The following is a 69,735-nucleotide window of genomic DNA, read 5'->3' on the forward strand; positions in this document are numbered from 1 at the left end:
CATTTATGTACTACTATCATTAAAAGAAAAAAAAATCAATTTAGCTTGTCAAAAACCAAGGACTCAAATGAAGTAATGAACACATATGGCTTGGAAGCATAAAGCATGAAGCGAGTATAATCCTAACAAAGTGAAATAACAGACAGTGAGACAAAATAACACCACGTTCAAACCCATAAGTGTGACATTACAAATTTCCAAGTTTCTTTAGCGGTTAATCATAAACCATGTACTTGAAGATAAAAAGACCTACTTAATGTACTAGAACAAGTTACCATCACGAAGAGTCCAACAAAGCTGAACATCAGCCTGATTTCACAAAATGGTTAGACAGCAATCTGGCAATTTCTGTGAACCCTACTTTATCTTTCCCATCAAAAATGGTCTTCAACTTTTCATCACAAAAGATCTCCTTCTTATTTGTAGGATTCTGCAAAAGAATAGCTCTGTCATGCCATTGTAGACACAGCCAACACTGAAAAGAGACAAAAATGGCAGACAACAAGAGAAGCAGTTTCCATAACCCAGGACAAACTACCCCGCTTCTATAAGTGAATATCATGAAAGCTTCCACTAGTTTATTGACAGAAAAATCACAAATTACAAAAGAAAATTTATGACGAGATTAGAGAAAAAGACAGAAAACATACATGGGTGAAAAAAGGCAGCATAAACAGAAGAAAAGCCAACAATGATTAAGATTGCCATTAGCAGCTCAGAATTGAGCTAAACAAGCAAACATCACAAACCTGCTTAAATAAAGTTCATAAACTATCTGCATTCTAAAATCAAATTATCATTACATAATACACTATAACTATCTTAAAAAAATACATCATGGTTACGAGTATTATTATAACTTACGTAGGATACTAGATGAAACGCACTAAAAAGGCAAAACCCTAAAAGCCACAAAACAACGAAACAGAGATAACTGACATTAACTTTATACTGAGTACCTTGCATTTGTTACATAAAAAAATTACATATAACAGATCATTATCATCACAGACAGAGAAGCATGAAACTAAACGATGAGCCTCACTGATGCAACATACTAGTATCCTCACCTTAACAAGCACAAACATCCAATATAAAGTTAAACCTAGCATCAAACCTCATGGTTTCACACGATAATCAGCAACACACATTATTGTGACTACAAAAAAAAGATGATCCAATTAAATAATAAGCACATTAATATAAACAGTATTTTCTGCAGAGAAATCGAAATAAGAAAAAAAAAACAGCTAGAAAGACGAAGATCGCAAAGAGAAATAGCAGCATTGAGTGAAAATGAAAAGGAAGACCTGAAGATTTTGATGCTTGATGTATTCCCAGACTCTTTTGACGGCGTCGGTTCTCGAGACTTCGGGTGAGCCGAGGAACTTGCCGAGCTCAGAAGAGACCGGAACCACCTTCTGAATGCCCGCGTTGGGGCTGGAACGGCTCCTGTTCGATACCGTCTTCTTCGCCGTCTTGATGGTGGCTTCACCGCCGGAAGCAGCTACCTTCTTGGCCGCGGCGGCTCCGCCTTTCGCCGCCGCCGCCATGAGCGCTCTGCCGGCGCATGCTCCGAAAACCCTAGCTGCTGCCATGATCGCTACTCTAAAACCCTATTCGTTTTCAAATTCTGAAACCCTAAAGAGTTGTAGCAAACCAAACCCGAGAGAGGCTTTTGGGTTCCCTCCTCGTCGAACTCGTTGTTCCCTCAGGAACTTTTCGATGCTTATTAGTTCCTGCAATTATTTACCACGTGGCAGATTGTGATTGGGTGAAGACCGTTCCTAGAGGTTTATGTGTTCGAGTTTATGTGGAACCGGACGTCTGCAATTATACAATTGGAATTTACAATTACTTGTTTGAGCTTTTCCCCTCCTCGGTTTCCCGCTTGTTCCTCTCTAAATATAATATATTGCTCTCAACTATTCTTTCAAAAATTTTATTTTATAAGAAAAATGCGGTTTTAGTACGAAATTTTGAAATTAATAATTACGAGAAAAATATTGTTTTTGCTCCTTGCCATTTTTATATACAAACCAACCTAACTGCTGATCATTTTATTCTTATAAAACCCTCATGATATTTCTGCCTTTTTTTTTTTTTTTTTTTTTTTTTTGGGATTATCTCACACTTTGTCTAAAGAACGCATGCGAATACTTTAGAAACAACTGTTCTTAAATATTTGGATTGAAACACTCGAATGAAATGCTTTGAGCCTTTGACCCTTTTTTCCTTAATTAAATCTTGACAATTCAGCTAAAAAAAAAAATTCGTTTAAGATTTGAAACAGAAACACCAAACTACCCCAACAGTTTTTCGTCCAATTTAATAAAGATTCAACTGGTTTGCTATTTTTTTCGCTAGTTTTTCTGTTAGATCTTTAGTAGGTTTTCTGCAGAGGACAATTTTTTTCTTTATTTTTGGTTTGTAATGAAAAAATGTTTAGGAAAAAGAAATTGTCATATTCAAAGGACAAAGCATGTCACAAATCTGAACAAAGGTTTACTTCAGTACTAAGGGGTAACATATTAATAAAAAGGACCATTCACTTGAATCAAACCCAATACTTTTGAAATGATAACATTCAATTTTGCCAACTGAATCAACCCTTGTTGCCTGCACAAGATAATATATTTAAAAACTGGGTTCTAGCTCTTCAATCCCCCCTCCTCATCCAACCAACAAATAATGCTGGAGGTAGCCGGGAGCTATAAGCTGAATAGTGAAATTTCAACAAAGTTACGAAGGGCTAGCCATGGTACAGGGTGTGAAAGTAATAGTTATATGAGCTTACCATTGTCGAAGAGAAAGGCCAAGGGGCCTAAAGGAAAGGACTTGGAACGAATGCCAAAAAAAAGCTCATATGCATAAGATAACATATAGTTAATAATTGCTAAACTACAATCATAACATCATAATTCAATATTTGCCATACCAATACCATAGATTCAAAAAAATATGGAAGCAATAAACCATCTCTCTGTTGGATTAAGCCTAACGAGCATGCTAAAAGAAGAGTAGAGAGAGGAATGCTATTTATTTTGAAGGACAACAACACAATAGCCAAACTAGTTGTCAAACTCTAGTTTTGTCATTGGAATTCTCTCATAATATTATCGTGCAGATTAAGCAAACACAGAAAGTTTGAAATAAACTTGGGTCCTAGAAGAGAGGAAAACCATATACAAGCCCTACTTCTTTTTTGACTTCCCTTTCTTTTGTACGGCTTTCCCCTTTGGTTTTGTGTTATCCGTGAAAGAATCCATCTTATTATCTCTGATATTAATCGCACCCTGGCTGAATTCTGGAGACAGGATTCTTGCAACCTCAGGAAAACCAATGCTGCTTTTGCCACGTAACAGTGTTTGCAAATTCTGCTCCCAAAGCTTATCCTTTTTAATACCAGGACTCTGCAAGCGAGTACCAATAACAATGCTCAAGTGTAAATGACTAGAGCACATATAAATCATAAGAGAGTAAATTCCAACATTTGCATGATTACAACAAAGTTGAAATAAAATGAATAAAGAGGCCTTGTTTCTTAAACATATTTCTCATCAACCCAATAGTCCAGTCATGCTTGAGTGACTGACTTCATCCAAAAGTTCCAACAGGATATGGTAACTGTTCTTAGATTGTTTCTTAATAATAAATAACATCTTTCTACTAGGTTATTTTCATTTTTTAATCATGTTCGAGAAGGGAACATCCACATCATAGTAGGCTAGCTCTTCCAAAGAGGATTTTTTGCATTCACAATAATTTGAACTCAAAATCTTCCTTAAGTAGAATCAAGCATGTACGACTTGTCCTTTGGTTATTTTCTGAATTGCCACGGAAAATACACAAATTCAACATAGTATTCAGTTTTCACCCTAAAAGCCAGTTTAAGAGAAGCATCAATAGTTCAAAAACGCCCCAACCATCAGGCAGAAAGTAATCATAATGTAGCATCGAATAATCTAATACTAATGCTCGAATAGATTGGCATGTGTGTGAGTGAGAACAATGATCAAACAGTTAGCGTGCGAAGAGAGAGGAAGGAAAAAAAACCTTTAAATTGTAGAGTTTGATAAACTTGGAGATGATCAAAGCAGTTTCGGAACGAGATTGATGAGGGATACCGAGGAAGTTGCAGAGCTCACTAGAAGATTTCCGGGTCTTGGTCTTGCCCACGCCCATAATTTCCGCGACGGCATTCGACACCGTCGACATGCTCCTCCGCCATGCGCAACCACTCCCACCCAACCCTATCTTAATCTGATTCATTCTCTCTTAGATTTGCAATGTGTTGTTCCGGCGGCTAGTCTCTACAACTACTCTCGCCCCCAAATTCGTTCACTCTCCTCCAACACCAAATTTATTTTAAAAATGAATTAAATATTGAAAAAAAAAATGTTTAAACAGTTACTTAAGGGAATAACATTTGTCATTTTAAAGGATATAAATTTGGGATAGGATATTGTAACACCCAAGTTATGTGACACCCAGTCAATCTCACCGTTAGATCGCTTATGTTGATCCAACGGTTATATTTATTTCCATCTTTATATAGTCATGATTTCCTAAATTTAAAGTGAAAGCATTAAATATGGGAAATTATAACCATACAAAGGTAGAAATAAATATTAAATATTAAATTTGGGAAATCATGACCATACAAAGATGGAAATAAATATAACCGTTGGATCAACATAAGCGATCTAACGGTGAGATTAACTGGGTGTCACATGGGTGTAACATAACTTGGGTGTCACAATATCCTATCCCTATAAATTTATATTATTTTAAATTCTAATCGTTGATTTTCGTCCATCAACGGTTATAATTTATTGAATCAAAATTATTAATTAATTAATAATAAATTTGGCTCATTAAGTTTAACCCAATAGATTATAACCGTTGATGGACAGAAATCAACGGTCAGGATCTAAAAGGATATAAGCTTATATCCTTAAAAGGATAGATATTTTTCCCATAAGTTATCTGCATTTATTCTTAAAACGTCATTTTGGAATTGAAATCTTAAAAAAATTAAATATAAAAACTATTATAACCCTGAAATGAATTAAAATTACAAAAGCACCATGATTTCTGTCCCAAATACTTATCTACACTAACAAACCCTTAAATATTACATGTCTTAATGGAATGATGATTTTTGTATTCTTTTTGGGGAAAGATATTGTATTGTAACAATCAAGTTGTGTTACTACTAAGTTACTACCAATTAATCTCACTGTTAGATCGATTATGTTGATCAAACGGTTATATTTATTTTCATCTTTGAATGGACATGATTTTCCAAATTTAATACTTTATATTTATTTTCACCTTTGTATGATTATGATTCTCCATATTTAATGCTTTCACTTTAAATATGGGGAATCATAACCATACAAAGATGGAAAGAAATATAACCGCTGAATCAACATAATCTATCTAACGGTGAGATTGATTGGTAGTAACACAACTTGATGGTTACAATATCATTTCCCTTCTTTTTTTTTTTATTCTTTAAAGAAAAAATATGATAGATGAATTTTTTGAAAAAGTTAAAACCAAAAAAAAAAATAAGTTTTTTTCATGAGTTTTTTATTACTGTTTTTTTGTTTCTCGAATCACCTCACTCACTTTTTACAATAACTGCTGAAATGCTTTTCCTTCCAATGACATTCGGACTTGGACTTCTCACAAACTGACTTTACCAAAAAAAAATCAATAAATTGGAAAGTGATTTCTCTCAAACTAATTTTGTTAGTGTACATTTTTAACATATGAACTGAAGAAGTCAAATTTTCACATGCCAACTTATTAATATGTTTATTTTTAATACTGATCAGAATCGATTTTGCAACTGGGCTCACCATGTGATCTTCTTCTACACAAATGGCCTGGAACCGCCTTGGGTCAGAGCATCTTGCAGTTGGAGTAGCTTTAACCCATGGGTCTTCAATGGAACAAGATGAGGGGGGTGTACCTGCAAGACACTCTGACGCTCAAGTCAGAAATGGTTCAAACAGGTTTCATTATGCATAAAAAGATGTGTACATTGTGGTTAACATGTATATATTTATAGTGGAGAGATGAGCAGCTTGGGAGATGACCAGCTTTCAAGTGGTGAGGCGGCAAGTCTTCTAATTGGTTACTATAGGTGGCTGAGATAGGATGAAGTTTGCTTGTCTTGGTGCCAAAGTAGTTTGGCTCTCATATTCAATGTTGCGAAGCTTGCTGAGATGAGTTTTATTATTGTGGAGCTTGATGAGATGAAGTTGCGGCCTTCATTGACTGTCATCTCTCTTAATAGTGAAGGCTTTTATTTTGGGCCTTGTCTTTTATTATTATTCCAGATCAGAAGCCCCTCAGCTTGCTGCTTATGCTGAGAGCATGAGTAGTGAGATGTATAAATTTGCGAGATGACATATCTGTTTATCAACCTGGAAAACTCATTGCGCTTGTTTCTTTATCTGGAACTATGGTCTGTACTTTGTATGGATGTTTGAGAACTTCATAGTTGTATCCTGCATTTTAATACAGTTCATAATTCACAATTCATATATTTTGCGTACCTTTCTATTTTGCATGCTCTATGGTTTGATTTCGTATGTTATGCTTTTCGGTGACACAGTTTATGGAACTTTTGATGCCGCATGCCGCATATGTCGCTGAGCTTGTACTTGATGTTGTTGGAAGTTTTAACCAATTAAGGTTTTACCTTCCTTTATCTTGGAGGAAGTTTTAACCAGTTAAGGATTTACCTTCCTTTCATTGTTGGAGGAAGTTTGATTACCTTCCTTTTATTGTTGGAGGAAGTTTTATTACCTTCCTTTCATTGTTGGAGGAAGTTTCATTATCTTCCTTTCATAGTTGGAGGAAGTTTCATTATCTTCCTTTCATTGTTGGAGGAAGTTTCATTATCTTCCTTCCATAGTTGGAGGAAGTTTTATTATCTTCCTTTCATAGTTGGAGGAAGTTTCATTATCTTTCTTTCATAATTGGAGGAAGTTTCATTAGCTTCCTTGTTGGAGGAAGTTTTATTAGCTTCCTTTCGCTTCATACTTAAGTTTTAACCCTTAGGCTTTATCCTCAGGTTAAGACTTGAGTTTTTAACATTTGTCGGGCTTTACCCTCAAGCGTCTTCAAACCTAAGCTTAAGAGCTTTAGGCGCTTTTTAGCAGGTTGTAGGCGAGGATCATATCTCTATTGTCTGATGAAACCTGCAATTTCTACGGATCTCACAGAATAATAATATCATATCATTAAGATGATAAATTCAATGAAAGTAGTGCAAATCAGTTAAAAATAATTCATAAGAACTGTGCATATATCAACTGTAAAATTTTCCAAGTTTATCTGCGTTTCTCGCGAGATTCTTGTTTGCGCTTTGTGCCTCTTATCAGTCTTGAGTTCCTGCAATCTCTATAATTCTTCAAAGAATAGAGTGATTTTACTTGAAAATGGTAAGTTCAAAGAGATTGATTTCACATATTTCACAATTGTGCAAATATTTCACAGTAAGATCCATATCTTTACTGTTCATGGATCCTTGTAGGCGAGATTCATATCTTCCCATTTCATTATTCATGGGTCCCTGCAACTTTCGTGAGTTTCACAACAGAGACATAAAATTGTCAAAATAAGTCATATATGTCACGATTTTTATCGCGTGAACATCTTACAAGTTATGTAATCTCGTAAGAAGTATGATCACAATAGTGATTTAAGCATTCATGATACCTTCTGTCAATATGCTATCTTGTTGCTTGAAAAAATCACAGAAAAATTCAATATATGATAGCCTGTCAGGCCTTATTTTATGTTTGTCATAATTCACCCCTTGTAACAGGACTAAGATGATACATAAAGATGATTCGTAAGCCTAGGATGTGCTCAGACTCGATTTTGTCAATATCATGTACATCCATATGCATCTGCCTAATGCCTTTATGGTAAGCCTCCTTTCCGCGTGATATTCACTGATATTCTTGTGTTTTCAGTCCATGAAAATCAACCATACAGAGACTTTAAAATCAATGTCAATCTCTTTAAAATATGTCTAAGGAAGTTCACAATATTAACTTTGTCAATCCATCGTTGAAGTTGATCTTTAATGGGATAGTTAATTTCTATAGTTTTTCTAACACCCATTTGAAATTATATCATATCACACTTGGCTCAACTTTTCAATCCATCATAAGCAACTTGATAGGTACCTCTGAGCTATAATCATTTCATCGACATGATTTTGATCACAGAGGAATAATAATTCAGTCATCTAAAAGCTTCCTCAATAATCATTTGCCTCAATAAGTATGCATTCCTTAAGCATTCAATAATCTTTCACTCAAAGCATTATTCACTTAGCAAAAGTAACCAATATCTTACGAGGTTTAACTAAAATCAACTAATGCCTTATAAATGATAACATTCAACTAGTTGGTCACGTTGCCTTAGAGCACTATAAATCCTTAATGCAACTTTTGTGCAATATCATCATTATAAGCCTAAAAAGATTCATCTCGCATACTCTTTCAATAAACCTTTAGTGGTTCTTCATAACAGTAAACCTTTCACCGTTAGGTTACTAAGAGCCAAGGTATGTTGCCTTCAAAGATTGTTTTGTAGCCTCAAAGTTGATATTTTGAAAACAACTTAAATGTATAGGCAACAATAATATATGCATGATCATGTTGATAACAACACTTTTTTGAATGCGCAATCATGATTTTAACTCATGATGACAACACTTTTTGATAATATATGCATCACATAGTTTCACAGGTTCTTTTCAGTTGATCATTTCAATGTTTGGACCGTAGCCCATTCTTCTTCTCCCAGCAAATTTTTTGCTATTGGCTCTGCTCACAACTTCTTTAGTTGTCTCCCATATTGATTGAGAGACGTTGGACAACGACTTTGATCCTGCTAGGTGATGTCCCGAAGCCGAATAGGAAACAAAGACTATAAAGCGCGCTCTTCATACAAGTGGGTATTTCCTATCTGCTGAGTGCATTTTTCGCTTCCTAATGCGTCTGTTTTTTTTTTTTTTTTTGCTGCACTTCGTAAGTTTCTCAAAAGCTTTATAAAAATATTTAGGATATGCATAAAGTTTTTTGCGAGTTAAAACCTATCTTTCTTGCAGATCCATCTTTCTTGCGCGAAGGACCATCTTTCTTGCGCGATGGACCATCTTTCTGGCACGATGGACCATCTTTCTTGAGCGATGGTCCATCTTTCTCGCGCGATGATCCATCTTTCTAACATGATTGCCCATCTTTCTGGCGCGATGGACCAATCTTTCTCGCGTGATGACCTATCTTTCTGGCGCGAAGGACCATCTTTCTCGCGCAATGAACCATCTTTCTCGTGCGATGGACCATCTTTCTTGCGTGATGACCCATCTTTCTGGCGCGATGGTCCATCTTTCTCGCGCGATGGACCATCTTTCTGGAGCGATGGACCATCTTTCTTGCGCGATGGTTCATCTTTCTCGCGCGATGGACCATCTTTCTTGCGCGATGACCCATTTTTATGGCACGATGAACCATCTTTCTGGCGTGATGGACCATCTTTCTCGCGCGATGGACCATTTTTATCGCGTGATGACCCATCTTTCTGGAATGATGAACCATCTTTCTGGCGCGATGGACCATCTTTCTGGCACGATGGACCATCTTTCTTGCGCGATGGATCATTTTTCTCGCGCGATGGACCATCTTTCTGGATTTGTGACATGTAAAAGCTCTGAACATGGTGGTGGGAGTAGAAATTTATCTCTCCCCCAAGACGACGCCAATGATCAGAACCGATTTTGCAACTGGGCTGACCATGTGATCTTCCTTTACACAAATGGCCTGGAACCGCCTTAGGTCAAAGCATATTGCAGTTGGAGAAGCTTTATGTAATACCCCGTTACCGGACCGGTGTGTTATCATCAAATATGATATTAAGCGCAGTTACAATCACATTAGTTATTGGTAATTACGAGAAAACTTTTTGCTTTTTAATATCGATAGCACCTTTAAAATAACTGTGAGCATAACTCAAAACTTATTGCGAAATTATGAATGTCATAGCTTAATACCATACAACTTTCATTTAAAGGTGCTAAGTGGTTCCCATAAACCAGCAAAGCTTATAACTTATTTTAATCATGTTCGGTACTAGTGTATTCACTCCTTTCCTTATTACTCGATTAATTCCACACTTTCCTTTTGTCTCCCATATCTTATTATGTTATAGCTCTCTTCATTAGCTACGCATGGATTCAAACCGCGCTCAAATCGGAGCTCTGTAGCTGGAGTTATGGCAATTTTGTCAAACTGCGCTTGTGTTGTTTTCAGGGAGCACCCTGGAGCGCCATACTGGGCGCTTGAGCGCCCAGTGGCAGAAAAATTGGCTCTTTCTAGGTATTTATCGCACTTGAGCGCCCAAGGGCAGGGGATTTTCCTATATTTCTCGTACGTGGCGCGCTTGAGCGCCAATATCACGCTTGAGCGTCCAATACCTAATGCAGACTTGGTTTTCCCTGTTTTCATCTATTGTCCTTTGGGGAATTACTTCCCACTGCACATGAGAACTAAAAGATAATCTTACATCATGTGATATCTATATATCTATCTTCATATAATACATTATCTAATAAGTTCTTGACCCTTCCATCATATGAATGCTTCAAAGTGTATTCTGTTTACAACATCAAGTGCTTGAATTGCCTTTAAGCACAAAGTATGTGGCCATGGACAAGTCCCATGCTAATTCAAAATATCAATACAAACCACATAAGGCATATACAATTTCATATACCAAAATATCACACCATGATCAAATGACTTAGAACCACATATGAACAACCAAAGCATGGCAACTATAATCTCATGCAATCCAATGTTCATACTCTAAGTCCAAGATACAAAATAAATGCTAGTATGTGCATCCTATGTAATCCTCCAAAATGTTATACTCTCCATATGCACATCATGATCCAACTCCTCCATGCTCGCTATAGCCTGAAATGATGTCCCCAAACGCGGGGTGAGATATACAAATATATCTCAGTAAACCAAGGGTACTAGAGGATCATTCCACCCCATGGCTCACTCAATGTGCAACAAATAACATCATGTAAAATGCATAACATACAAAATCACAAACAACTGGGCACAAATCAAAGAACATCCACATAAGGATTCCGTTCAAGGACCCCATCATATAACTCCCGGGAATCTTCCTGGTGCCTCTCCCATGGATGAGACGACCCCATGGCAAAACCCAACTGGAACTCCTCATGAGCCCTGTCCAGCGGAAGTCCTACGTTTGGATCATCCTGGTACCGCTCCCAGAGTCGGCCCCACGGCAAAACCCGACTGGAATCCCAAAAGGATATCTCCAGCGGAAGTCCAAACCAACACACATCTACTGGCCAGAGATCACAAAATTTCACACACAACATGCTCCAAGCATGTCACACAATCAAGCAATAATGCATGAATATACATATTCACACAATGCCAAGGGCACAAAATCCAACCACAACCTTCCACTAGGTGTGGTGGAGCACATGAAGGATTAAAACCCAAGTTCCAAAGGTTTACCTCATTCCGAAACCAATGCTCCACAATGTAAGCTCCAAGCTTAATCCACTTCTATTGAATCTGTGAGTGGCAATCTATATGATCAAACAACAATGATGAACAACATTCACATAATACTCATCAACTTCACAATAATAATAACCAATAAAATCACTTAGACCTATGGCTATATTTCCATTTATCTCAACTATCTCAAGCACTTTAATCCTTGAACTAACTCATCATCATAACCATTTATGCACTAAGGCACCAACCATCGATTTTACAATACTTTTCACACCATTTTCATCCAATTTTCTTTATATGTCGAATTACCACATAAATCACACATCCCACCTTCTTCTTTCCAATTTCACTACATCACAAGATTCTATCTTCTATTTAAACACCACTTACCACCAGACAACATCAATTATACCACTTTTACATTATCAAATCATCCATGACCACAATAGGTCAAATTGTTCATGTTAGGGTCCTAAAGGATTTTCAATTCATTCCCACACTTCTACACATCATACAATCTTATAATTCACTCATACAATTATTCCACAACTCAATTACCCAATCCTATCATCATGCCATTTCACAAAATCATCAATATCCACTCCAATTTTCACTAAGTTATAATTTTTCAAATCACAATAATTTTTATTACATCAATCATCATCAATTATCATTCTAAGCATTTAATTTCAAAGGAGAAACATCATTAAAAGCCCCTAACCACATCAATGAAACAACACATAATCAAACACAAAACCCAATTTATGATTTCAATAAAAACTCCATGAGATTGTGAAAACTTACCATCAATCGACTCCTAGGCAACCCAAGAACAAGTTTCAACACTTGAACGGTCCAAAACCGCCACCAACCACCACCATTTTCATCAAAATCGCCACCCACCATAGAAAATGATCTCCTTGCACACTCAATTTTGTGGCTCAATCAAGGAAGGAAAGATGTTCACAAGGTGATTTGGAACAACTTTGATGTTTTACACTTTTGGATTTGAATGAGATTTGAGTGAGTTTAGGTTGATTGAAGTTTTGAGCAAAAACTTGCCCAATAACAATGGTGTCCGCGGGTTGAAGAAGAGAGGAGGAAAGAGAGTGTTCATAATTTTTGTTCCAAATGGTCACTTACTCACTTAAAACACATATGTGGGTCCCACATGTCATTTAACTTTATTAAATCGCCCAATTTAACCCACAAATTCATAACCTACGTATTTTTCTCGTTCATGTCATATTTTTACTTCCTAAAAATACTGACCATAATTTCACGCTTATCGGTACAATTATACCGCAGTATTTTACACCGGTAAAATCACTATTCATCAAATTTTCCGAAACTTGCCTATTCACTCGATTTTTCGTTCTGAATCCATTTCCGGCATTATTTTTACCATTTGAGGTCTTCTATTCAATTTTTCATGTCTTGGGTTACGTGTTTGGTAAATTACTATTTTACCCTTCTTATGCAATTTGACCCCAAACTCAGGATTTTCACTAATTGATGGGAGGTAGCAATTCGAGGTGTTATACTTTAACCCATAGGTCTTCAATGGAACAAGATGAGGGGTGTACCTACAAGACACTTCGACGCTCAAGTCAGATATGGTTCAAGCAGGTTTCATTAGAAGAAGATGTGTACCTTGCGGTTAACATGTATGTATTTATAGTGGAGAGATGAGCAGCTTGGGAGATGACCAGCTTGCAAGTGGTGAGGTGGCAAGTCTTCTAATTGGTTACTGTAGGAGGCTGAGATAGGATGAAGTTTGCTTGTCTTGGTGCCAAAGTAGTTTGGCTGTCATATTTAATGTTGAGGAGCTTGCTGAGATGAGTTTTAATATTGTGGAGCTTGATAAGATGAGGTTGCAGCCTTCATTGACTGTTATCTCTCTTAATAGTGAAGATTTTTATTTTGAACTTTGTCTTTTATTATTATTCTAGATCAAATACTAAATAAATATATAAAAAATAATATATTAGAAAATTTTATGTATTTTTTAACCCCAAACATTAGTGAGTTTTAAAATGAAAATTGCAAAAAGAATAAGGGTTCGAATCCTGACAAAAACAAAAACTTTAGGACCAAACTTTGTAAACGGATTTTGTTATCATTTATTAAACTAACTCTTTTATGTAATTTTTCTTAAAAAAAATCTTAGAAAGACTATTATAATATAAGGAAGAGCACTCTGAAAATTGTAGTAAAAAATGGAGTGATATGGGAAATAAAAAATAATAGTTTCATGAAAAAAGGTTTATTATTAAAGGTGTAATTGATCACGTTCTGATTTATTTTTGATCAAACCCAACCCGGCATAAATAACAAAACAATACAGGTCTGAAAAAAAAAACAATTTAACAATTATGTTACCAGCGAATTTAAAATTTAAAATTGACATTAAAGCCTACAAACTAGTCTCTTTAGTCATTTAAATAATAATAATAATATATTTTTTATGAGATTAATATTTCTAAAGTCATAGGAGATAAATATTATCTTCTATATATATATATATATATATATATATATATAAAAGTGCATAGGACCCACATGAGCTTATGTGAGAGAAGAAAGAGATAGAGAAAATATATGTCTCACTAGTGGTGGAGCCAACCGCCTAACAGAGAATTTAGCCGGTGCCAAACACTAAAATTCATCCTACATAGTAGCTATGGTGATTTAGCCACATTGAAAGCATGGCTAATTTTAGAAAATAAGCTAGGGCCAAGGCCCCACCCAGCTCCAAAGTGACTTCGACACTATGTGCCTGTTTGGACCCTCTCTTTTTTAAGCTAAAAGTTACTTATAAGTATACGTTAGGCCAAACAGATTTTGGAAAAAGCTCTTATATTGAAAAACTCTTTTTTTATAATGAAGAAAAAAGCTGAAACATAAAGTGCCTTTTTGGATCCTCTCTTTTTTAAGCTAAAAGCTACTTATAAGCATAAGATAGGCTAAACAGGTTTTGGGAAAAAGCTCTTATAATGAAAAGCTCTTTTTTTTTAATGAGAAAAAAGCTGAAAACTAAAAGCTCCTCCTAGGAGCTTTTGTTTAAGCTCTTATATATTTTTCTTGAATTGTGTGCTTTTTTTTTAAAATGAAGAGCTATAAAGATAGAAAGAGAAATAATTTTCTTGAAACATGTGCTTTTAAGTAATTTTTAAGCTAAATTTTTTATGTAATTACCAAACAGCTTTTAGCTTCTTTTTTTAAACTCTTTTTTTTAGCTTTAACGTATAAGTAGCTTCTAGCTTAAAAATAAGAGAATCCAAACAAGCTCAAAAACTCCTAGGAGGAGCTTTTTTTAAGCTCTTATGTGCTTTTCTTGAATTGTGTTTTTTTTTAAATGAAGAGTTATAAAAATAGAAAGAGATAATTTTCTTGAAATATGTGCTTTTAAATAACTTTTAAGCTAAAAATTTTATGTGATTACCAAACAACTTTTAACCTTTTTTTAATTTTTTTTTTAGCTTTAGCTTATAAGTAGCTTCTAGCTTAAAAAAGAGAGTATCCAAACAGGCTCTAGGTATTTTACACTTTTATATGTATGCAAGAGATGAAACAATAAACCCAAATATCCGTTGTTTTTCCTAACTCCTAAGGGAGCGTTTGGTATATGAGAAAATTTTTTTTTACATGAAAAAAAAGATTGTTGAGGATTTGGGAGGAATTTTTTTTGTTTCGATTAAGTTACAAAAGAGTGATTGGTTGGCAAATTTTTTTTTGAGAAAGTTGGATTAATTTTACTAATGCTATGTTTGATTGATGGTAAAATATTAATAGAAATATGAAGTAAAATTATCAAAATACCCATCATATTTTAATATTGTGTAAGTCAGTCTACATCAAACGTTCATTTTGTTTAATGACAAAACTTCTAAGCTTGGAGATGTAACTGGAAGGAATATGGTTAATTAGTTCCCAAATACAAAATTCCTAAATTTTGAAAGAAAAAAAAATGTACATATATATGAAGTTTTATTATTCAGCAAAAGTACACACACAAAAGCTTGGATAAATGCTGACTAATACATAGTAAAAATGTATATGCAAAAATAAATAAACTACAATTGCAAACCTTCGTCATCAAGGTTGTCATTTTTTTTTGGAAATATTCCAATCGGTTCTTGCAACTAATCCGATTCGGGACGGTCCAGAATTAAGGTTTTAAACCCCTCCCAAAAGTGATACTGGAGAGATTCGAAAGGTTGTCATTTTTTTAGGAGAGTAAGGGCGTGATTGATAACTATTTTGTAAAACAGTTTTTTGTTTTTAAAAACAAAAAAATAAAAATACTTGTTTGGTAATGGGTGTTCTGAAAAATGCTTCCCAAAACAATGACTCTTTTTAAGTTTTAAAAACCAGAAAATCAAAAGATCCTTATGATGTTCTCTAGTGCTGTTTTCTGTTTTTTGCATTTAGGCGGTGGCAAAATCGTAAATACCAGAATTCATTAATGACAATTTCATAAAATTAGGACCAAAACAATTACTTTATGATGGCATTTTTGTAATTCTAAAAGTTCATTAATGGCATTTTTGTAAATAATTACAATTACTTTATAACTTTAATTTAACTACACTCAAACAAGTTTTTTTTGTTTTTTTACTCTCAAAATCAGTTTTTAAAATTCATATTTAAAAAAATTTTGGAAAAAAAAAACTAAAACACTTTCAAACACACCCTCAGTTATTCACAAATTCAACATCCTCGAGCTTTGAAGGAAAGGTTCTAGATGAGTTAGTGTTGGATCCATCCTTCTTTTTATGATAGTGTGGCCCTATAAACTTCACCCTCAGTTTACTGGGAGAAATTATTGTAGTCTGCAGGTATGAAAATAATAAATGGCATATTTATCCTCATCAAATGCCTAGAAATACTCAATTAGCAAATTTCACAGTATTCAACTTTCAAGAGATTGCATAAACAAAGAAACCCATCACATGCCCACTCTCTTTCCACCAAAAAACAGTATTTTAAAACTCCGCTCCACCTCCAGAGTTGACCCGGGTCAACTCTGACCCCTCCCCTCTGAGGGTTCGGGTCACCAGTTAGGCCCTATATGCATATCGACCCCTCCGACCCTCAACACTCGGCCAGGTTTCAGTGACTCCCGAGTCAGAGGGATCAAAGGGGGTCATTGCATGTTTTTTTTTTTTTTAAATTCCATAAAAAAACATTGTTTTATTAAAAAAATAAATAAAAATGCTTGCAAACCTAAATCTAATTGTTCTCTTCTCTCCTAGTGACCTAAATGTTTTCAATCTTCACCTCAATGCTGAGAATCTTTTAGAAAATGTAAGAATTTTACCCCTTCAAAATGAAATCCTTACAGTTCTCGATGGAAAACAAAAACTTATTCTTACTTCCTTTAAAATTTTCTTTGTCAGAGACCTTCTCAAAAGAGGCAGAACCGGGTCAGTGTAGTGACCCTATTAGAATATGAGTTTTGTACTTTGGTATCTTAATACTTTAATTAAGTTGTATAATATTGACTTGTGGTTGTAATTAGTGAATTATGTTAAGTATATTTTGAATCTTTGATGATTGGTGATTTGTTTTTTAATATTTTCATATAAGATATATCTATTTATATTTTTTTAATATATAAAACCGGGTCAGCATAGTGACCCCCTGACCCTCGGTTGAACCCGTGACTCTGTGACCCCAGACCTTAGCCGAGTCGATAGCCGGGCCAAGTTTTTAAACAATGCCAAAAGGCCCATTCCACCATTTCCACCCACACCCCTTCTTTTCCTCGTAAGAAAATTAAGGGTAATTATATTCTGCTTTTCTCTCTCTTTCCTATTTTTCAGCCTTTTTTTGGTCTCTCCCTTTCCCACGCACCTAACAAATAATTATGACAAAACCAAGCTTTCCATTCATTACAAAAAGTAGAAAAAGCAAAAGCATAATTTTTGAAATCATGTTAAAAAAATTCACTTGGAGGGAATCAATACAATGAAGTCCATAAAGAAACAGAATTGATCACTATTCTGAACTCTTACAAAATAGAAACCTTGAATTCAAACAAGGAAAAAAAAAACTCAGACAAGCATGAACCATTTTCCCACCAACCCAGTTTTTGAAACAGAAAAAAGATTCAATTTTTATCAACAAAAAAACATGAGCCTAAATGAAACACCCCACAAGATCTTTGAACAATAGTTATTGATAAAGTAGAAAAACCAAATTACGAACAATAGTTCTTCAGACAAAGTTTGGTCATACTCAGAACCCAAAATTTGGAGCACCTACCACCCACCTACTAGCCACACAGCAGAGTTGGAGCAGATGAAGACCAACCACAAGATGTGACGATGGCATGCTTCTTTGGTAAATCTTTTTACACATGCGCTCCTATACTACAGCAGGCCAGCAGGGTATTTTGGTCTCATATCGTTTTGTTCAGAATTGAGTTAATGGGATAAAAAAAAATACCATAGCCTGGGAAACTTTTTTAGTTGTTTGTAGTTGAAAAGGGGAATGCTGGGCAAAAAAATTTGCTGGAATTTTCATCACTTTCTTCCTACCAAACACCATAAATAAGTCTTTTATCTACTGACCCTAGAACTGTGTCATGGCTAGAAGCAAGAAACTCTATTATGCGCAAACGTTGGATTTGAATCATGGGACGACATTTATTTGAAAAAATACCAAATGCAATGAAGAAAGGATCAAGATTATTAAAGTAGATGAAATAAAGTTGAAGAAAGTGTTTGTGCTCTCTTTCCTTAAAAAACTAAGTCGTCCAATTATAATTAGAAAATCGGACGGGACAAATTTTGTTGGGCTCATAATAAACAAATGATTAGTGTTTTAAAACTCGGATGGGTCATCAAACCGGTCGAGGTACTGGGTCACAACCGGGTTGAACCGGATTTACTGTTCACATATTATAAATATAAAAATATTACTTATATTAATAAAAATTCACATAAAAAACTATCAATGAGCTTCAAAAAATAAATTGAGTTTCAATGATAGCAAATATTATATACTTCTAAGATTCTAGCTCTAGACCATATCCTAATATTGGATTAAAATTGCAATATAAGTTAAATGCACGTTTTGTGCTTGACGTGATACAAATAAATTAAATTATGATAACAAATAATATGCATGAAATATACATTAAGAAAAAAGTGTCATCGTTATCATGATAACAAATAGTATGCATGAAATATACACTAAAAAAAGTGTTCACCGTTGAGATGAGATCATGAGACCATCAGTATTTATCACCACTTAACTTCATGAGATCATTATAAGATGCAACTAAATTACGTAAACGAACTGCACTAATCTAAAATACCTTATTATTTTTACCTTATTTTTAATCATATTCATCATAAAATATGAATATGATTTAATTCAAGAGTTCTTATAAACAAAAAAAAAAAATTACCAAAAAAAAAAGAATAACCGGTCTAACCCGGGTCAACTGGGTCACCGGGTCGCCAGGTCAACTAGTCCAATCCGGGTTGACTGCAAAAGGGTCCAACTACCCGTTCGGATCGGGGAACCCACCGGGTCACCGAGTCCCGAGTCGACCCGGGTTTTAAAACACTTAATGAACCTCTAAAAATGTCCGACTTGTTTGATTATATATTGGTTTTTTTTCTTAAAATTATTTTATAAAATAATTATGGAAATAGGCATTTTTTGTATTTTTTTGTTTTGAAAGTTGAAATTCAAAATAGAAAACAAAACCAATTAGACATGCTCTTTAAATTTATCAAAAAAAAATAGTTACAATTTTTATTTTTATTTTTATAAAACTAGCCTTATCAAACGGATATTTTTATTTTTTATTTTGAAAATCAAAAAATTATTTGTAAAAGCAATATTCAAATGGCCGTTGTTTCTGCTTGTGGGTTTTTGCAAGCTCAATCAGCAAAGCCAAGAGACCGGTTTTGCAAATGAAATGAACAGAACTCACATAATCGCATATCTTTTGTCGAGTAAGATTGGATCAATCTAACTAAAAATAACCATTGGCCAAAAGAAGAAGGGGATGAAAATGTTAGAATTTATATCTTAAATTCCACGAGTTATGAATAAAAAGTTATTTGGAGAAGAAGAGGACAGAGGAAGATAAAAGGGAGTGTGTGGGTAGTCCCACGTTGGACAAGGAATGACAGGTGGGACGGTTTATATACCTCCACCTCATTTGTTTGAAGATACCACTTTTGTGGAGGAGATATGATGTAGGTGGGTCTTAGTTTACCACACGCGTGGCGCTGACTCTCGCGTGTGAGTTAAAAATAATTTTTTATTTTATTATTTTATATCCAAAATATCTCTATCTTATTTATTGTCTCCCTCCAATTTTTTTAAACCGAAACGTTCGCCAAGTTTTGCACCGAAATGGTGTGTTCCATCGCTTCACACCCTTTTGAACTGGAATGGTGCATTTAGTTATAGTCGAATCAGTACCGATTCACTATTGTCAGTCATGATGGTTCGTCAGTGGCGGTTCAGTGTGTCCGATCGATTCACCGACGGCTGTTCATCGTGTTCGACCAATGCTATATATGACATTAAGCTCTTCAGGAAAGTATCCGAATTTTTTCTGAGTCGTTACTTTGCTGAATTTTTTTCTAAGTCATTCTTGTGCATCCATACACATAGGACATACTGCCTTAGGCTTAGAAAAGTGTGATTCCATCTCGCATTTGTTTGTGTTTGTGGGAGCTCCTGATTGATAGTGCCATCATTCTTGAGACTTACATCAGTTTTATCTTGTGAGACAATTGTTCATCAAACCTTCAACATCTATAAAGGGAACAAATTGTCTTAAGGAGACAACTTCTATTGGGCTCAAATTTATTCAAACTTAAGTTTTGAACCTAAATGGTGTGCTCCATCGCTTCACGCCCTTTTGAACCGGAATGGTGTGTTCGGTTTAACCGAATTGATACCGATTCACTGCCGTCAGTCATGATGGTTCGTCAACGGCGATTCAATGCGTCTGATTGGTTCACCGACGACTGTTCATCGTGTCTAAGCAATGCCTATATATAGACACTAAACTCTTCAGAAAAGTATCTGAATATTTTCTTAGTCATTCACTATCAATTTTTTTTCTAAGTTTTGCTTGTGGTCCATACTCATAGTACATATTGCCTCAGGCTTAGAAAGTGTGATTCCATCTGGCATTTGGTTGTGTTCGTGGGGGCTCCTAATTGATGGTGCCATAATTCTTGAGACGTACATCTGTTCTATCATGGGAGGCAATTGTTCATCAAACCTTCGGCATTAATAGAGGGAACAAATTGTTTTAAGGAGACAACTTCTGGGCTCGAATTTATTCAATTTTTCTGCATCCGTTCTTTCAATATTTATTGTGAGTTATACTACTCTATTTTCTGGTGCAAATTTATGTTTACATAATATACTTCCATTTTAACTACACCATTGTGAAATTGGATATATTTCAATTTCTAAATGTCTTCGTGTACAACCAAAAAAAACACAAAAAAACTTATAAAACATGGGAATCAGCCTAAAGATATTGTTACTCCAAATAATTTCCTTGACAAGTCCGGTCGAAGTTAACAAGCTACTTCTAAATTTCACCAAATGAAACCTCTGTATGAACCTAATTATACACATAGTCATGGTGTCTTGGTTATTTGAAAGCCAAAAAGTAATTTCCACACATTAAGTCAAAATTTGTTATTCAAAGTCATGCATATGTTGGTTGAGCCTAAACAAAAACATTTTAAAAAAGGTGTAGTTTTAGCATTTCCCGTCTCGTATCAAGAGAATATTCCAACAAGTCTCATAAGAAACAAAAGTTATGCCTTTTTTTTTTCTTCTTTTGCCTTCCAATTATACAGTTCAAAATCTTTTCAATGGTCAAATTTGCAAAGACAAAGATAAAGAAAAAAAATATTTATCCTTTTAAAGTATAATTATTTTAAATAAAATTAATATTTGTAATTTAATATATAAATTAAAAACTTTCATTTTCTCCTACCATGATTTTGATTTTTCTTACCATAAAATACAATAATCTTGACTAAATTGACAAAATTATATATAATTTAAAAGTACAAAAATTAATCCAAAAAAAATATTTGTCTTATTTAAAGAACAGTTATTTCAGTTAAATAAATTACATTATAAAAAAATTAAATAATTTTTTTAATTTATATATATTAATCATTGAATTTTAATTGAGAAGCAATTATCAACATCATTATATGCATAATTACTAATTGCATGTTTATATTTAAATAATGCAGTAGGTTATACTTACAATTTTTTTTCTTACAACCTCTTACAACCATATCTTAACACCGTTGATTTCCGCCAATCAACGGTTATGATTTTCGCAAATTAAACTCATTAATTAATTATTAATTCACAATAAATTATAACCGTTGATTGACGAAAATCAACGGTGTTAAAGATATGGTTGTAAGAGGTTGTAAAAAAAAAGTTATAACTATAACCTTCCTCATATTTAAATAATAATAATAATAATAGTATAAAATTGTTACGAGAAACAATTAATTATATATGGGGTGAAAGTATGGCTTTTTTACCCTTTTGTCTCTCATTAATTAATTAATAACCATTTTGCCCCTGATTCGAAACTATCTACCAATCTGCCCCTCTTTAATCGACTACCTTAAATTTTTAATCGATTAAATGGTCAAAACAGACAAAAATGACTTTTGGGAGATTTAATCGACTAAATCTCCCTATTTAATCGATTAAATCTCCCAACAGGCAACAAAGGAAAATAAGTCAGTATGATTTTTTAATCGATTAAGTAGGGAGATTTAGTCGATTAAATCTCCCAACAACCATTTAATCGATTAAAAATGCAAGATAGTCAATTAAAGATGGGCAGATTGATGGATAGTTTTGAATCAGGGACAAAATAATTATTAATTAATTAATGAGGGACAAAATGGTCGAATAGCCGTGAAAGTATTATTAGAAACAAAATACAATGTTAAAAAAAAGAAAGAAAAACATAAATAAAAAGTAAAAATATATACAAATAACAATTTTGAATACTCATTATTAAAATAAGATATAAAATAACGCATATTATACATGGGTAAGGGAAATAAAAAGAGGTGATACATAATGAAATTGAATAATTTTCAACTATGTAATCATTTATTTAAGGGAAAAATCATTTACGAACTTAACTTATTCAAAATAACAATTAATGCAACAACTTTATAATAAAATACCCGTTTTAGACGGAAAAGTGAACTGTATTGGAGTAATTATTACACATGGGTTTGAAAGATATTTTTGCCTGGTGCATTCTCTCTTGTTTTTTTTTTTTTTTTGATAACATTCTCTCTTGTTTTTTATACATGATGTGACGTGATTATCTATTTTAATATTTTATAATATACGAATTCATATAATAATAATAATTATTATTATTATTATATGAAAATAAAGTAATAATAATAATTTTATAATTATCTATTTTAATATTTTTTTCTCCATTTGTTATATGTTAAATAATATACGAATTCATATGATAATAATAATAATAATTCATGAATCCACTTTCATCTAAATATTCCTTAGAATCGGACAAGCCCATATGCCCAGCGAATAGGATCGGGTCGGGTAAATCCGAAAAGCATCTAACCGTCCATTCTGCTTTGCATCTATCAGCGTAATCATCTATCCCCTCTTACCGTTTCATTGTGATTCCGCAACCGTCCTTCAAATTCCGGCCACCGGAGACCTCTCTACCGGTTTCCCGACCGGCGGACCCATCTGCAATATATCTTCTCTCTACGGTTTCTGTTCGATCTCTCACCAGATCCCTTCCTAGGGTTTCCGTGACACTATGACTCTTTCGGATGACGAGGACGTAAACCTAGCTCACTTTCTCGAATCAGAAGTCCTCTCCGAGGTCTCTGACCAGGTATTCTGATTATTCACGATCTTTTAGAAATGATTTTTATGATAGACGATAGATTAGGGTTTCATTTGGGGTTCAGAAACAAAAGGTTTTTGTTGTTGTAGTTAATTAGAAATTATGGTGTGGTAGGTTTAATTTGAGTGACTATTCTTGCAGGAAGAGGAAAATGTGGAGGAACCCAAAGCAAAGAGAAAGCGCGTAGAGGAGGCTGAGAGTTCTAAGCAGGTTGCTAAACAAATTTCTAGTTCATCATCTGTGCCTAAAAACTATGGTGTCGATAATGGCATGGTGTCGAGAAGGATTGAGACTGGTTTTTTCAGCAAAATCCCGCCTGAGCTTTTCCATCATATCCTTAAATTTCTGTCCTCTGAGGTTACCTCTTTGCACTGGTTTTTGTGGAAATTTTGTTTATTTATTATTATTATAAGTATTTATTTTTAGAAGAGAAGTCCCTTTAATTGTGGCTCTCTATGTACATGGATTTTGTTATCTTGGCATTTGAAATTGAATTAGCTCACTATAGTTTTTTTTTATGGGTGCAGGACCTTATTTCTTGTTCCTCAGTCTGTAGGTTTCTAAATTATGCGGCATCTGATGAAGCATTGTGGCGTCGCTTGTAAGTACATATTGTTTCATCAAAGTTTGCACCTTTTAAAGTGTTGTTGATAGTTGTTAAAATTTTTGCATCAGGCCATCAGATAGCTTGTATGGACTAATTTGGATTTTATATTCTTTCAATTTTGGAATCGGGGTATCTGTCAATTAGATAGTGCTGATGTTCTAGTTGGTGCAGGAGTGCCAGTCCCATATCAGCTGGGTATGAGACGCGGAACTCCCCCATCTAAAGTGGAGACTCTCCCCTCTTATCAGCTTGGCTTTGAGGAGTGGGTTCTCCTCTACTTAGATAGTTCATGTTATTTTTGTCTCCTTGTTTGGTGAGATTTGCACTATTCAAAATGCAATAACCATGTTTATGCCCATTGCTATGGTTAAATTTGCTCAGGTACTGTATGCGATGGGGTCTTCTCCCCCCTACAAGGAAATTAAGGGAACGCCCATGGAAAAAGTTATACATTCAGGTTCTTACACATTTTGCATTTCTATTTTTTTTAATAGTCTTTCGTTATTCATTTTTTGTGCATGCATTCATTTATTCGTGATTTGTGGTTGAGCAATTTTATGGCATTAATTGAAATAGATACATAACTCAGGATGTTAAATTTATTTCATCTTTATTCTCTTGGAAATTGAATTTGAGTTATTTAGAACTATTTTATTAATTTTTATATGGATCTTGTCATTTGTCCTGTCATTATGCAGCGTGATGGAGAGGACATGGTTGAACTTGTCAGAAACTGCCAAAATGAGTTTAAGGAGTATTACATTCAAATGCAAGCAGCGAAACGAAGTCAAACACCTCATCCTTCACAGGTAATGAGAGAAACTATTGTATCCTGGAACTATATGCTGATATGTTGAGATCCTTTCAATAAATAGTTCTAGTCCTTGTACAACTCTGTTCATGCTCCCCGTTGTCCCAGCTTTCATTTGAAGGGGAGAAAGGAAAGGGATAATGATGTTTATATAGCAATAGTCTTTTGCTTTTGCTCCTAGTATATCTACCCAAATTGGGATTTAGGATTTCATTACATTATGCTAATGCTGTGCTGCAAATTAATTTTGTATCTTTACTAGTATGATCTCTTTATTTCTAACTACTTCATAGCTCTATGAGATAGACGTCGCTTGACTGTTTGTGATTTCCCCTCTTATTTTCTACTTTTGAAGTTGAAGGATGACAGGATAATTCTTGACAAAACATTAGCTGATCAAGTGTCATCATGGAAAAGCAGCAGGGGCCTCACTGATACAGTGGTGCCTGATCATGCTTGTTCTGGGGAAACTTGCTCTTACTACGAAATTGGAGATGTATTTATTTGTGAGAAGACTGGACAAGTTCATGGTGGGAAACATTATCTATGGCGATGCTTATCTATACTTTAATTACATGACATTTTTTTTTAACATTTAAGTTTTATAAATCCTTTGGTCTGGACTAGAGCTTATAATTTGTGACTTTTTTTTATTACTAATAATTGTGTTGCTTTCTTTTCTAGTTTGTGATGATACATGTAGAGAAGTAATTATGGATCCTACCAATGAGCTTTTGGTCTGTACAATATCGGGGCACTGTTTTGATAGATTACTGTCACCTGCTGAAATGGAGCCCGATGCTGTAAGCCTAATGTCCTTTGACATAATGACTTTTCATATCGTTTTATTGTAATACGTATCCATGCACGTTAAATCTTATTGAAACTTTCAGCATTTATTTTAATCTTAACAAAGTTAAACTTATCAAAATTAAGTTTACTGGTCCTTCTGTATAGTTTTCCTTCCTAATGGTTTCTTTTACTTTTTTCTTGTTTTTTTTTTTTTTTTTTGAAATTTCAGGAGCAGCAGCAAGGTGGTGTGACAGATGAGGCAGAGCCATTTATGGGATCTGGCCGTTTTGGTAAACTCATCTCTTTGGCTTCCCGTCTCCCCCATCTTTATCTTCCTTCTTTTTCCTTCTTAAATCAGTTCTTGCACATGCATCTCATTATGATACGTCTCTTCAATTTTAACAGCACGAGCTTATTTGCTGGGATACAATTGTGCTGATGAAAAGGAGCTTGAAGCTACTTTGAGGTTTTGCTAATCCCCACTTTGAGCTCTTTCGGAGTCGATGATCTCATGTCTCATCATTTACCTATTTAACATTAAATATATCTGCTTTCTTTTTCAGTTTCACTTGACATAAGAATATTTGCTTAGTCTTGTATTATAAGACTGCGCCTTCGTCTATTTGTCTGTTATGTTATTATTCATGTTTTAATGTATAGTTGAATTCCAGTAGGGGCATTTTTCTTTTTCTCATTACTGCAATTGTTGGTCCGTTATGTTTACAAAATTTCTCTTAAGAGACACAATGTACCGAGAAAGTTAAGTAATAGACTAATAGAAAATGATAATTAGTTTGACATTTTTTTTATTAGCACAAAGACTTCTTTCTTCCTTCAACCCATCAAATACCCTAATGTGATCATTAGGTGGATGTGGATTGTTGCGCAGATAGATGAGTGTATCGAAGAAATGAAAGAATTACTGTTTTCCATGAGGGAAGCTAGGATTTGTTTCTTATTTTCGTTGATGGGTGCTCTTAACATTGTTTAAGAAGCATCTTATGTTTAATTAATAATATTGTTTAATAATAAATTTTCGGAAGAAAGCATCACAGCTAGATTATTTAGACGTTGTACACTCCCCGAAGTTATTTAAATGTCATAACATGATTGTCAAACGATTAAAAGAGGAAAATGGTAGTTTTTGTTTTGTATAAAACTTTTTAAGATTTATAAAAAGGTTATATTTATTTCATTTTACACGAGAGAAACAATTTTCTTACATATACATAAAAGAGAGATAGGTTCGATCATTTTTTTTTCTCTCTTCTCTTATTCGTGGATTCCACCTGTATTTTTATTTTTACAAGAAAAGTATTTTCCTTTATAAAAATGTGATTATTTCTTTAAAATAAATTTCGTAAACATGTACTAGTGTCTCAATATTGATTTAAACATGCAGTATTGTAAATTTGTAACAGATTGTCAATGAGAGAAATATACTGAAAATCTGAAAATGAATTTGTAACTAGACTAAATTTATTTATTAAACTAAATAATTTTGATTATCATGTTGAAAATTACTTAAATATTATGTTATGTTAGGTAATACATGTTTTGTTATTTTTGTATAAAAAATGAATAAATACTATTTTACACTAAATAGTATGACAATAGTTCAAAATTTGGGTTTTATTTTTCAGATTTTATATATGTCTACGAATTAATTTATTTTGTAACTAGAATAACAGTTTTTTTTTTTTTAAATACTTTTTCTTAAAAATCAATCTCAGTTAAACATGCACTTAAAATGTTGCTCAAATATTGAAGAGCATTTAGAAATTTTTGCGAATGAGCTAATTGCCAATTTTGTGTGTCTTCGGAGCAGTTATTTTTCAAATCATTATGACCCATGCATATGAACCTGATTGCTCAAATAGCATTTGACAGATGCTTCGTGTCTGTACCGAATTGCAATTTTTAAATATTACGTTGAGTAGCTAACGTGTTCTAGTTAGTATTATCCTTCTTTTAAATTATAAAGAAATTTTTTACTTTGATGTTCAATCTTTGTCTTGACAAACTTACTATTAACACAGGCACTGACATGTTTATTAATCTATGTTTTTTTTTTTATTACTTTGTGTCTTCATTAACCAAAATGTGGTCACGCTAAAGTAATCTTCTTTATAGTAGAATAAAATTTAAATTTAGTAACCATTTAATAATTAAAAACTATTTATATAATGAAACTGTAAATATATTTTTAAAATATATTTAAAATTAATAAACTTTAAAGATATTTCATATTCTTTAATTTTAATTATTTAGAGAGAGAGAGAGAATCAGATTCCCCCAATTAAACAAAGTTATTAAATTAGTTTTTTTTCCCTATTAGATTTTAATTCCAGTTAAATAGTAATTGCTATTTTCTTGGAATTCAAACAAATAAATAAAGCAATTGATGAATCAATTAGCAGCAACCTCCCAAGTTCCAATCCCCTAATTATCAAAGTTTGTATTCTTAAGGTGGCGTGAATATATCCCGATTTCAATATTATTAGTAAAAATTTTATATAATTTTACTAGGAAAATGTTATACTTATCACCTTTATTTCTACTATCTCTTATTATCAAATATTAACCGTTGATTTTTGTCAATCTAACGATTATAATTTATTAAAATTTAATAATTAATTAATAAATGTGATTCAATAAATTATAACAGTTAGATTAACGAATATACAAGAAAAGAAATTTTAATCAGCAAAATTCGGAATTGTCACGTTTCTCTGTGTTAGAGGGACCGTGGCATGCTTAGACGCGTTGCTGACGCGTAACGCTAAATCGTATCTTTGACGCTCGTCGACCACTAAAAGGCGAATCCACTCTCTGTTATTATAAATCCCTATTTCCCTCCCTCCCTCTCTCTCTCTCTCTCTCTCTCTGTTTTTTCTTTATTCATTTCAATTTGTCAATTTCTTCATCGCTTTCTGCAAAATCCAAAATCAGTGAGTTATTTCTTTTCTCTCAATCATTTCATTCTAAATTTTAATCCTTCTTCGAAATTGTTTAATGCTTCTAATTATTCATTGGGATAAATTTTGTACCTTTCTCGTTTGAGTATGAATTCCTTCCTTTCTTTTTTCTTTCCTTTTTGAGTAAAAAATTATGGTTTTTTTTTTTTTTTTGGGTACATATGGTTTTATTTTTAATATTAGGTTGTTCTATAACATTTCTGTGCATTCTTATTCTGTTCATGTTTACTAGGTCAATGTTCCTTTAATTTTTATGATGGTTAGATTGATATTATGATGGTTTCTCCTGAAATATAGCAGAGTTTAATGTTTATCTGTTCACAATTATTAGTCAAGAATGAAAACAAAAGTTTTGCTTTTGCATAACTTTGGCAAGTTAGCAACTTGAGCAAGGGGAATGACTTGAATTGGAGAATGCCCATTTTGAGTTTCTTAGCTTCCCTCTTTGTATTGTAAAGCTATATGTATGATTTTGTCTATCTGGTTATATAACCAATTATGTTACTCTTTTTAAATTAACCAATTTCTAATCCTGAATCATCAGCTCTTCTCCTGAAAGATGGGAGGCGGAAAGGACAAGTATAATGATGATGACAAAGGAATTTTCTCACACCTTGCACATGGGGTAGCTCAAGCTGCTCATGGGGGGTACCCACCTGGGGCCTACCCTCCACCACCAGGGGCATACCCTCCTCATCAAGGCTACCCACATGGGCATGGTTACCCTCCACAAGCTGGTTACCCTCCACAAGCTGGTTATCCTCCTGGTGGTTATCACCCTTCTGGTTATCCTCCTGCTGGTTATCCTCCGGCTAGTTACCCTCCAGCTGGTTATCCTGGTTCATCACATGTCCCAGGTATAATTCCTTGATTCTTATTTTTGTCATTATTAAATCTTTTATTAACTGATTATTACAATCCCATTGTTGTTATGAATCTTATAAAGCTACTTTAGGCTAATGAATTGACTTAAATTAATTGAGATACTGGTGCCTATTAAACCAATATATACACCGTCCACTTGTGTGAAATATATTGCAAATTCCATACAACATATGGATTGTTTAGCTTAAAAATCAATTCATAAGCGAGACTTTCTAACTTTGACCTGTGGTAACTGATGCAGTGCCTATTTGAAGTTTTCTGCTGCTAACTTATTTGCTTTGTCATCAGGGTCTCATGGGCACGGGCATGGTGGTATGGGTGCATTGCTTGCTGGTGGTGCTGCTGCTGCGGCTGCTGCATACGGGGCTCACCATGTTTCCCATGGCCACTATGGACATGGTCTTATGCCCCACGGGAAATTCAAGCACCATGGCAAGTTCAAGCATGGAAAGTTCGGCAAGCATGGAAAATTTAAGCGTGGAAAGTTTGGCAAGCTATTCAAGAAGTGGAAGTGATCTTATGTATGTACAAATGTGAATCTAAATGTTGCTGCATATTGCTTCTTAAATAAACCATATGGTTCAATCAATACTTGTTCTAACTCTTGTATTCTTTTTTTAATGTTTTATTTTCTTTTACTTTGGCTAAGACGAAGATAAGAGACTCCGTTTTATATTGGAAAATATTAACGGCAAAGCCCAAAAATGCTTAGGATATTATGTGTAAGCTTGGATTTGCTGCAGCAAAATGCATTGACTAGTTCATCCCTATTTTGTTGTGTTAGAATTAATTTTAAATTAATTATGTTTATGAATAAGAAATTTGATATGAAAAAGATGTGTCTTTTTGTCGTTAAATAAGTGTCTTTTGAGTCGCAATCTTATATTTTCTATAAATATATAGAGAATCAGGATTTCTGGAGAGTTTTTTTTTTCCCTAATAGTCTTTGCACATTCTTTGCATTTTCATTCTTCTATTCTAATGCGATTAGTCAGACATAGATTGAGTTCGATGGGACTATTCAATGTGAAAGTGTCGCAACACGAATAGAGGTAATTTGTTCTATTTTATGGAACAATTGTTCACAAATCTTAGGCATCATAGAGAGGGCAATATTGTCTTAAAGACACAGTGTCTAACATTGGGTTCAGATTTTTCCTTGTTGCATTCATATATTTTCGTAGGTACGCTTTAACATTGTGTTATTGCATGTTTTAATTTCTAGTGTGTATTTCATGGAACTATGAATATTGTTGAAGTAATTTCTCTGACACAGATTATCTTTTCTCAATGATTTTAATATCATATAACATTTTGCTTTATAAAATTGTTTTCCTTTTAGCATCAGTTGAATTATTTTATTGGATCGAGAGTGGAATAATCATTGTTTTTAGAAGAAAAAAAAATTAAAAAATCTCCCTATGGTTTTGCCTTGAATCACTTAAATCGGCCCTATGTTTTTTTGTTAATCATTTACCCCCTTATAGTTTTTTTTCCACCCAAATTCATTCTTAACACCGTTAGAAATTAAGCTAATCTAATTTAGCCTTCTTAGAAGAAAAGAATAGAATAATGACAAAATATAAAAAAATAAGACAAAAAAGTTGAAAACTTAAAACACTTACAGAATAGACTAAAAGTAAAATAATAATAAAAAGAGGAGGTCATATTTACAATTTATTTTCCAACCTCTTACAATTAATTTTTTAACTATTTGATCAAAATTTAATCAACAGTTCTTACTTGATATTATTTTATAAATATTGATTCGATTAAAAAAAAATGATTGTAAGAGAAAATAGGTTATAAGTATGAGGAAAGTTATAGTTACAACATTTTTTTTACAACCTCTTACAAACATATCTTAACACCGTTGATTTCCGCCAATCAACGGTTATGATTTTCACAAATTAAACTCATTAATTAATTATTAATTCACAATAAATGATAACCGTTGATTGGCAGAAATCACCGGTGTTAAGATATGGTTGTAAAAAAAATGTTGTAACTATAACCTTCTTCTATAAATATAACCCCTTTCTAATAAAAATAGAAGAAAAAAGATCAAATATGTTTAAATCAAAAAGAAGAAAATAAATTAAGAGAAAAAATAAGATCAAATATGTTAATAGAAAAAACTAGAAGTAAAAAATAAATAAAAATATACTAAATTAAAAGGAAGAAAATAGATTGAGGAAAAAAAAGAAATAAAAGAAAAACAAAGACAAAAATAAAAAATAGAAGAAAAAGAAATTACTAATATTTTTTCTTTTATATATCCGTCCTTACTTTATTCTCTTATTTTTTATTTAAGGGAAAAGTCATTTTAAATGACATAAAGTCATGTCATTTTAGGAGAGAGATAGACACAAAATAATATTTTTTATTTAAAATTTAAATTAAAAAAATTCACCCACTTTCTCTCCCATGATTTTCATTCCTTGTGTCTATCTCTCTCCTAAAATGACAAACATCAAACCCTTTATTAAATATGTTTGGTCTTTTTTTTAATTTACATTTAGTCTTTTCTATCATGTTAAAAGAAATAAAATAAAAAATATGACAAAAAAGAAATAAAAAAGTAACTCAGTGTTATAAATTTTCAACATATTTAGTCTTATTTTTCTTTTATTTTTTATTTAGACTATTTTTACTGTATGTTTCCAATATATTTAGTCTTTTTTTCCTTTTTATTTCGTTCATTCTATTTTCTTCTTTTTTATTTAGATATATTTGATCTTCCTTATTTTTTTATTTTTAGCCTTTTTTATAATTGTTGTAACTTTCCAACGTATTTGGTCTAATTTTTTTTCTTTTTCTTTTTTATTGTTAATATTTTTAAGAAGGGTATACGTTATGGATATGCCTTATCAAATCCAATGGAATAAAAACTTTACTGAAGGAAAAAGAGTACAATATTCGTGCTTAACATACCATCATTTATATGCTAATATAGACTGCCTCATTAAAAACCTTTTCAAGAAAAATTCAGTGGGATAAAAATTTGGTAAAGAAAAAAAGGGTGTAGTGTGTATAACTCCCACTCAATTGAGCCGTAAAGCTACTCCTGAGCTACGGAAGTGGAGAAATGTTTATAATTTTCCATAACAACTATCTTGTAATCTCCTATAATAAACTGCAGTAATGTTAATTCAATAGGATCAATAACGTCCATTTACAATACTTCTCATTGGACATCATTGCTCTAAGTTCATGCCTCATTAAAAACTTCTTAGAAAAGTCAATGGGAAAAAACTAGCGAAGACATAAAAGAGTACATGATGTGTGCTACCAAAAAATTGCATAAACTGTCTCATTAAAAACCTTTAGCCAAGAAAAACCCTTTTGGGAAAAAAATTAGCAAAAGAAAAAAGAGTACATTAATAAACCTTCAGGATTATATCTTTCAAGGGTAGTCATAATTAATTTGCTCCCTTTGATGAAAGTAATCTATTAAGAAAATATCGACTAGACTTAGCGTTTATAGCCTTTCATAACATTGCAGTGCTTCCCCAAAAAGATGCATATTCAATTTATGATTATTAGACATATAGTCAACATCAAAATATCCCACTAATGTAAAATCTTCATATCATATAGAGGTGTTCATCAACCGATCTAAACCAATTCAAATCGCAGTGACCGAACCGAAAAATCGATAACCGAAAAAAAGTTCGTATATTTTAATTGGATTGGATTGATTTTTGGTTTGATTGGTGAAAACCGATCCAATCCAATGTATTATATATTTATTATTTTCGAAAGATGGTGACTTGAAATCTTGTTGTTTTGTAGACTTGAAATCTTGGATGTTATTGATAGCAAACTATCTTGTTTTAGTTTTTTTTATTGTCTATTAATATATTTTAACTCTTCATGAATTTTAAGACTTGTTTTAGTTTGAAGACTTGAATTTTTTAGTGGTTTGTAACTTTGAATGACTTTATTTTGATATAGCTAGTGATTTGTATGACTAAAATTTTAGATTTTTCGAAAATTGGAAAATCGATCCAATCAAAACTGAATGGATGATTAAATGATCAAAACTAAGAGATTGAATCCGATGATTTTTGCTTCAAAATCGATCCATTCCAGTCCGCTAACACCCCTAATATTATGGGATCTACTTGAAGATAACCAAAATATGATTGGCATCATTCCAATGTCTTAAGGGGAAACATTATGTCTAGCTAGAACTTTTACTGCAAATGCAATATTAGGCCTGTTGCAATTTGCAAAGTATAATAGTGTTCCTATGACTTTTAAGATTAGGAGCTTCAGGTTCTAATCATTTCTTGTTAGTTTCTTTTTGTCTAAATGTATCTGTATTCACTTTTAGTAAATGGACCATTATTGGGGCACTTATATAATAACATTGGTGAAATAAAATAAATATTTTTGGAAGATACTCGATCTGCAAGCCGAGACAACAATATGTTTGAGACCACCATACAATGATCTTTGCAGCTTGATGCTAGACTTGCTGCGAATTTCATTCTTCCCATATAGGGTATGAAGAATCCTTTAGGAATTTTCATATAAATATCATCCTAGTCTTCATATTGATCAAGTAACCGAACGTAATAAAATTCATTACGGGAGAATAAACATCATAATTGATGTAGGGTTTCTATGAAAATCCTAGTTATTTCTTAATTGCCTCCTTCCATTCATACTAATTTGAATGCGTCTGGCGTTCTTGAATGATTTTAGGTTCTGGATCTAGATTATCTCTTGAGACAACAGGAGTTACTGAGAAGGCAATGATGTCGTCGACGATAGATAATATTAACATATTTTCTTCCTTATTATTATAGTGTATTGCAACTTTTAAGTATCATAAACCAAATCTTCATCGTTTCCCATGACATTCAGATTTGGCCGTTCCGTATTCTCGGGATTGTTGCAATTAGCAGCTGCATTTATTTCACCGTGTTTTCTCTCTTCAAGATGCGCAATGAGTGACTTATTTTTATTTTCTGCGGATTTATGTCTTTAGTCTCATTCACGCTTCCTGCATTGACTAGACTCAAACAAAATTTTGTCTCATTAAATTCTCCACTACATGTCGCTCATTTTCTGCAGGGATATGAGACTTAGTCACTCCTTTATGATCAGAAATATTTGGCATTTATCTTACTAAAGGTTGCAAGTTAATGATATTTTGAACTTCAAGTTCAATTATACTCTTACGTGGACCAAAATAATTCATTTAGTTTTTTTTTTCAAAATAATTTCTCAGGATTCATTAAGTTTCTGGCTTTCCCCCCTAATGTCGGAAAATGTCTCTCATTAAATTAGTGAATCATATATGTAGCCCATCAAGGGCTCCAAATACTTGATTCTGTATCGAGTCTTAAAATCGCACGTAAATGTTAAACCTCAGATGACATAAGGACATATATAATGCAATCAAATATGCGCAGATGGGAAACATTAGGTTCGCATCCATGTACAAGCTCAAGAGGGGAGTATGCTTAAAAGAATATGTGCAGAATACCCGACAGAAGACATTGTTCATGACCTAGTCATGATTACAGTCAAAATACTCGAAATCACGTTTTGAATCTAATTATGATATTTAAATCTTTAAATTAAATTTCTAATTAAGATTTACCTGATGAGGGTCATTATATTATCCAAACAGAATTCGGGTATCCTCCACTTATTCAATTCCAACAGAAAGAATGGAAAAGATTGAGAAACGAGAGAGTAATTGAAAATTTCCTCAAGGATATGCAAATGTAGCCCAATTGGGGTCAATTTCTGAATTATATGTATTCTGAAGTTTTTCAATATTAATTCTTATTCAGAAACCCTCAAAATATGTTTATATAGGTGTCCTATCAGGTTACTAACCGTTTATAGCCGTTGGACATCTAAAAATTCGAATTACATAAGCTTTAAGTCACTAAAGACAGGGAGTAATCGATTAATTTTCGGGCAGTATTCGATTACTTCTTCAAAGACTTTAAGTATTCAATTACTATTCATCATGTAATTGATTACTTCTTCAAGCAGCCCAGGTAATCGATTACTTCCATAAAGTATTTGATTACTTCGTATCTGAAACTTAGTTTTCAGCTGTCTTTTTGATTTTAATAAATGTAAGTGACTTCTAAATGATTCATAGTGACATCTAGCATATGTATGACCATGTTCCACACATGTATAACAACTTTTGATGTGTGTGTGAGCTTGTATGCATGATCAAAGTGTATGTGTCACTAATGCATGAGTTTATGACCTATTAATGCATTCCTCAAGGTAAAACTCAATAAACTCAATTCTATAAGTTCTATGATTCTAAGAAATAACTATTACAAATAGTAATGATTAAGTCTTCTTTGGTTTTGCATAAGTTTCAAAACTTTGACTTCAAGTTTGACTTTGCACATTTGAGTATCTTTATCAATTTTACACTTGGCCATTTGAGACTTGTTGCCATGCCTTCCATTGAGAGCATCCTTGTTGAGCTATGTTGGTCCATTGTAGGTGCTTTGTTATCATCAAAACTTTAATATCATAGTCTTTATGACCTATGGTTCAACAACATATAGTTGCGCCCTTAAGGAATATATGATATAATTGTTTCAGAATCATATGTAGCCCAAGTGGAAGATTTTTAGGAAATTTTATTTCCTAATATAATTGTGGGCTACACATTAAAATATCAATTATATCATGCTATTTAATTATTGGGAAAATTAAGTGATCAATATAAAGGATCTTGATCAAATTCCTAATTCGGTAAGGGCTTAATGAGTGGATACCTAATATTGACCCAACTATATGTAATGGGTGCCTAATGGAACAATATATATAGAAACTAAACCTAGAGTTATGGTCCACAAGAACTCAAATCAGTTTCAGTTTTTTTCTTTCCCATCTAGAGAGAATACTCTCTAAAGAATGATTTGACTGAGGAAGACCAAAGTTCAGAAGAAAGACAAAAGTTTCAAGAGGATTATAAAGATACACCGTTGCTGTAACGGAGACATATATGCCTTATTTGTTTTATATTTATTTATGATCCAATATGATATACCTGGGGTTTATTGGGTGATAGTTTTCACCCTAAGGATTAAGGAATTAATTTCCATCAAGTAATTGACCTGGGCTTCAATATCTGACAAGTACAAGTGTCAACAACCTGAAATTCAAGAGGAATTTCGCTATCTTTGTAATTATAAGTTCAATACTGAGACATGTACAAAATTACTTGAAACAATATTTGCAGGCATAAGGGTGTGGGAAATCTCGGACTCAAATGTTCTCTGTTCAATAAAAGTTTGAGAAGGTAAACGACTGACCATTTTTTAGAAAGTAATAAAGAAAGAAATAAAATCATATGAAACATCGAAAACATTTCTGACTCCATTGATTTATTTGTCAATACTGGTTGAATGAGAGCATGATGTTTTCTGAAATCCTGTTTATTTATTTCTTTATACAGAAATCCCTTTTATTTCTGTCAATACTTGGTGTTCTAAATTCATGCTTACTTTGTGTATCTAATGATGTTCTAGGGCATACTTTGTTAATAAATTTCCTACATATGGCAGTGTTAAGATGTGACGGTTCTTCGCCTTCATCCTTACTTGACTTAATTAGATCATTTTCATGTTTAATTTTATTGTTTCATGTCATCAACTATTATCTCATACTCAGATAAAATCACCTTGTTACTGACTGTATTCATTTATAGTTAACCAAATATTTGGAATGTATGTGTAATAAAATGACCTTGTTGCGTTTTTACTCAGAAGACAACATACATGTGCTGATAAATGGTCTCGGAAGGAACTGTTTCCATTAGAAATTTTCAAACGAAACGTATAAAACTTATCCATACATAAATCATGGGGCTGTATATGTAGTTTTTTTGTCGTTTGCTAATTAGCTTACGCAACCAAACATGTTAAGTGCAAGGGGCTGGCCTGTTTTGCTTATACTTGGCCATGAAAAGAATTGAAGAGTTGTATTACATGAAATTGGGTATGCTGGGTGTGTTTTGTCTTAAGTAACAACGATTTTGATTTATTCATCGTGGGTTTAGTAACATGATATAAAGTTATTTTCGTTCTTTTGGATTTTGGTAAAAAAAAAAAAAACAGAAAACAGAAACAAAATTTTCAAAGTTTGCAAGTAATAATTGGAAACACTTTTATTTTATTTCCTATAATAGGAGAAATGCTTTTTCCTTTTTTTTTTTTTTGGTGAACAAATGCTTTTTCCTTTATTATATCACTACAAAAAACACGGGATTTAACCACATTGGTTTAGCAACATTTATTGAAATGATGGTATAACTAGGAAAGTACCCTAAATTTTACTACACTGTTTACCAATGTGGCAAAATTACCCTTAAAAACAATCATTTTGTATCAAAATCACACAAACAAAAACGTCTTCCCCCCTAAAAAAACCCTAAGCTTTAACTTTGCCGTTCGTAAGCCTCAAGGCCAAATGAAACTTTGTAATATTTAGTTTTAGCTTTTTCTTTCATTTTTTCATCCTTCGATGTCTTCAAATCTTCGAACATAGCAAGTTCACAATTTCTTCAAATCCTCGTTTTATTCTGCATTTGCGCTTCATCACCTTCGTCTATGGTTGAACATTGAAGGTTGAAGAGCGTTTTGAGTTCACCATGTGCAGTCGTCGGGTTGTTGCCTCTGTTCACTGACGTCGTTTGCATTTGTCTGCTTTCTTCATCTTTGTTAGGTATTTCCTTCCATTGGAGCTCGTTATTGTTCCTCGGTGATTTCCTATTCTTCTAGCTTTTGTTCTTTGGTCTTGTCTTCAACTTTGCTTTAATTTTCTTAATTTGTTCAAGTTAAAAGGGATTTGTGAGGATCTTAGTAAGGGTTTTGTTTGAATTTTGCAGAATATTAGTCTAGATATGGGCCACATTGCTGTAGTGTATGCATGAATGCTATTTCTATAAACTGAATTATGTTTAGTCATCATTTTGATCATTATTATACAGACAACCTTACGTTATTTTATTCAAAAGCGACAATTTATGTTTGATCTTTGTGTGTTGTTAATTCATGATAGGATTTTTTTTTTATTTTGTAGTTCTTTATTGCGGTATTGCAAGAGATAAATATATCATAATTTCATAATTTATTTATTCATTTTTTTTAAAACATTATTGTCTTAAAATTTAGGATAAAGTCAATTATCATTTATTTGACAATTAAAACTGCGATCGTATTTTAAGAATCTAAATTATAATAAAATATTGGCTAAATTGTACATAACCACCTTGTAGTTTAATACTTTTTCAAAAAACCACCTTATATTTTTAATTAAAATAAATAACCCCCTTAAACTTTAATGTTATAACAATTAAACATATTTAATAATTTTAAGACAAAACTATCCATACTCACCATCTTCTACCTGCCATCGGTCACCAGTAGGGTGCTAAATGAACCAGGAGCCTTTCAGGTGCCTTTGGCTCTGCTCGTGAAGGCCTGAGCTTACATGTCTAAAATTGGTTGCTGGAACCAGACTTGAACTTATATAAAAGCTCGTTTAATAAAAAGGCATCAGACTTCAATTCAAAAGCTCGGCCTTAGAGCTTCTCAGGCTGGCCTGATATACTAACTTTTATTCTTATTTTATATTTTTCATACTATTCATAATAGCCATCTCTCCTCAACCCATTTTACCCCATTTTATTGGTTAAACAGACTTTTTGAATGATTTTGTTCTATATTATGCTTTTTGGATATAAATTGAATTTGTGAATCTTTGTGAAATTATTAGTGTTGTGGATCATATATTTTGTTTGAGGGGCAAGATATACTTACTACAAAAAAATTTACTACCTTTACAACCAACTTAATTACCGTTGATTTCCGTAAATCTAACGGTTATAATTTATTGTATTTATTGGAAATTAATAAATAATTAATAAATGCGATCCAATAATTTCCAATAAATTATAACCGTTAGATTGACGGAAATCAACGATGATTAGGTTAGTTGTAAAGGTGGTAAGTATATCCTTCCCCTTTGTTTTGAACAAATTTTTGTTGTTTTATTTTTTTAAAACATGCTAAATCAGGCTTTTATTTTTTGTAAATAAGCCAGACATAGGCCGATAATTATATTCATAACAAGTAACACATTTAAACACAGACTTAGCCTTTTAAGACTAAAGCTCGACTCAGCTCACCCCGTTAACACCCCTAGTCACCAGTCACCACCCCTCAAGTTCCATCCAACCAAACCTTTTTATAATGGCATCGTCTTTGTATTCCATTCTTAATTTCTACCACAAGATTTATCATGAATAATGTTTTTAACCTTTAATGGGATTCCATCATCACAACTCCATTCTTAATTTCTACCACAACATTTATCATGAATAATGTTTTTTACCTTTAATGAGATTCCATCATCACAACTTCAAACCTTATTCTTCTCGGGACAAGGGCAAACAAAAATTAAGGCTGAATTACTTTTGGTTTCTTAGAAGGCATTGGAAGAATAATGTTGCTATTGAAAAGTCCCAGACATTGGTTTCTTACATGTAGGTTTTCTTTAGTGAGGCATACCTGAAGACATGGGTTATGAGAAGTTTTGGTCATCTAATTGGATTCCAAAATCTATACCAAAATGACTCATATAACGATGGTAAACTGCAAGAGATGAAAAGATAAGCAAGAGATGAAAAGATAAGCAAGAGAAAAATTCATCACGGTGTAAAATTAAGAGGGAACATAGTAGAAAAGAAGTTGAGGAAGCTACCGGTAGAGGGAGGAGTGAAAGGCAATGGCCAACATAGACATCGGTATTTTGGTATTAAAAGTGTTAAGTATGCTTAATTGTTATAATTTTAAAGTAGAAGAAGGGTAATTCTTTTAATTAAAAGTGCAAGGTGGTTTTTTAAAAGCCACCTTAATACAAGGTGATTTTATGTAATTTACCCTAAAATATTATTTATTCATCATGCACAAGATCGAATACATATAAATTTTAATTATAATAAGAATAAACTATAGATTTTTTTTCTTTGTTACTGTTTAATCCTAGTGGATAAATGGTTGCTATCGAATTTAGGGCTTGCGGTGTTTATGGAGGAGACAATTGTAAGTAGCGTCATCACTATGCATGATGAGAGGTAGAGAGCCAAAAGAGCTGGCATGTATGTACAATAACGATAAGAGGATATGAAATGAAACCTTCCTTTTATAAAGGATTCCTTACGTGGGATTATGTTTGGGCCAAATCATGTGTCCAATGTGGAAGTCTATTGTGCCGATCATAACAATTATTTTAAAATTAAAAGTAAACAAATTAAACAGTTTGAATCCGTAACATATTCCATAATTGTGTTGTGCTAAATTATAATTTAAACATATATTAAATCTCTAAATAATAATACAAACACTTTAAAACTTACATAAGAAAAATAAAGCATTGAAAGAGCCATTAACTAGATTAGAAAAAGACAACGGGAAGATGGAAAGAAAATAAAACATTTGTAAGCATTATCTGGTAGCAATAACATGATGACACAATGCAACTTGCCTCCACTAAATCCTAGAAGGGAAGAAACTTTTGATCAGATTAAGCTCCCTAATGACATCAATCATACTCATTCTTTCTTTTGGTGATTCCATTGAACAAGCAAGTGCAATCCTAAAAAGAGAAAATAAACATCTCTCTACACTAGGATGCATAAGACCAAGTTTCTTATTGCCAGTACCCTGTTCTAATTCGTAGGGGAGAATAGTCGGGTCCACAATATGCAAAAGGTGATTTGAAATTGAAATTTCAACATAATTGTGGAGATTTTGACCATCTTGAAACATTTCTTCTGTAGGTCTCCTTCCGGTTAACATTTCTAAAATCAAAATTCCAAAACTATACATATCACCTTCAATGGACACCGCAAAACACATTCCATACTCTGAAATGTAATTCAAATTAGTTAATATCATTAAAGTTATCAACAAAACAATAACCCAAAAGAAAATAAAAAGGTTAAAAAAACAAGAGCTAAAACTTGAAACTAAAAGATTTCACAACTTGAACAAACAATATCATGTTATACCTGGAGGAGTATAACCAATGGTCCCCTTTATTCCAACTGTGCTACTTTGTGTGAGAGAGACTCCAACACTTGAGAGCAATCTTGCTAGGCCAAAATCACTCACGTGAGCTACCATACAATCATCAAGAAGGACATTGCCAGGCTTCAAATCACAGTGAATGATAGTCTGCTCACATTCGTAGTGAAGATAATGAAATGCTGAAGCAACATCAGTAATAATAGTTAACCTCTCCTCAAGGTTTAATGATCTATGCTGATCTGCAATATTTGCTGCTGGATGCAACCATCTTTCTAAGCTTCCATTTGTCATGTACTCAAAAACAAGAGCTTTAAATTCTTGACCTTCGAAATCTGTGCTAGAACAACATGTTAAAATCTTAACCAGATTTCGATGCCTAATATTTTTGAGTGCATTGCATTCAACATTGAAACTCTTGTGAGCTCCCTTCTTTTGAAGATTTAAGACTTTTATGGCAACAATTGTGTCTTCGGGCCCAACAATTCCTTTGTATACAGAGCCAAAACTTCCGGATCCTATCAAGTTTCTTATTGAAAACCCATCGGTTCCACGGTGTAGGTTTTGGTATGAAACCTTGGCCAGCTGGTCAATTGTTGGTGAATCAGAAGATGATTTCTTGCTTTTTTTCCTCATCCAGTGGAAAGTGAGAATGAACGACAGTATGAGAAGAAAAACAATTACACTAATTATCGCTGCTATCAACCTTAAATTGCGATGTTTTTCATGTTTCTCACTTTTGACTGGGCATAGCGGTAGATGTAGCTCCGAAACACCTCCACAAAGGTTATTGTTTCCGGTCACTGCTAATTCACTTGCATTTCGAAAGATACCTTCCGTTGGTACTTCACCATCCAACATGTTGAATGATACATTTAAGTATTCCAAGAAAGAAATATTTTGCAAAACATCAGGAATTGATCCAGACAAGTGATTTCGTGATAGGTCTAACTGTCGAAGATCTTTTAGTGAAGCCAAAGAGGATGGGATGATTCCATGGAAGGAATTCCCCTGCAAATAAAGGTACTCCAAGCTTAAACATTTTCCAATTGTTCCAGGGATATTACCAGATAGATGATTATTAGAGACATTTAGCACATCAATATTTTTCAATTGGCCCACTTCATCTTGTAGACTACCACTCAATGAGTTGTGCGACAAGTCTAGTAAATTTGTTAATGAGGAAAGACTAAAAACCTCAAAGGGTATGGTTCCTCTAAGGTTGTTTCTGGAAAGGTCTAGAACTTGCAAATTTTGACACTTTCCAATACTTAGAGGAATTTTTCCTTTTAACAAATTTTGGGCTAAATTCAAAAAGTACAACAAACTGAGGTTGCCTATGATGAATGGTATATCTCCTGACAGCTGGTTTCCACCCAAATTTAAATATTGCATATTTTGAAACCTTCCAAAAGTGGATGGAATAATCCCCTCAAAACGGTTATTTTCCATACCCAAGAGAATTAAGTTAATTAGATTTCCTAATTCTACAGGAATTTGTCCTGATATTTGATTACCCCCAATATATAGTTGATTGATTTGGGAGGATAAATTGCCCAAGCAATTTGGCAAACGACCTCCAAACTTATTGTAGGACATACCTAAATGTTGCAACTTGCTACAGTTTGTCAATGATTTTAAAAACTCCAAATCCGTAGTTATATCGTCACCTAGATTGTTGTCAGACAAACCTAGGTAATACATGTCTTTTAGCTTCCCTAGACTTGGAACTTGTCCTACGAAATGGTTTTTAATGATATCAAGTGCTTGAAGGACAGACGCATTTGCAACGGAAATGGGGATTGGACCTGAGATTTGATTCCCGCCAATTGCAAAATATTGGAGATTAGGAAGGGTGTGGAACATGTTGGATGGAAGAGAGCCATTAAATTGATTCACTCCAGCTGAGATTAAAGTAAGAGATGACATATTGTAAAAACAAGAAGGAAATATACCACTCAATTTGTTGACAGCCACTACTATAATTGTCAAGTTTTTGAGGCGGCATATTTCTTGTGGAATATCTCCCTCTAAGTTATTAAAACTCAACTTGAGAACAGTTAGAGATGATAGATTCCCTATGAAGGGCGTGACTCCTCCGGTTAAATTATTCTTTGCAACAACAAAATATTGAAGCTTCCGAAGAGAGGCAATTTCAATTGGTATTTTGCCAATCAGATTGTTCCCAGTTAAGTGTAACTCTTTGAGATTAGAGCAACTGGTCAAGTTTGTAGGAATTTCCCCAGTCAATGTGTTATTGCTAAGAGAGAGTTGCTGTAGTCGTAACAATCGACCCAACTCCTGTGGGATTTTTCCGTAGAAGCTGTTGTTTGCGAGGTTGAGGTTTCTAAGAAAAGAGAGATTGCCAACTTGTGGAGATATGAGTCCATGCAACTGAGAGCCTTGTAGGTTCAACTCAGTGACTTTTTGATGCATGTGGCTGCATGTAATTCCATGCCAGTTGCAAAAGTGGGTAGAACTATTCCAAGAGACCAAGATTCCAGATGGGTCATTGGATATTGATTCCTTGAAATTGAGCAATGCCAAGTGATCAGTTTCATTTCCTGATGCAGAGGCAGTTGTTTCTGGGCCAAGCCAGAGTGAGTTCAAAGTAATCAAGAGAAGAAATAGATGAAGGCATGTGGAGCAAAATGCAGGTAACGTGAGTGAAAAAGGCTTCATATTTTGGTTGAGGAGCAGGAGGCCACTAATCGTGTGTTTTCTTCTGCTTAATAGCTATTGCGGAAAAACAGACGAGGCTTATTCCTTCCTTCTGTTACTCTGTGCATTTAAATACTTGAGGCAATAAAATCAACACATAATGTGACATCTTGAATTGCCACTACCAACAACAAAAAATATAAAAAGAGCATTCCATCTCAAGTCAATTGATCTATCTCGCTACCTAACACAGAGGCTTATTATAGTCAAGATAAGAATCGTGTGTGGACCAAAAAGCATGTGACAAGGAGCCGAGAGCTAAACAAGCTTTCAAAATCTTCTATCAATTCCAATGAAACTGTAAGTCAGTGCATGTCTGCTTCATCTTGATTATTATTTTGTGTATTTTGGGTGGAAGACTGGGTAAGGTTTACATTTCATGATATTTGGACCAGCTATTATTGTTACATTTTGAGTTATTTATGTCATTAAGTGGATCGAAAGCATATTGGAATGAAAGAAAGTGAGAATAAAGGAATTAACTAACTTATCCTCTCTTTGAATGAAATTTAATATGTAAATTGATCAAGAAAAAGATATGACTTAACAAACGTGAAAGATGTTCAATGAAAGCACAAATAGAAAACCAAAGTGCTAGATATGAACCGAAATAAATTACATCCAAACAGATACTATTCTGGTTCAAAGAGTAACATAATGGGGGGAATGAAAAAGCTATAATCAATTTTCTCACTCTCGTAGGATATAAATTAGTAGAAAGGAGGAAACTCTACATTGTCCTTTGTTGTTTTATGGCTACTCACTACTCAATTTACTGATTCTGCTAGCAACATATCCCTTCCTCATTAGATGTAGTTTTTTAGTAACATCCACCGTATATCCATTCTTGCTTTGGGCTATCCAACTTAACAAACAAGTCAAATCTTAAGCACCTAACAAAAGCGCGTGGTCAAGATATTGTAACGTATATTATAAGCAACTTGCTACAGATTATTTTTCCTTTTTTTTAAGGTTATTGATTCTTTAATTAAGATGTATTTGCAACACATTTGAATATTATTAGAGCATCCATGCTCCACGGAAACTACCTACCTATTATTACAGGTGAAGTTATGTTATATGTTCCGCATTTTTTATCTAGTCTAACAAAATAGGTCCGCTATCTCTTTCCTCACCTTACAAGGAATTGATTTGCCACCTTTTTTGTTTTTGTATTTCTTTTTCTACAACATGACATGCATGTGTTATAGATAGATAATGTTAACAATGATTTGTAGTTTTCATTTTTCAAACAGAAGTATGACAATATGATGTTTTGTTGCGATAGATACGAATCCTCTTATATCTTATCTTTAAGTGCGCATTGGTCATCCTTTCTTGCATTTTTTTTTTGTAACACATCTTCATCTAATACTCATGAAAATATTCTTCGGGAAAAATTCCTAAAATCTAGATGAGATTACTTTAGGAATCTTGTTTTTGTAACACATCTTCATCTAATACTCATGTAAATTTCACCTTGTGTATGTAGTACAGAAATTATCATGAAAATTGCTTATAAGCTAGTTTCAAATCAAAATCAGGGGTTCCATCCCCTTCCAAGATTTGCGGCGTTGCATGTACTTACCTCTGAAGAGAAGAAAAAAGGGTAACAAAATTCAAAGTAAACGGTCCAATCAAAGTAACTTAATTTATTATAAAAGTTAAGTAGTTGAATGAATTAATCTGAAAATACATAAGAATTTCTTTGTTGACTAATGAATAAAACTTGGTCTTTTCTCCCTCTTCTGTCTTTGTCTCTAGCTTTGCTTATTAGACTGTAGTGATGCCCTGGTTTATACGTTGTCTACCAAGTGAAGTCAACGCTTGTCTGCTTCACCATCCATGACTAGTTTTTTTTGTATATTACCTTGGCAATCGTTTCTTTTGGGGGTGGAAGAACCAAATATGAGGTTTTTTCCTAATGCTATGTGTACCAGCTGATATTGCTAAAATATGTAGTCATTTGTGTCATTATGTGGGCTGAAAGCATATTGGACACCTTACCACCACATGGAAAGTGAAAGGAATGAAAATTAAATTATCCTCTGTTTGGATGAAATCTAATAACTTATTTTTCATGTAACTTAATGGAGCATACATATAAAACAACTAAGCGTGATGATCCAACTATACGAACAAGATATTTACGGAAGTGAAAGATGTTGAATCTTAGGACAAATACAAAACCAAAAGTGCTAGCTGTGAACAGAAATGTAAGTTATATTCAAACAAAAATTGATCTGGTACAAAAAGAAATTTAACTCAAAAAAAAAAAAAAAATTCCTAAAATTAATTTTCTCGCTCTCTTAGGATATAAATTGGTAGAAAAGAGAAAATCTACGTTGTTCTTCTATGACTTGTCCCTGTTCCGCTAGCAATAATCGCTTCCTCATCACTAGATATAGTTTTTTAGTAACATGCTCCGCTCCATATTCACTCTTTCTTTTTGTTATTTCATTGTCCAATCTTAAGAAACTTGGAAAAGCAGCTAGGATATTTGTTACAACCAAGCCCAAGCGTAAGCCCAAACGTCCTCAATACTTGGACCAGTATGTCATCTGAGGCAGCCCAATTGGGAATACAATAGGTGTAGCTATCGTGGGTAGTAGTTATATGTAATAGGAGTCACATACTTTAGTTTGTTTCTGCACTATTAATTAGTGTTTTATTAATTCTGCAATTTTCAATTGATGTTTAAATAGTAATGAAAGAAAGTAAGAAAAGGCATCTGATTCAGTTGCAACAAACTTCTCTCCCTTCTCAATCTCTCTCCCTAACTTCTCTCTTTTCTGAACTTTCTCCCTAACATTTGGTGCTTTCATTGCACTCTTACCTCCCTTTCCAATGGCTGAAATTACCCGTCTTAAAGATGTTTCCAATAGGGTTGATTCCCTGCAACAGGACCTCAATCATAGAGTTGATGCATTACATCAACGTTTTGATGCTGCGGAATTATTACGTGAACGCCAGTATTTGAATCTTCAGGAATTACAAACAAATTTACAAGAATCCAATGCTCTTTTACATCAGGATTTGACGCGGCTCATTGCACTTCAGCAACAACATTCCCCAACGCACACCAATAATGCCAATATGAGTATTCTGGGTGCTGGCCCAAATCACAACGCCAATCATGCTGGATCTGACTCTAACCGAGCTCGCACTGTTAAGCTCGATTTCCCCAAATTTTCATCCGGAGATCCTACTTCCTGGGTTACTGCAGCTGTCAGGTACTTTTGTTTTTACAACATTCCTCCTCTGGAGCGCGTCCTTTTAGCTGCTATTAATTTGTTCGATCCTGTTTCTTGTTGGTTTAATGGTTCATTTCAAGATACTTCCTTACCTGATTGGGATGCTTTCTGTGTGGCCTTACAATATCGTTTTGGCCCATCTGAGTTTGATGATCCAACAGGAGCATTAGTAAAAATTCAACAGTCTGGCTCGGTTACTGAATACCAGGCAGCCTTTGAAAAATTGGTGAGCAGAGTCCCTGCAGTTTCGGATCCCATGCTAAGGAGCATTTTCATTTCAGGACTCAAACCTAAAATCAAACGTTTAGTGCTCACACACAGACCTCAAGACTTTCATGAGGCCTATGCATTGGCTCGGGTGTATGAAGACCATATCCATGATGAGAAACCTCAAAAACCATGGTACTCAGCCAACCGTGTATCCACAACAATCCCATCCCCATCACATCCTATTAACCCCATTATCCAAACACATTCAGACACTGCAAAACCTTTACCTGCTCTTCCTATTCGTAGGCTTTCTCAAGCTGAAAGACAAGAAAGAAGGGAAAAGAATTTATGTTACAATTGTGATGAAAAATTTGTCATGGGTCACAAATGCAAAGGGAGAGCAACATTACTATACCTGGAAGGACTAGATGATGATCCTAATCCTCCGGATGCTGTTTCAATAGACGAATCTTCATTGGACTCTGAGGTGTTACCTGAGATCAGTTTTAATGCCTTATTTGGCACTCACTTATCTCGCTCATTTCGATTACAAGGCTCTGTTGCTGGTCATGTGGTACATATACTGATAGATGAGGGTAGTACCCACAATTTTATTACACCAAGGATGTCCCAATTTCTCAATTTGTTGCTGCTGTCCACTAACCCTTTTAAGGTGCAAGTGGGAAATGTTGACACACTCATCTTTTTGGCAGTCTGTCAGAATATTCTCCTCTTGATCCAATCTCATCCCTTCACTGTTGATTTATTTTTATTAGAGCTAAAAGGGGCGGACATTGTTCTTGGAGTCCAATGGCTTTCTACCTTAGGTCCTATCCTAACTGACTATAAAGCTCTCACCATGACTTTTGACGTTCAAGGGACCCAAGTATTACTCCAAGGAGAGCATTTACTCCTGGCCCAACCTCTTTCCACAGCCCAATTGCATAAATTGATGTCCCAAGATTCAGTGGATTCTTACTTGATGTGCCTCACTACTCAAGCTTCGGATATTACAAATTCTGACACCACTTCACAATCTTCTGAAGTCCTACAGCTCTTGGATACATTCCAGGATATATTTACTCAGCCCACATCCCTTCCACCAACCAGACACATTGGTCACCATATTCTCCTTCAGCCAGATTCAAAGGCCGTGCAAGTACGTCCTTATCGTTACCCACACTTCCAAAAGAATGAGATTGAGAAGTTGGTTAATGAGATGCTGCAACTTGGTCAAATTCGCCACAGCCAGTCACCTTTCAGCTCTCCCGTGTTATTGGTGAAGAAAAAGGATGGTACTTAGCGTTTCTGTGTTGATTACAGGGCCCTCAATGCCATTACCATTCGGGATAAATTTCCTATACCCACCATTAACGAGTTATTAGATGAATTGCATGGTGCCACCATCTTCTCGAAGTTGGACCTCCGTTCTGGGTATCACCAGATTAGAATGGCACCAGAAGACATCCAAAAATAGCCTTTCGTACCCATCATGGCCACTATGATTTCCTTGTCATGCCATTTGGTCTTTCTAATGCCCCGTCTACTTTTCAGGCGACTATGGATGAGGTTTTCTCTACCTTTCTTCATCGTTTTGTAGTTATTTTTTTTGATGATATTTTAATCTACAACTCTACTTTCCAAGACCATCTTAACCATTTACATGCTGTTTTGTCAACTTTGAGGAGACATTCTTTGTATGCCAAATTGTCCAAATGTCACTTTGAGCAGCAAACAATTCACTTCTTGGGCCATTTGATTTCTGAGAAGAGGGTATCTCCAGATCCACAGAAACTCCAAGCGGTGGCTGCATGGCCACTTCCCACTTCCGTAACTCAAGTGCGTGCCTTCCTAGGCCTGTCTGGATACTACAAACGTTTTATAAAACATTATGCAGCCATTGCCAGTCCCTTAACGGATCTCCTCACTAAGGATGGCTTCAAATGGTCACAGGGTACCGAAGATGCTTTTAATGGATTAAAGAGCTTGTTGATTGCAGCCCCAGTTTTGTCTTTACCTAATTTTCAGGAGCTGTTCACAATTGAAACCGATGCATCAGGCATGGGTATAGGGGCTGTTTTACTGCAAAAGCATCACCCTATAGCATTTTATAGCAGGAAACTCTCACCGAAGATGCGCGGCAAGTCCACGTACATCCGCGAGATGTTTGCTATCACTTCGGCTGTGGCCAAATGGCGACAATATTTATTGGGCGTGCCTTTCACCATCTACACTGATCATAAGAGTCTACACAACCTCATGAACCAGGTTGTTCAGACACCCGAGCAGCAATAGTTCCTATGTAAATTACTGGGCTTCAATTATACCATCCTCCACAAATCCGGAAGAGCTAACAAGGCAGCCGATGCTCTGTCCTGACATCCAGATATCACTCCAACCGAGGATTCCCCTTTACTTGCTGCATTTACAGGACCATTGAGTGATTACAGGTCCGTGCTACAGGCTAAGTTACAACAAGATCCTCATGCTTCAGCACTTCTACAGGCCCTCAGCTCTAACCCATCTTCTCATCCTCAGTGGCGCATTAAAGATAAGCTATTATTCCATAGACACCGAGTCTTCTTACCCGCCAATTTTGCACTCATTCCTCATCTACTCCAAGATCTGCATTCATCAGTACAGGGTGGCCATTCGGTAGTCGGGGGAACATTGTTACGAATCAGCCAAAATTTCACTTGGTAAAAAATTAAAGAAGATGTCACTGATTTTGTTAAGAATTGTGAAGTTTTCCAGAAGATCAAACCTCCTAATCACTCACCTTTTGGTTTATTACAGCGAATTGCTCCACCAGATGAAACGTGGACAGACTTAGCCATGGACTTTATCACCCACCTTCCCCAATCTTCTGGATTCACTGCAATCCTGGTGGTTGTCGACCATTTTTCGAAAGGGGCCCATTTTTCACCATTACCGACCCAATACACAGCAAGTAAGGTTGCACTTGTTTTTTGGCGTAATGTGGGTAAGCTCCACGGCATGCCCCAATCTATCATCTCTGACCGCAATCCTCTGACAGGGTGCAAAGAACACAGGGTACAAAGATCACCGAGGACCTCCCTCTTCTGTCTGATCCCGTACTTCCAACCCCATCTCACACCGTTCTTTCGCCACCTAACACAAGCGATCGAATGGCTGGGACAGTTGACATTTTACAACGCCTCGAGGACGTGGCAGATTTTCAACCACAAGGGGATGTTACAACCAAGCCCAAGCGTAAGCCCAAACATCCTCAATACTTGGACCAGTATGTCATCTGAGGCAGCCCAATTAGGAATACAATAGGTGTAGCTATCGTGGGTAGTAGTTATATGTAATGGGAGTCACATACTTTAGTTTGTTTTTGCACTATTAATTAGTGTTTTATTAATTCTGCAATTTTCAATTGATGTTTAAATAGTAATGAAAGAAAGTAAGAAAATGCATCTGATTCAGTTGCAACAAACTTCTCTCTCTTCTCAATCTCTCTCCCTAACTTCTCTCTTTTCTGAACTTTCTCCCTAACAATATTCCAAAGGTCAATCTTTTGTTAAGTTCTTGTGCTATTGATTCTTTAATTATATTTTAATTGAGCAATGCCAAACAATCATAGAGAAATATAATACGAATTTCAACTAACAAATTAACTTTTTTTTTTGAAATGATTCTTTACATGTTATAATTAAGAACTTCTATGACCAGTAGTCAGTAGTCACGAGTTTGATACTCATCATCGCCATTCTATTAAAATCATTAATATGATCATTAAGTGATATTATATTTCCCTAACAAACCTCGTTCCTAATTCAGAGGCTGATCTGTTAAAGTGAAACTGCAATTTCAGATCGAATAACAAGAAGAATCAGGTTAAAGCATGTGGACTCAAATGCTTTGAAGAAGAGAAGGCTAATAGTATGTGTATGTTTTACGGATAGAGAATCTAAAATGATGATGCTGATATGAGAACCCTGTGGTTGAAACTGTAAAACCTTATTTGTCTCATGTATAATATTAAGTGTCATCTGATTTAATTAATAAAAGGGCATAGTGGTAATTGACTGTTAAGGAAGTTATTTATAAAGGTAACTGTTGATAGGTGCAGTTATAAAAAAAGGATAATGGATAGTTTTCTTATAAGGGGTCTGAGAGAAACTAACGTCCATCATTGTCTGCCCATGAGAGTTGTATCCCATCCCTATCAGAAGAAGATACAAGAAGAGAAAAGAGTCAAGACTCTGAGAAAAGGGGATTCTACCATTAGAGATCTTTCATAATTATGGATAAAGGTATGTTTATGTGAAACTCATGAATTCTAAAGATCATTTTCATGTTCTTGATATGAATGTTGTTGAACATGAATCACTGGTTGAGGATTACATGTGGTATCAGAGCATGTGTTTAAGAATTACGTTTTTCCATAAATAATTATGAATGAATTCTTAATTCATGAAAAGATAGGGTTTTTGAAAATTCTCAATCACCATGACTGTTGATTCCTCTGGATTTTATTATTGAAAATTCTTATTGGAAAGGAATGGGAACGAAATCCATGTTTTGTTATTAAATAATGTCCAAGTACTGTTGATATTGTAATCTTACACTGTGCATTCATATTTTGTTATGGACAAAGTTGCAATGTCAATCGAGTTTTATGGTTTTCGTATTATGAAAGAATGAATGAACGATTCTGTCGGTTTCGTTTTCTGGACTACGGTGCTGGATCGCGCCAACATGGCGCTGATCCGCGCCACTTCATTGGAAATTGTATTGGAACACCGGCGCTGGATCGCACGGTAATGGCGCAGGTCCGCGCCACTTTTCTGGATTTTCTACTGGACCACCTCACGGGATCGCGCGGGAACGGCGCTAACCCGCGCCAATTCTGTGGTCCTTGTATTGACAAAGTGTGTCACTGTCACATGTTTATTTCATTTTATGAATTATTGGAAAACGTGAAAGGACATTGATATACATGAAAGTTGGACAAAGTTTTGGAATTAAATATGGTAGATTTGTTAGTCACCAAAGTGGCCAAATCTTGAAGAGTTATTTTAATTTCAAATATTATGATTTTGTTTCAATTACCATGACTGTGATGCTATGAATAGTATAAAATAATTGTTCATGTTGTGGTATATTGAAGTTCATTATTATAGGACAATTAGGGATCAACCCAAAGGATGATTATTTGTTTTATAAAATGAACATGGACGTTGGTATTGTTGGTATATTTCCTTGCATTTGGACATCCAAAGATGAAAAATATTTCTGATAGGGGTATGCATCATTGCCAAATTATGTGAAATTTATATAGCATCATTATGGTTAATGTGTATGTTAATGGATCCCCAAAGGTGAACATTAATATGCATTGTAGTTAGTATATTTGAATCTAATGTTAGTAAGTGATATGTATGACTCAAAGCATTAATGTTTTTTAAACGTTATTCCTCGCAGTACCTGTTGCCACACATTCCGTGTTCTCAGCTATTGCAGTTTTTAATGGGCTGAACTTCTCTGAATGGAAAGAGCAAATCCAATTTTACCTTGGGGTAATGGATATGGATATGGCTCTTAGAGAAGAGATATCTGGTGCTGTTACTCCTGAAAGCACTGAGGATGAAAGGAACCATTTTAAGAACTGGGAAAGATCCAACAGATTAAGTTTGATGTACATGAAAATGAGCATTGCAAGCAACATTAAGTCAGCTCTTCCACAAACTGAAAGTGCCATAGAAAGGATGAAGCTTATGGAAGAATGCTCCCAAACTGCTGATAAGTCTCTTGCTGGGACACTTATGAGTACACTGACCACCATGAAATTTGATGGTTTGCGTACTATGCATGAGCATGTTATTGATATGACAAGCATTGCGGCAAAATTGAAATCATTGGGAATGGCTGTGGATGAGAATTTCCTGGTGCAGTTCGTATTGAACTCATTACCGTCTGAGTATGGTCCTTTCCAAATGAACTATAATACATGAAAGATAAATGGAATGTGCATGAATTGCACAGTATGCTAGTTCAGGAGGAAACCAGACTCAAGAATCATGAAGCTCATTCCATCAATTATGTGAAGCATCAAGGAGCTGAAAAGAATAATGCTAAGAAGCATGAGAAGAAAGGAGGAGGATGAGGACCCCTTAAGATGAATGAGGCCTCTTCTTCTAAAATCCACAAAAAGGAAAATAATGCAAAGATGAGATGCCATTTCTGTAAAAAGGAAGGGCATTTCAAAAAGGATTGCCTGAAACGTAAGGCTTGGTTCGAAAAGAAAGGTAAGCCTAGTGCTGATGTATGTTATGAATCAAACCTGGCTGAAGTTCCTTATAATACGTGGTGGATTGATTCTGGTTTTACTACTCATGTTTCTAATACGTGGTGGATTGAATCAAACCGCTCATGGTTGTACTACTCAAACCTGGTTGTCTTTATGGGAAATAGAGTGAAAGTTCCGGTGGAAGCTGTTGGGACTTACCGTTTGATTCTCGACAGTGGATTTCATTTGGACTTATGTGAAACTCTTTATGTCCCTAGTATATCTGGGAATTTAGTTTCAATTTCCAAACTTGATGTTGCTGGATACTCTTTTAAATTTGATAGTGGTAGTTTCAGTTTGTACAAGCACAATCATTTAATTGGTAATGGTACTTTATGTGATGGATTATATAAATTATGTCTTGATAATCTTTATGCTGAAACGCTTATGACTCTGCATCATAATGTTGGTATTAAACGTGCCTTAATTAATGAATGTTCTGCTTACTTGTGGCACAAACGTTTGGGACACATTTCCAAAGAAAGAATAAAAAGATTGGTGAAGAATGAAATCCTTCCGGATTTAGATTTTACTGATTTGAATGTTTGTGTGGATTGTATTAAAGGAAAACAAACAAAACACACAAAGAAAGGAGCCACAAGAAGCACTCAGCTTCTTGAAATTATACACACTGATGTATGTGGTCCGTTTGATGTTAATGCTTTCAATAAAGAAAAACATTTTATCACCTTCATTGATGATTATTCACGTTATGGTTATGTCTATTTGCTGCATGATAAGTCTCAAGCTGCAAATGCCTTAGAGATTTATATTAATGAAGTTGAAAGGCAATTAGATAGAAAGGTGAAAATTGTCAGGCCTAATAGGGGTGGTGAATATTATGGAAGGTATGATGAAAGTGGACAACATCCGGGCCCATTTGCTAAATTCTTGGAAAAGCGTGGTATTTGTTCTCAATACACAATGCCAGGTACACCGCAACAGAATGGTGTGTCAGAAAGGCGTAATAGGACCTTACTGGATATGGTTAGGAGTATGTTAAACAATTCTTCTTTACCCGTTTCATTGTGGACTTATGCTCTAAAAACTGCCATGTACGTATTAAATAGGGTTCCTAGTAATTCAGTTCCAAAGACTCCTTTTGAACTTTGGACTGGAAGGAAACCTAGTATAAGACACCTGCATGTTTGGGGTTGTCAGGCAGAGATTAGATACTACAATCCGTAAGAAAAGAAACTGGATGCAAGGACAATCAGTGGTTATTTCATTGGTTATCCAGAAAAGTCGAAAGGGTATAGATTTTACTGTCCTTATCATACTACGAGGATTATTGAATCTGGAAATGCAAGGTTTATTGAGAATGGTGAAGTTAGTGGGAGTGAAATACCACGTAAAATGGATATTCATGAAGTGAGAATACAAGTTCCATTGACTTGTAGCTCTAGCAAAGTCGTTGTTCCTCATGTTATTGAACTAATCAATAATAATGACGGACGAGTTAATGATCCCACTACTCATGATGAAATTATTGTCGATGAACCAAGTGAACCCATAGTAGAAGAACCACAATAAATAGCATTAAGAAGATCTCAAAGAGAAAGGAGATCTGCCATTTCTAATGATTATGTGGTATATCTACAAGAGTCTGAATTTGACATGGGTGTTCAAGATGATCCAGTAACGTTAGACTAGTTGCAAAAGGATTCACTCAGAAAGATGGCATTGACTATAAAGAAACTTTTTCACCAGTTTCAAAGAAGGATTCTCTAAGAATTATTATGGCATTGATGGCTCATTATGATCTAGAGTTACACCAGATGGATATGAAAACTGCCTTTCTAAATGAGAATTTAGATGAAGATGTGTACATAGACCAACCAATGGGGTTCATAGAAAAGGGTAAAGAGCACATGGTGTGCAAACTTAAGAAATCAATATACAGACTTAAACAAGCTTCACGATAATGGTACCTTAAGTTTAATGATACTGTTGTTTCCTTTGGATTTAAAGAAAACATTGTCGATCGATGTATATATCTGAAGATCAGTGGGAGCAAGTTTATATTATTGATTCTGTATGTTGATGATATTTTGCTTGCAACTAACGATCTTGGTCTTTTAAATGAGACTAAGAAGTTTCTCTCTAGTAACTTCGAAATGAAAGATATGGGTGAGGCAGCTTATGTGATAGGAATAGAAATATTCCGTGATAGATCACCAGGACTGTTAGGTTTGTCTCAGAAAGCATACATTAATAAAGTTTTAGAGAGATTCAGAATGGAAAACTGCTCACCATCTCCAGTTCCAATTCAGAAAGGAGATAAGTTTAGTCTCATGCAATGTCCCAAAAATGAATTGGAACGAAAAGAAATGGAAGAAATTCCGTATGCATCATTAGTTGGGAGCTTAATGTATGCTCAGACTTGTACGAGACCAGATATTAGCTTTGCAGTTGGGATGTTGGGAAGATACCAAAGTAATCCCGGTATGGATCATTGGAAAGCTGCAAAGAAAGTTCTGAGATATTTGCAAGGAACTAAAGATCACATGCTTACTTATAGAAGGTCTAACGACCTTGAAGTGATTGGATACACAGATTCAGATTTTGCAGGATGCGTAGACACAAGAAAGTCTACATGTGGTTACCTGTATTTTTTAGCTGAAGGAGCTATATCATGGAAAAGTGCAAAGCAGACTGTAATTGCTGCGTCCACTATGGAAGCTGAATTTGTGGCATGCTTTGAAGCCACGATTCAGGCTAAATGGCTACAGAACTTTATTTCAGGGCTTGGATTGGTCGACAACATTGAAAAGCCGCTGAAAATTTATTGTGATAATTCCGTTGCAGTCTTCTTTTCTAAAAACGACAAGTATTCCAAAGGTGCTAAACATATGGAATTGAAATATTTTGCCGTTAAAGAAGAGGTTCAGAAACTTAGAGTGTCTATAGAACATATTAGCACTGATCTTATGATAGTTGATCCCTTGACGAAGGGATTACCGCCCAAGACATTTACTGGTCATGTATGTAGAATGGGCATTATGTCAGCTAGTGAATGATGATACTTATTGTTATGTATTAAATGTTGACACTCTGAGCTCATTGATGAATATATGTTTCTGACATTGTTTTGTTTTCAATTTATGTATGCATGCAAGTATATGTGATGATATTGAAAATATTTATGGTCCATGAGAGAAAAGGGCATAATGGTAATTGACTGTTAAGGAAGTTATTTATAAAGGCAATTATTGATAGGTGCAGTTATAAAAAAAAGGATAATGGACAGTTTTCTTGTAAGGGGGTCTGAGAGAAACTAACGTCCATCATTGTCTGCCCATGAGAGTTGTATCCCCTCCCTATCAGAAGAAGATACAAGAAGAGAAAAGGGTCAAGACTCTGAGAAAAAGGGGATTCTACCATTAATTATGGATAAAGGTATGTTTATGTGAAACTCATGAATTCTAAAGTTCCTTTTCGTGTTCTGAATGTTGTTGAACATGAATCACTGGTTGAGGATTACAGAAACCTCTTCAATTAAAGGAAAAGTCAACAAATACCACATACATTTAAAAGTGATAGGTAGGTTGAAATTGGAATTTGATGGCTGCACTGTCAAATAGTTCCACTTTTTTACCCGTGCACTTAAATTGTATGATTGTTGTAAGAGTTGTTACTGAATTCATATACTGCTTTTATAAGTTCTTGCCCTTGGACAGATTGAAGGTCACGGCATAGATAGCGGATGTACCCTCTTGCTATCGTAATATTTAAACATCTAAGATTACAATGTGACCTTACATAAGCCTTAATATTTGTACTGGCAGCAACTCAAGGAAGAAAGTCCCAACTTTTGTTTTGACCGAATAACCATTTGGAAAATACTCTCATGTGGATGGATCTCTTTCAGTTTTGAAAATTAACCTGAATTTTGTAGCCCTACAGTTTTTCACTTTTACCATTTGTACTCTATAACTTTCAGAGCATATGCTAAAGTTCTCTCGTAGTTTCAAATATTCATCTATATAGTTAATTTTCAGATTTCAAATTATGTAGGGTTTTCTTTTTTTTTTTTGCACATTTCAAGGCGTAATTCATATATTAACCAATATTTAATTACACAAGGCATAAAGCCGAAGCAAAACCGAAAACTGCACCTATTGGGCAAAATGTAATTTGGTGGTTAGAAGATCAAAACCATCTTATGTAGCGATCAAAACTTCTCAAAAGGCATAGTTTAAAGATTTAACCAAATGAAAGAAGATCAAATAATAGGCGAGTGTGTCTAATATGTTTCTGCCATTATGACACCTAAAGAAGGCCGGAAACAAGTATTCTAGATGGCACCATTACACCTAAAGAAGGCCGGAAACAAGTATTCTAGATGGCACCATTGAAATAGACAACATGAGGTTGACTCCATGGACACATCACACACCAAAAGATCTTACAATATAAGGCAGGAAACACGCATAGAAAATTCCACAACTATGATCCCGTTTGAATGGACTTTTTTTAATCAAAAGTTACTTTTTTATAAAATAAAATAAAAAACATTTCTACTACAAAGTCTGATCGGATGTCTATTTTTTTAAAAATAGAAAAGCCAAAAATCTATTTTTTTAAGCAAAAAATTTTGACTTCTAAAAAAACAGATCTCAAAAGTCAAATATTTTTTTTCAAAATTCAAATATTTTTTAAAAAACATAAATAGTTTTAATTTTTATAAAAAATATTTTAAAAATAAACAAGGAATAAAAAGTACTTTTTTTCATGAGCCCATCAAACGTGCACGTCTAATAGCTGGTTTATTTAACTTGGAATCGGTTATGGCAGCAACACTGTTGCGTTTCACTGTGCCTCAATGAAATTACATCACAACCATAGGAAGCCATGTATTTTAGTGTTGTTGTTACACAGATAAAGAAGAAAAGCACTATGGTCTTCTCTGCTATTCTATCACTGTAGTATTATGCTCGAAAATGAAAAAGCACACTAATCACTACGCAGCAAGATGCCACTAAATCAAATCGATCTCTTCTTGATTCAAATTCAACATAAAGAAAATTGGATGATGTACTATTTAATCATAAAGTCAAAGCCTATGTCTTCCAGTTGTTGATTTACCAAATCAATTAACTTTTTACCGGCTGGAATGGGATACGTCAAAGGGGTTGACATTATCGTTTCATCAACACTTTCTACCCGTTTCCCTCCTGCTTTTAACCCATCCCTTCAAAAAAAAGAAAAAAACCCTAAACGATGGCCATTAAAAGAAGTTAATCTAAATGGATTGACATATTTAGAAGATGACATGTAAGACAATCTATTTGGTATTTAACCAAACAATGGCCTACGTACTGATTACTTTTATCATCTTTTGGATAACTTGTCTTGAATTTTCAACATTCCCTTAGTAATAACCATGATTTTTTTTTTTTGGTAATTAGACCAATGATTTTTACTTCGAGGTAACCGCGTTTAAGTACAGCACAAGGAACTACAAAATGGCATTATCCAATTTATAAAATTGACAGAATTAATTTAAGGGCTTTATTAATCTCCATCAATAGGAGAGAAGTATCTCCTACCACTCTCACAATCATGTGGTGGGACCCGCATAGTTATAAAATAAAAAAATAAAAAATAAAAAAGCTCAAGGATCGATGTCTCTGTAGGAAAATAAACCTATCTCCTATGGCATAAGACTAGTTTTTTCCTTAATTTAATATAGAGAAAAGTATTTGTCATTTTAAATGACATAAGGTTATGTCATTTTAAGAGAGAGACAGACACATAAATTTTTTTTATTTAAATTTTAAATTAAAAAAAATCACTCACTTTCTCTCTCCCATGATTTCCGTTTTTTTGTGTCTATCTCTCTTCTAAAATGACATAACTTATGTCATTTTAAATGACAAACACCAAACCCTTTAATATATTATTTTTTATTTTTGCAATGATTTTTTTATAAAGTGTTATTTATAAAAACTAAAAAGTGATATGCTGTAATAGTTGATGTCAAGAAGAAAAATGATAAAAGTAAAAATACAAAAAGAGAAGGATAAGCAAAATAAGCACACAGAGTTGTAACACGACATTTTTCCGGACCTTAATAGTTTCCCCTCGTTAGGAGTTAAAGAATAAATTTGAGAAAGAGATGAGTTGGTGTTGAAATATTATAACAAGAGGTATCAGAATTTGGAATGTTCTACAGTATTACTTGTTTAGAAAACTCAAGAGATAATGTAAGTTATTGGATTCCAACCCATATGGACCCAAATAATTATGCTGTCACTTATTGGGCTTATATATGAACATATTATTGGACTATATTAGTTATATATCCAACAATCTTTTCCTATGTTCACCATATAACACAATCCAATAAAGTAATCAGTGTAATATTCAAACAAAAATAAATCATTCGGATCTAGTTCAAGACAATTAACTTGGATCATCAAAGAGTGTTAATAGTAAGATATTAAACCCAATCATCATTTGCAATTTAAATAAATAAATCGTCATTATCATGAATCTATTTTGAGATCGATATACCAAGATAAATATTTAGAGTTTTAGATTTAATCTAAACTCATCCAAATGCCAATATCCAAAATAAGTCTCAAAATCAGTCCATAATAAAATATTATTAATAAAATAAAGATAGTAAAATATAAGTATCAAATAAATGGACTCTATCAAAATGGTCAATAGCGGGTGAAGTTTTAAGTCCCCACACATTCTAAAAGATATATTCATTAATCAAGGAGGTGATCTTGGTCAAGATCCCTCTCATTAAGCTTTCCTCAATCTTTGTCATCCATTTTAGAATATCAAATATGAATTTCATATTATCTGAATTCATTCAGTTGGATAATCTACCAACAATATCTAGTTCTACTTAAAGAACTTAACATCATAACATCAAGCAAAGAAGAAGAATATATATTAGTGTTATAATGCATCATAATATCATATTCATAAGCATCAAGCCAGATTCATATATTATGAACAAGGCCTAAGCAATTTGTTTTGCAAAGAGCCATTAACTTAAGTTTATTTGTAAGAGAATAACTATTGACTAGTTTCAAAAAACATGACTAATAGTCAAGTCACTTACAATAACCTAATCATGTGATGTCAAGTTTCAAGTAAGAACAAGACCAATAGACTTCTTAAGCAAGCAAACAACTATTTCAATGTATCAATTTGGATTGTCACAATTACTAATTCCTCAAAGTCAAAATAATCTAGCATTAAGTTTGGAATCTAAAGGTAAATAGCAGATAGTTGCGCGCTTAAGGAATATAGGATATAATTGTTTCAGGATCATATGTACCCTAACTGGGAGATTGTTAGGAAATTTTATTTCCTAATATAATTATGGGCTACACATTTAAATATCAATTATATCATGCTATTAAGTGATCAATATAAATGATTCAATCAAATTCTTAATTCGGTATGAGGTTGATGAGTGGATACCTAATATTGGCCCAACTAGGTATAATGGGTGCCTAATGGAACAATATATATAGAAACTAAATCTAGAGTTATGGTCCACAAGAAGTCAAATCAATTTCAGTTTCTTTCTTCCCCATCTAGAGAGAATACCTTTTAAAAAGTGATTTGACTGAGGAAGACCAAAGCTCATAAGAAAGGCCAAAGACTCAAGAGGATTAAAGATACATCATTGCTATATAATGGAGACATGTATGCCTTTTTTGTTTTATATTTCTTGATGATCCAATATGATGTATCTGAGGTTTATTGGGTATACGTGATGGTTTTCACCATAAGGATTAAGGAATTAATTTCCATCAAGTAATTGACGTAGGCTTCAATATCTGACAAGTACAAGTGTCAACAACAGTACTGAAATTCAAGAGGGATGTGGCTATCTTTGATATTATAAGTTCAATACTTAGACATGTACAAAATTACTTGAAACAAGTAGAAGTTTGTATTTGCAGACGGATAAGGGTGTGGGAAGTCTCGGACTCAAATGTTCTCTGTTCAATGAAAGTTTGAGAAGGTAAACGACTGATAATTTTTTAGAAAGTAATAAAGAAAGAAATAAAATCATATGAAACATCGAAAACATTTCTGACTTCATTGATTTATTTGTCAATACTGGTTGAATGAGAGCATGATGTTTTCTGAAATCCTATTTATTTATTTATTTATACAGAAATTCCTTTTATTTCTGTCAATACTCGGTGTTCTAAATTCATGCACCTATGTTCTAGGGACATACTTTGTTTATAAATTTCCTACATATGGTAGTGTTAAGATGTGACGGTTCTTCATATTCATCCTTACTTGACTTGATTAGATCATTTTTATGTTTAATTTTAGGGAAAAGCTATTCTTATGTCAAATGTCATAATTTTTTTTTCTTATACACCTTTCATAATTGTGCCACTTTTTTTTTTTTTTTTTTCAGGTGGTGGTACCCACTAGTTTGTCTCTATGACATGAGATAACTATCTCCTCTAACATGAGATTAATAAAACCCTTAATTTTATTGTTTCATGTCACCTACTATTATCTCATACTCAAATAAAATCACCTTGTTACTGGCTATATTCATTTATAGTTAACCAAATATTTGGACTGTTTGTGTAATAAAATGACCTTGTTGCATTTTTACTCAGAGGACAACATAATGTGCTGATAAATGGTCTCGGAAGGAACTGTTTTCATTAGAAATTTTCAAACGAAACGTATAAAACTTATCCATACATAAACCATGGGGCTGTATGTAGTTTTTTGTCATTTGCTAGTTAGCTTACGTAACCAAACATATTAAGTGCAAGGGGCTGGCCTGTTCTTCTTATTGTTACAAATCAAGGAACTCTATAGAATAGTCATTAAAAAAATTAAGGTATGTTGTGGGAGTCAGATTTGCAAATTGTGGTGGTCTTTGACCCCCACAAAAGACGCCACAATTTGTTTAAGTATTTTCTGGAGGTTCTGAACTCTCACAAATATTGCATTTTCTAGAGGTTCTAGACTGCCACAAATGTTATATCATTTTTTGAAAGTTCCGAACCCCCACAAATGTCACTTATAGACTTCCACCATATTTGTAACTTCCTGGAAGTCATAGACCTCCACAATTTTTTTTTATCATTTTGGCAAATTTAAACCTCCACTATTTGTCACATTTTATGGCAACTTTAGACTGCTAGTATCTAAAAGTTAAAAGATTTATGTATCATAATTTTAAAATTGGGCGTATCACTTGATTTGTTAGCCAATTCATTATTTACTTGTTAAATCTCTTAAGATTTCTTTGAAAACCAGTACTATATACTAGTTATCCAAAAGCACACTGTAGCTCCAGAACAGATAAATGGAAGTGAGAACCACAATTAAGCAGGTAGGATAGAATCAATATGATTGAGAAAACTGAATATAATTTTCAACAATTGGCGGTAATATTGTTTGTCAAATGAATATAATGTTGTTACACTCCACAAGAAAACTAAACTATAATAAACAGAAGGTATCCAAGACACGAGCTAGGATATTATAATACATTTCCAAATATATAAACTCTTATGGATCCATACGTAATCAAGTTTATGGAACCACAAAATTACTTGAATCATAAAATAAGTAAAATACTTAAATCAAGTAAACGCTCTTTCAGTTAAAAAAAAAAAAAAAAAAGAGCATACGAAGCAAGGTATCACTGAAACATGCTTTCTACAGTGCTCTGAAACCATATCTGAGGCAGGTATGTTTATGTCACACCCTTTGTAGCTGTAGGCTCCAGCTTCAGTCAGCAAGAAAGCAAATGCCCAAGTAATTGCCAAACCCAAAGGAACCTGGTAGTTAGGTGAAGAAAAAAAACATCACACTTCAGATATCATTTGCTACATCACAGAATTTTATGTTCAATACCGAAGAGTAACTAAGAAGTATAACATTAAACTTACCGCATATACTAGAAATATGTGATGTCCAAGAACAGATATCTTACGAAGATACTGCAGAAAGCAAGAAAGACTAGATTAAGTATGTTAGCACAGTGCAATGATCAATACCATAGACACAGAGCTTGAATTCAACAAACTTACAAGGGAAAAAACAATAACCACTAATATCTGTACTGCGCCGATCTCAAGACATCTACCAACTAGCGGAAAACCATAACTGTAAAATGAAAGTCCAACTGCAGCAATAGTCAGGGGATACAACCACGGGATTGATCAACCTGAAAAATTAGATATGAAGCATAATTTTTTTATTTCAGGCAACTCAGACACTAAAGTGGTTAAACCATGAGGAATACCACAATCCCCAAGAGAAAACACCCACTGAACCTCATACGGTATTGTTGGGAATGGAACGAGGGGGCCCAAAACCCTTTGCAAAGGGTACATCCACCAATGGGCCAAATGACAAACCATAATAAGTGGGCCAACACCACATTTCAACCCAAAATCTTAAGGCTGTAGGTTTATGGGTCTTTTGCACTTATATAGTCATCACTTGGTCTATGTCTAGTCGATGTGGTACTTCTTTATAACTCATACTTGAATACTTCCAACATCTTCCCCTCAAGTATGAGACCCAATATCATGCTCCCCTTAAGGGCAACTTCTGCGGAAGTCTTTTTTTCTTTGAACTATTGGAGTCACACTAGCCTTCTGCGGAGGCCTTGAAACATCACCATCTCTAAATACCTGGCTCTGATACTTCTAACAGGTATCAGAGCTTGAGTGACTATAAGGTTACAAGTTCAATCCTCACTGCTCCCCATTTTAAAGTGGAATTAAAATAAAAAAAGCACAAAAAAGGTAAACAAAAAATTGGGCCTGCGCATAATCCACACTTTAAGTCCAATGTGCTTTCGTGTAAGGGGGTGTGTTGAGATATATAGTCCCACATTGGTTTCATGGGCAGCTAATTGAGCACTCACCCTTTGAGCTAGCTTTTGGAGTGATGTATTCCAAAGTTCTTTACAAACATCAAACTGTTTATCTAATTATCACCCTGTTGTATCCAAATTTTTTTTATCACCCTGCCACCAATCCCGATCTACAGATCTAAATGAAACCAAGAACAATAAGAATATTATACATGAAGGGGATCTGTTGCCCTTTGAGCTAGCTTTTGGAGTGATGTATTCCAAAGTTCTTTACAAATATCAAACTGTTTATCTAATTATCACCCTGTTGTATCCAATTTTTTTTTTTTATCACCCTGCCACCAATCCCGATCTACAGAGCTAAATGAAACCAAGAACAATAAGAATATTATACATGAAGGGGATCTGTTGGAGATCAAATAAAATACAACATATATATATATATATATATATATATATATATATATATGGCTTCTCTTTTCTCATGTCACATGAGATATCATCTCTCATGTCATAGACACAATAAGTGGTGGGGCCCACCACTTATTAAAAAAGAAGAAAAAACTAAAAAGATAGCACGAATTTCGATGTCTCACAACATGAGAAAACTATCTCCTATTACATAAGAAAATGATTTCCCATATATATATATATATATATATATATATATATATATATATATATATATATATATAGAAAAACATTTCTCAAGCTTGAGATAAGTTTATCTCCGGCCATCCCAAAACTACATCGTTTTGATTATTTATTTCCTTATATTTATTGATTCACCTTTGAATGGTTATGATGCCCCTTTTCTCTCTCTTCTTTTATCACCATTGATCCATCTTTGTACGGTTATGATTTATTAGCCCGAGATAAGGAGATAAAGTTATCTCCGACAGCTTGAGAAATGATAAGCCCATATACATATACATATATATATATATATCTTATCTGATAAGTAAGTGACTTATAAATTAAAGAAAAAAATATACCAATAAATTTACTTAATGAAATGAATAAAATTCAGCATTCGAAGTCCCTTAATAGACACACATAAACACACACAAACATCTATTAAACTTATTAAATCAAAAATTAGCCATGGTTGAAAGTTGAAAGAATATTTGATAGGCTGCATAGGCTGTTGATGAATTTGGAGCCTTCTTGGATGCTCGAGTATTCTTAAGAGTCATAATGAGTTTTTGTCTCTCACCTTCAACCTCTGCAAATTGAAGACTTAATTGAGAGTAACGGTCATGCATCTCTTTCAATTCTGTTTCCATAGCAGAATGTCTTGCCTTCAGTTCTAACATATCCTTAATTAGCTCGTTGATGTCCCTGAAGCTTCGGAATACTGCTTCTTCGTCACTGTGTTGTCTTAAGAAAGAACTGGAACATAAGAGAAAAATTGTCTCAGACTTTGAGGTTGAATGGTCTCAATGCAATTTTTCATTAGATGCTCATGCACAGGGACGGATCCAGGAATTTGAAGAAGGGTAGGCACTCAAATGAGAAATGAGAAAAATAAATCAATAAAAAAAAAAGAGAAACCGACACTCAATATGCATAAACATGTATGTACCAAAAAAATGGAAATATTAGTCTGTTACAATTTGGCTACCTCACATATTGGTCACAGCCAAAATAAAGCAGAAACAGAAAGCAAAACGGAATGGAAATATATGTTGGGCTTCTGACCCTCAGCCCACTACAACAATTATTAATAGTGTTGACCTTACAAGCCCATAGGTCCCCTATTGCAAATTTGCAATTACCCACTGCCGACAGAAATTAGCCACTCAATGGAGCCACATAATCCTTCAGCCAACGTGTCCTTGTCCTCACCCTATTACCTCTTCGATGTTGATCGTTTCTTCCTTCTGCAGCACCGCTTGACCGCTTCATCTCATTGGAAGACCTCGCTATATCATTGGGAGGGTTCGCATCACTAGATCTGGTCACGGGTGGAGGAGAAAACGCGAAATTTTTTTTTTCCACAAAATTTAAGGGTGGACACTTGCCCCCTTCTCTTCTACTTGCATCCGCCTCTGACCATGCATGTGAGCATGTCAGTAAGTCAATCACAATAGAAACACTGGACATAACCAATGGCGGAACCCGAAAATTTTGTGAAGGGATCAAAATTGTAATTGTAATATTCATTTTAAGTTATTATTATAAAGAACTTTGGATATACCACCCCAAAAGCTAGCTCAAAGGGTGGGAGTGCCCAAGGCCTTATAAACTCCACATTAGTTGCTTATACCACCAATGTGAGACTATATATCTCAACACGCCCCCTCACACAAGAGCCCATTGGGCTTGAAGAGTGGATGATGCAACAGGCCCAACCTACCTGTGCTAAGAAATTCCTCAAGAGAAAGTAGAGGGCGGTGAGGATCGAACCTGGGACACAAGGCTCTGATACCATGTAAAGAATCTTGGGATACACCACCCCAAAAGCAAGCTCAAAGGGTGGGAGTGCCCAACCTTATAAACCCCACATTAGTTGCTCATACAACCAATGTGGGACTATATATCTCAACAATTATTATCTACATGAGCAAAACAACAGGGATTATGCTTATAATTAAAGACTTGTATGAAGTTGAAGAGGGTGATTGCTATTTGTATGACCAAAAACAACATAAATAACAGCTCACAACTGATCATTACTACCCGACGTTGTTGGGGTAGTAAGATGCCATCATAGGCTGCATCTGCATCAGGTGCTGCTGCATTTTTCATACACTCTTTATATTTATATATATATATATATATATATATATATATATATATATATATATATATATATATATATATATATATATATATAGGAACCTTTGACACCGGTGTCAAATTTTAAATTTGACACCATATCTGAGAGACATTAGATAAAAAAAGATCAACGACTCTGATTTGCAAGCATGTGCCACCATTGATCTTTTTTGATCTAATGGCTATCAGATGAAGTGTCAAATTTAAAATTTGACACTGGTGTCAAAGGATCCTGCCTCATATATATATATATATATATATATATATATATATATATATATATATATATATGAGGCGGGATCCTTTGACACCTCATCTTAGAACCGTTAGATCAAAAAAGATCGATGGTGTCATATGCTTACAAATCAGAGTCGTTGATCTTTTTTGATCTAACGGTTCTAAGATGAGGTGTCAAACTTTAAGTTTGACACTGGTGTCAAAGGATCCTGCCTCTCTCTCTATATATATATATATATATATATATATATATATATATATATATATATATATATATATATCTCACTTCACTTAGTCACCACTTAGCAAGTCTTTCTTTCTTTCTCTATCAAGATAGGGGAAACTTACAATAGCAGTAACCCCATTCAGAGGCAAAAAAATTAATTTTTTGCTTTTTTAATACAAAATTACAAATAAGTAGTCGTTTTGAAATTAATTACGAAAATATAGCAGTCAAACACGCCCCATAAGGGCGTGACCAGTTGGAGAGAGACACGCCCAATATTGGGCGTGACCGAGGAGAGAGACACGCCCAATGTTGGGCGTGTTTCACCAGGTGCTGCCACGTGGCACAAAAGCTAACAGTTTGACCGTAAAACTTTGGAAGTCCATAACTTTTGACCCGGGTATCCGAATTAGGTAATTTTTTTTTGAATCCACATAACTTTTCGAGATCTACATAATGACACCTCATTTGGCATATTTTGTCTCTCACAAAAAAAATTGAATTTACAATAATGATACCATAAGAACGTTTAAAAAAAAATTAATGGACAAAAAACCACTGTTATGATTAGAAACATTCATAATAAAGATCTTTATGATTATGGTAAGTTATGATAAGGTTAATTATGTATGTTATTGAGATATATATTAAAATTTTGAATGAAGAATTTTATGAAATTTATAATTAATAAAAGTTAACATCTGTCGGTGACAGAATATCGAATAATTTATATTAAAAAGTTAAGTGAGTGCTTTTCGTTTTATTTTGATTTTCAAGTTTTTGTTCATGATTATAAAAATGTTTAGATTATTTTTAGTAATAATTATAAGGTAACAAATTCATGACATTTTTAATAATTATGGTATCATTGTTGTAGTCCAGAGATGGAGCCGTTCTTTGACCCTTATGATGAAGGGGTAAGAAAGCTTGCAGTGTGGCTCAGAATCCCGAGTCTACCAATGGAGTTTTATACCATGCACCACTTATGGAAGATCGGGAATATGTTAGGGAGGACCTTAAAAGTGGACAAGACCTCGTTAAGGAGAGTGGAAGGAGTGGAAGGTGAGATCACGGATAAGGCCAGGTTTGCAAGAATTTGTGTTGAAGTATACCTGCGAAGGAGCTTCGTGTCGCGGTTTAGAATATGGGACTTCATACTGCAGGAATTTGTTTATCTAAACGTCGGATATGAGGGGCTACACCTCATATGCTTCGCCTGTGGGCGCTATGCCCACAAGAAGGATGCTTGTAACGGGGGACTTGACTATGTCAAAGAACCCTCTCCAGTTCCTGCGCAGAACAAGCCAGACCTGGGAAAAAATATGGAACATGGTGAAGCTTTAGGAGTCAAGGGAGCTGAGGCTGTTGTGATGGAGGAAGACAAAAAGAAAGAGGAAGCAGGGGCTTTTGGAGCGTGGATGGTTGTCAAGAGGAA

At 34.1% G+C, this 69,735-nt stretch overlaps 6 protein-coding genes across 7 annotated transcripts; 3 read left to right on the top strand and 3 right to left on the bottom strand.

The window, feature by feature from the left end:
• Nucleotides 1–35: 35 nt before the first annotated feature.
• Nucleotides 36–1,688, bottom strand: LOC133288079 (protein TRI1-like). The gene is made up of 2 exons (XM_061485776.1): nucleotides 1,311–1,688; nucleotides 36–430 (listed from the first exon to the last, which is right to left on the bottom strand). Exons 1-2 carry the CDS (start codon nucleotides 1,596–1,598, stop codon nucleotides 305–307), a joined length of 414 nt encoding a protein of 137 aa, XP_061341760.1. The 5' UTR covers nucleotides 1,599–1,688; the 3' UTR covers nucleotides 36–304.
• Nucleotides 1,689–2,919: 1,231 nt separating this feature from the next.
• LOC133288082 (uncharacterized) lies at nucleotides 2,920–4,345 on the bottom strand. Its single transcript, XM_061485780.1, has 2 exons — nucleotides 4,057–4,345; nucleotides 2,920–3,413 (listed from the first exon to the last, which is right to left on the bottom strand). The coding sequence occupies exons 1-2, from the start codon at nucleotides 4,270–4,272 to the stop codon at nucleotides 3,195–3,197; spliced, it is 435 nt and encodes a 144-aa protein (XP_061341764.1). The 5' UTR covers nucleotides 4,273–4,345; the 3' UTR covers nucleotides 2,920–3,194.
• An 18,919-nt stretch (nucleotides 4,346–23,264) lies between these two features.
• LOC133288068 (F-box protein SKIP31) lies at nucleotides 23,265–26,424 on the top strand. 2 transcript variants are annotated; one of them, XM_061485766.1, is made up of 9 exons: nucleotides 23,265–23,532; nucleotides 23,686–23,901; nucleotides 24,072–24,145; nucleotides 24,533–24,608; nucleotides 24,850–24,960; nucleotides 25,324–25,492; nucleotides 25,647–25,765; nucleotides 25,984–26,044; nucleotides 26,160–26,424. In XM_061485766.1, exons 1-9 carry the CDS (start codon nucleotides 23,455–23,457, stop codon nucleotides 26,228–26,230), a joined length of 975 nt encoding a protein of 324 aa, XP_061341750.1. In that variant the 5' UTR covers nucleotides 23,265–23,454; the 3' UTR covers nucleotides 26,231–26,424. The 2 variants fall into 2 exon arrangements, with proteins under 2 accessions (XP_061341750.1, XP_061341749.1); XM_061485765.1 differs by having other exon boundaries at nucleotides 23,268–23,532; nucleotides 25,318–25,492.
• A 2,152-nt stretch (nucleotides 26,425–28,576) lies between these two features.
• Nucleotides 28,577–30,388, top strand: LOC133288076 (glycine-rich protein A3-like). The gene is made up of 3 exons (XM_061485774.1): nucleotides 28,577–28,705; nucleotides 29,277–29,589; nucleotides 29,906–30,388. The coding sequence occupies exons 2-3, from the start codon at nucleotides 29,292–29,294 to the stop codon at nucleotides 30,130–30,132; spliced, it is 525 nt and encodes a 174-aa protein (XP_061341758.1). The 5' UTR covers nucleotides 28,577–28,705; nucleotides 29,277–29,291; the 3' UTR covers nucleotides 30,133–30,388.
• Nucleotides 30,389–41,169: 10,781 nt separating this feature from the next.
• LOC133288054 (probable LRR receptor-like serine/threonine-protein kinase At3g47570) lies at nucleotides 41,170–44,388 on the bottom strand. Its single transcript, XM_061485751.1, has 2 exons — nucleotides 41,691–44,388; nucleotides 41,170–41,546 (listed from the first exon to the last, which is right to left on the bottom strand). The coding sequence occupies exons 1-2, from the start codon at nucleotides 44,386–44,388 to the stop codon at nucleotides 41,170–41,172; spliced, it is 3,075 nt and encodes a 1,024-aa protein (XP_061341735.1).
• A 2,886-nt stretch (nucleotides 44,389–47,274) lies between these two features.
• Nucleotides 47,275–49,194, top strand: LOC133288055 (uncharacterized). The gene has a single exon (XM_061485752.1). The coding sequence runs from the start codon at nucleotides 47,275–47,277 to the stop codon at nucleotides 49,192–49,194; it is 1,920 nt and encodes a 639-aa protein (XP_061341736.1).
• Nucleotides 49,195–69,735: the final 20,541 nt, after the last annotated feature.

The sequence above is a fragment of the Gastrolobium bilobum genome, unplaced genomic scaffold, assembly GCF_033153095.1.
Source record: "Gastrolobium bilobum isolate Gb01-03AN ecotype WA unplaced genomic scaffold, APGP_CSIRO_Gbil_v1 utg3205, whole genome shotgun sequence".
NCBI classification, from domain to species: Eukaryota; Viridiplantae; Streptophyta; class Magnoliopsida; order Fabales; family Fabaceae; genus Gastrolobium; species Gastrolobium bilobum.

Excerpts from the sequence above, each read along its gene's own strand:
- LOC133288079 (XM_061485776.1), bottom strand. The coding sequence starts at position 1,598 with ATGGCAGCAGCTAGGGTTTTCGGAGCATGCGCCGGCAGAGCGCTCATG. Across the intron at positions 431-1,310 it reads TCAAGCATCAAAATCTTCAG|AATCCTACAAATAAGAAGGA; the intron begins GTCTTCCTTTTC and ends ATTCTTTTGCAG.
- LOC133288076 (XM_061485774.1), top strand. The coding sequence starts at position 29,292 with ATGGGAGGCGGAAAGGACAAGTATAATGATGATGACAAAGGAATTTTC. Across the intron at positions 29,590-29,905 it reads TGGTTCATCACATGTCCCAG|GGTCTCATGGGCACGGGCAT; the intron begins GTATAATTCCTT and ends CTTTGTCATCAG.
- LOC133288054 (XM_061485751.1), bottom strand. The coding sequence starts at position 44,388 with ATGAAGCCTTTTTCACTCACGTTACCTGCATTTTGCTCCACATGCCTT. Across the intron at positions 41,547-41,690 it reads CATTGGTTATACTCCTCCAG|AGTATGGAATGTGTTTTGCG; the intron begins GTATAACATGAT and ends ATTACATTTCAG.
- LOC133288082 (XM_061485780.1), bottom strand. The coding sequence starts at position 4,272 with ATGAATCAGATTAAGATAGGGTTGGGTGGGAGTGGTTGCGCATGGCGG. Across the intron at positions 3,414-4,056 it reads TCAAACTCTACAATTTAAAG|AGTCCTGGTATTAAAAAGGA; the intron begins GTTTTTTTTCCT and ends ACTCGCTTGCAG.
- LOC133288068 (XM_061485765.1), top strand. The coding sequence starts at position 23,455 with ATGACTCTTTCGGATGACGAGGACGTAAACCTAGCTCACTTTCTCGAA. Across the intron at positions 24,146-24,532 it reads GAAGCATTGTGGCGTCGCTT|GTACTGTATGCGATGGGGTC; the intron begins GTAAGTACATAT and ends AAATTTGCTCAG. Across the intron at positions 26,045-26,159 it reads TATGGGATCTGGCCGTTTTG|CACGAGCTTATTTGCTGGGA; the intron begins GTAAACTCATCT and ends CAATTTTAACAG.
- LOC133288055 (XM_061485752.1), top strand. The coding sequence starts at position 47,275 with ATGGCTGAAATTACCCGTCTTAAAGATGTTTCCAATAGGGTTGATTCC.